Source organism: Bidens hawaiensis, unplaced genomic scaffold (assembly GCF_021521415.1).
Source record: "Bidens hawaiensis isolate Kalapana, Puna unplaced genomic scaffold, B.hawaiensis_p1.1 tig00035940_1, whole genome shotgun sequence".
Classification (NCBI taxonomy): Eukaryota; Viridiplantae; Streptophyta; class Magnoliopsida; order Asterales; family Asteraceae; genus Bidens; species Bidens hawaiensis.
In genome coordinates this window covers 102925-174549 of record NW_027496262.1, presented here as the reverse complement: position 1 = coordinate 174549, position 71625 = coordinate 102925, and the positions used below count along the sequence as shown (strand labels likewise).

The following is a 71625-nucleotide window of genomic DNA, read 5'->3' as shown; positions in this document are numbered from 1 at the left end:
ATTGATATTTTACCCATTTATTAAAAACACATTTTGATAACCAACTAAAATTCTTCAAATTGTTTCTCTGCACATTAAAAAGAAAATCTGCCAGTCTTCTTCCCAAATTCTCCAAACCGTACATCATTTCACAAGGTTAGTTAAATCTGTTTGTAATCTCACTTGCATATTCTTAAATTAACAATCAACATACTCTTGACTCGTCTTTTAGATATCTTGATAACATAATCTCTCTATTCACAGCTATTGAAGGCAGAGGAGCTATGATATATGTCCAATTTCTTCACTATTATAAAACCAATGTGGTGGCGATTGGTGATAATCCGGTGGTGGTGCTTTGAGAGAGAGAGATCATAAACAAGGAATCAAAGAGATAAAATAGGATATTTTTAGATTTAATGCATTTGTTTTTATGTTTCTTAAATTTAATCCAATGCAAGTAAATGGGTATAATGACTGAAATACCCTCATGTGTCTTACACATGACTTCATTTACCCGTCAAAATTAACGGTGTTAGGGTCAAAAAACAAACGGTTTACCATTTGAAAATGTAATGTACAAAACAAATCAATTTTAAAGGTAAAGGACAACCAATGAATCATTAATATGTGTGACTGATTTAGATTTAGCATATGAATCATTCAACATGTCTCTGAAACTTAACAATTAAGAGACTTTATGAACCATTAAAATGTTTACTTAGAACCAAACACATTTATATCTGACCGATTTAGAGGTAACTTGATGGAATTATTAAAATGAATGCTACCAACCAACCCATTACACTTTTTTTTAAGTTATAATATAAGTTTCACAATAAATTAAAATGATTGACCACAAGATACATATGATTTTTAAGTGGTGTACTTTTGTTATACACACATAATAACTTTAAAAGCATTAACGGGCACTTTTGACAAAACACGGTTATTATTATTATTATCATAAAGTTCGTAAACAATTAATAAAGGGGCATGTTTTTATGTTAGCTAAAAAGTTTGTTTAATCATTTAATAAATAAGTGAATTTCTTGTTAAACAATTTAAATATGACACGTCAAAACCTTAACTTCGCCTTTTTTCGCTTAGTACGTTGTACACTTGTACTGTTGTAGTACTTGGAAATATTATCACGGTCTTTTTTTTAGGATTTCTAAAATGTATAAAATCACCTAGTTTTGTTAGAAAAGCTGAAAATTGAAAGTTTAGTAACTTATGATCGAAAATATAATAAACTAGTCTGAAACCCGTGTGTTACACGGGTAATTGTTGAAAATATTAAACTTTAATCATTAAGTGAAATACAGTCAACAAAATGATCATATATTGTTAATACAATTACAATTTATATTAAAATTACATAAATTACATAACTAAGATTACACAAATATTTTACAAATAAGTAAAACCTTCCTTGTGCGTTACATTTGTGATAGTGTTGGTCGGTATTCATTGTTTATCAAAAATGAAAATCTTTATTCCATTTCTGCTTGTAATTATTGATAAGATGACATATAAGTCTGCTTATAACTCTTAACATAGCTACATGTAGTTGTACGTGTGACAAATGAGGTTCTTAAAGTACATATCAACCATAGATAAATGATAATATATCCAAGAAAGTAACAAATATATATATATATATATATATATTCATACACATATATATCATACCTTTTAATTTATTAATATGATGTCATTTGAGATCATCTGCTCATGTTTATCTAAAAAAACATGATTATCTTAAAAATATACATGAACTTTGATGACTAATCATTCTTATAATCTTTTGAATTTGAAATTGATTGATCATGATAAATTTGTTGTCATTAATATTCTATGTATGACAAATTTTTAAATAATTTTATATTTTCCAATTAACAATTGTATAATCAAGCAACATATAAAATCGAAAATTAAAATATAACAAAATGATTTGTTTCATTTTATATGAATGGAAAATGACAAAGATATACTAACCTTAAAGTCATGTACAAATAACAGTGATTATTCCGAATTGGTAGAATATTAGAATATTTAAAGTTGCATAAAGTGAATTTAGTGATTCTTATTTATAATAGTTAAAGGTGTTAGATAAGGAATGTTTAAATTTTAAATACTAGTCTCGTGTTTATTAATTAATATTCTGGGAAGTTGTTGGAATATTTAATTACTCGGTATCTTACTATACTATTAAAGCAACATATCCTTTCCCCATGCCATTTAACTAGGTTATCTACATAGAAAGCCAAGTATACAATTTCTATAAATAAATTATCCACCTAATAAACAATTTAATTTTAAGCATTAACTCCTAAGTTGGAGAATTTTTGAAAATAAATTGTTATAATCACCATGTAATGTGTTACAAAGGCAATTAATTGTCTTCATTGTTATTTTCTAAAATTTTGAGACTTTGTTATTTTATTTTATTTTTTTGAATTTTGGGAAATTATTTATGAACGTTTGGATTAGATGCATGGATGCTTGGATTGAAATGGTAGTTTAAGTCACGGAGTTTTATTTTATTGTTGCTTTATTAAACGGTTTATTCAAAATTATAATTGTTATATCTCATTGTTATATTCATATTTGTAGCATTCTTTATGTTGTGTACTTATATATTTTATAATTTCAATAAAAATTGTTTTTATAGCACACAACTTATGTTATAACATTTACATGTTTACGATTCATAGTTTAAAACATATTATTTCAGTACATGATGTAGTTTTAATTAATATGTCTTTTTTTTATTTCATGGTATAAGTTAGAAATATGTTTTAAATTGTTATTAATCTCTGTTTTTTCTTTGTATATTGCATTTTTTTTTTAATTAAAACAACAACATGATACCTTATATTAATAATGTTAGATTATCTGTCGTTTATAATTCATTAAAATGTATAACACATACATATATATACATATACATAGGGGATGGATCATGCGAGAAGTCAAGTTATAGCGAGAAGTGCGAGAAATCAATCTGGACAATTGATTAAGTGTAATCAATGGATTAGAAAAGTTATGGCAAACTTGTAATTATTAAACTATTAATCTACCAATATTTTAATTAAAAAGGGTAGTTTAGTATTTGCTTTGTAGACTTTTCAAAGTGAAACTTAAGCAATTAATAGCATTTATTTGTTATCATTACTAACTAATAGAAAGTTACCTATTAATTTTTTAATTGTTATTTTTTAATTGATGTTATTAATCAAACTAATGCTAAACAAATATAACTTTAATCAAATACTATAATATCTTCAATCATATTTCTTCAAATGCGTTAACCATTATATAATGCCTACACAAATTTAATTATGTATGCATACACATGCATATTCATGTATAATGTAGGTGGAATCACGAATGCGTATGTGAAAATTTAAAATTGTAGGCTGTTAACATGTTATTTATTATATTTAGTTTAATGTGAATGTGAAAATTTTGTCCCGCGTAAGGTTTATATATGTACTATTTAGGTGCTATCACGAATGTGTATGTGAAAATTTTACAAGTACATGTTATTATCATTATATATAGTTTAATGCAATAAAAAAAGTTTATTTTGTATTGTGTAGGTTCATTTATGTATTGTGTAGATTCGTATATGTCCTGTGTATATGGTATTTCGCATTGTGTTGTGTACTTTTTATTGTGTGTAGGTTCATTTATGTACTGTGTAGGTTCTTACATGTACTATGTATCTAGTATTTCGAATTGTGTGTGTGTAATTTTTATCGTGCATAGGTTCATTTATGTACTGTGTATGTTTATATATTATTGTGTAGGCTCATATATTTGTAGGTGGTATTTTGAATGGTGTATGTGTAATTTTTATCGTGTGCAGGTTCATTTATGTACCGTGTAGGTTCATATATATACTATGTAGGTGGTATTTTGAATTTTGTATATGTAATTTTGTTCATGTGTATGCTCATTTATGTAGTGTGTAAATATGTCGGTGCTATTGAATTTAAGAACCACTATCTGGATAAAGGTATGAATATCAAATTACGAGAATAAAAAGAATATATTTATAAACAACAAAATTGAATATGATAAAATAAAAAAAACAAGAATTCAATATAGGTTGATTTTACTATATCTTAAAAAATATGAAAAAAAAATACTTGTAACCTCTTCATACATTATGACCGACCAAATATGAAAAAATGTGCATTTTACTTTAACACCCTTTTCATTAAATAAATGATAAAATAAAAGAAAAAAGTGATTGGTTGAAGTTATTTCTCACACTTATCGCAATAAGAAACACTTCTGAAATAAACCTAATCCCATATACATATATATATATATATATATATATGAAGTTTTATATATTTTCACCAGTGTGTAACACGGGATCTAACCTAGTATATATATATATATATATATATATATATATATATATATATATTAACAACTTATACAAAAAAAATGCAAAGACTTCGGATTTTCTGGAAGCATGAGAAATGACCTTAATTGGATTAACTATTTCTTTTAAACATTGAATTTCATTATGTTGTATTTCTAATACTCTAATGGTCCAACTAATCTAGTCTTCAATCGTTAGACTTCAACCTACAGCACGTTTAAAATAAAATAATTTGTCAATAATAATGTTGGTGAGAATTCATATAGTTTTTGCATATATATATAATACGAAAAGTGTAAAATTCACAAGTCAAGATGTATAGTCTCAATCATATAGCAAAACAAAAGTAAATACATGATATTCTTGTTCGCTTAACATAAGTCAAATCTACTAAGGAACCCCCGTTCGTCGAGCTACTTAGAGTATAGAATATGATAATGATACCGCCATTAACAAATGGATGGCGTAGGTACGTCCCGTCGGACCCTTCCACTATGAATATGTGTATGATATCGCCATTAACAAATGGACGGCGCAGGTACGTCCCGTCGGACCCTCCCACTATGAGTATGTGTATGCACCAACAAAAACAGTAAACAATTAGCACATAATCACACAGTTTACAAGTAATATGATACAAAACAAATACACACAAGACACGCATGCGAATTTTGGTTTGACACAAGAAAACCAAGTTTGGACGTGCTACACCCCAAAACGTGTAAAAGTAAAAAGGGGTTATGAAAACTCACCTTTGATATGGAGTAAAAAGTAAGTAATAGCCGAAAAGTGTCAAGGAATTGGATTGGTTGAACCTCACGAGCTATAAACGAAATAAAACGAATATTTAACGACGATTACGTGGAAATATTAAACTAATTATTTTATGAGTTTTGTTGGGGAGTATTTATAATTATATTATTTTATTAATATTTTATATTTTAATATTATTTTAATATAACTTAATAATTTAATGTAACTACGAGAAATATGAGGTTTTTAATGTACGAGTTAACTTTACGTGTTTAAAGTTAATTTAATTATTTTTTTAATGGTTTAACAAGTGTTAAAGTTACGAATTAATATTAACAAAAATAAATTAAAGTTTGATAGTTTAACGAGTTTGGAAGTCGGTTTGTATGGAAAATGGTCAAATATAGTTTATAAAATTTTTATTTGGTTTAAAATGATTTCATCTAATTTATTTTGATTTTTAATTAATTTATTTAATTATTATAATTAGTAAAGCTTATAAAAATAAAGAATTTAAAAAAATGGATAGAAATCGGCATGACCTAGGTTTCAAACCCGGGTCTTTGTTTCCTTAACACCAAGTACTAACCAGCTGCTCTAATGAATCTATTCAACTTAGGAATAAGAAAAATTATATTTATATAAACTATCAAGTTCATCTTCTTTCTTAGAAACCCTAGATATCAAATTCTACAGATTCGTTCCATGTGTCTTCAATTAAACTTAGGGGTTTTGATTAGCAATAACCAACAATGAAAAACCCTATAAAATTTACCCGGAAAAAGATCTTTGTTGACGGTGAACGGAGGCTCGCCGGAAACGTTTCTTGGCCGGAATTAAGAATATGCAGAGGGTTTATTAGCGTAATTGGAACGTATGAGCGTGTTAACACGACGAAGCTTAAGCTATTTATAGTATAATTTGTGTCGTTGGGTGATTAATACCCGTTAATAAGAGCAATAATGATTTATGTTAATGGAGAAGTACGTTAGGATCATTATTAGATATTAAAGATACATTTTGGATTGATTTGATGGTCGCCGGAGTGTTCCCGTCACCGGGCGGTTTCCTCATCGGAAAACCGTGGAGGGGAAGGGGTGGGGCTGGGATATTATATAATATTAATATAATTTAAAACAATTTACAAGATTAGCTCCTCTAGATTCAAATTCTTTTTAAATTAAAGATTTTAATATTTATTTACAATATACACCTTGTACTTTGAATGATTTAAGATCGAGAAGGTTAATATAATTTACACATTAGATCCCGAACTTTGAAATGTAATAATAATAACACTTGGGTTTATTATACCTGGTTAGTTTGTGAATCGTTTAAACATTAACTTTAAATCTTGAAGGTGTGATTATTTGCACAAAACAAAAGGAAAAACGAGCGAACAATTAAACGAAATTTCTCGTGAATCATATATTAATAATAAACAATGCATAATATATATATATATATATATATATATATATATATATATTCTTTATAAATAAAATAAAACCAAAAATTCGAAATGGATCAAGTTTCCTGTCACACCCCGACTTAGGGCCTAGGCGTGACACCCGTAGTTGGTACCTATTTTGAAAATATATCAGAGTTGCAGGTTATTAGCGGAAGTCTTTGTTTATAATAAAATCTTAATTTATTTTGAAAATCTCTTGAATAATAAATATTCAAGTATTTGATTTACAAACCTTTGTTTATTCTTGTTTACAATATTTTATTTATTAAAAACTGAGCCATCTCTATCTGCGAGCATCTATCTCCAAGAGTGACTCCTATCCCTTGCTATCTGTGCTATACTTGCTTTCCTGTAATGAGGGGAAAAATACGTCAGCTATATGCAGGTAAATCGTTGACTCTGAAAACATTTAACTGACAAGATAGTTTTGGAACAAACTCAGCAGAAAACCTCTCTTATTTCTGGGAACTTGTGGCACTGCCATACACCCACAATTATGGTTCTCCAATAACTGATGCTCCTTGGAGAACTTTCGTTATGTCTGTTAGCCTACGGCCACGTAGCCTTGATTGATAGGTTAACAGATATGTTTGGATCCAGACACATTTGTACTCGGTCTGAGTTGCTTTTATTATCTACCTTGTAACTTAGGGATCACGTAATCCCTTAAAATGTAGAGATCACGTAATCTCATATTTGACTGACTGTTTAAGATAACTACCCGTTTATCTAACTGTAAAAGGTTTAACGTATTCACCTGTGATTGTGATTGTCTTTTCTGAATGATGTGGTGATCTCGTTTGAAAACCCTTGTGAATGAATGATTGATCTATGTAATAACATAAGTTTATATAAATACTCGGATCGTCTCTTGATCCAGCTACAGACCTTTAGTCTGGTTTTGATAGCTTTAAACCTTGACTGATCATTTGTTTGAATAAATTATTTAGACTCATAATCTTTTCATTTGTTTACAAATCATGTGTTAAGTTTCTTCTTCATGAAGAAACATCAATTGGTAGGTTTCTTCGTCAAGAAGAAACATTGAATTGACTATAACCCTGGTATGTAAAATCTTACATTTCTTAGTTGTGAAGAAACTACTATATCTGCTTGTATGTAAAAGCTTATGTTTCTTAATCATGAAGAAACATTATTTTAACTATAACCTTTGCATGTATAAAGCTATTATAAACATAATCATGATCAAGGTTTTGGGCTATACCCATGACTATGGTCTAAGCCATATAATATAGTAATAAAATAATATTTAGGCAGAACCCCTACCTTATGCGGTATTTGGAGTTTATATGCCTAAGTTTGTACGGGCAGCGTTTCTACTTTTATCGCGTATCGAGGCTCAAATCGTCATAACTTCGGGACTTGGAACGCACTACGAGGTCGGCACGCTTCTCGATGCTAAGTGTGTGTGAGTGGTGGTGTTTTGGTGTGAGAATGGAAGTGCCGTGAGCCTCCCCTTTTATAGCCGATTTTGGGAACCATCGCGTAGCGCGATGGTCCTTTCTACTGGGGCATCGCGTAGCGCGATGTCAGGTTTTGACGCGTGGCATGCTGACTCAACCCTAGCGTCTGCCACATGTCCCCCGTTGCGACACGTGTCTGGTGACTCATGCAACTCCATCGCGTAGCGTGATGGTGATCTTTCTGGGCTCATCGCGTAACGCGATGGGTCCTGAAATCCGATTTTCGACTTTTGGTCTCTCATCTTTGATAACTTGTCATTTCTTGATCATACTTCCATTTCCAAAAATACTAAAGAGGCCTTTATGCGGCTCGCGGCGATGCGAGCGTGCGAAGTGCAAAGTGCGCCATCAAAACGCCATATTACGCACATCGCCCGAGTCCGAGTCCGTGCGCGTCGGGTGCTTCGCACCCTCCGCTAGGACTATGGAGAGTGGTTAGCCACATTAAAACATTCATATGGAAACTTGCTTCCTTATAAAGAGCTTCCATTTCTTTGTTTGTTTCCATGTGGGATGAAAATTCCATTCCTTATTTATTCCCATGGAATGCTTCCCTTTTTTCTTTCATCTATCCATATGGGATGGATTTTCCTACTTCCTTAAACATAAGATGCTTAATTTTTTCCTTATCTCATTTTTCCCATTACTTGATTTTGAGATTATTTTAATCCTCCAACTTTCAAAGTTGACATTTTTAGTCCAAAATAAAAATGGATTTTTCTAGGATGTTACATTTCCGGGTTTGAAAAACAATGAATGTTACAATTAAGTTACAAATAATAAAAAAATAAAATAAAAGTAATAAATATTTCTATTAAGTTACTTGTTAATTAAGGTGTGAATACTAATGAATTTTTATAACATATTTTAATAATAAGTGTACTGAAATTTTTTTTATTTTTTAAAAAAAATTGTGTATAGCTCTATTAATGTCACACCCCAACCTAAGGCGGAAATGCCGGGGCGTGATCCGATTGCTCACAGCTCGAAGATACTATTATAATATAAAAATGACAATATCGAATTAATTATTTTAATTCAAATATACACACACGTTTACAAACATTACAAAACAATTCAAATAAATGATTATAAACATGATTTAACGATCGTCTTCATTATAACCTATGGTCTTGACTAAATATCCATACTTCAATTTAAGCAACCTGCATATGCGTAGAAAATGGAGTTTGTCAACAACACATGTTGAGTGAGATGATCACCAATTTTGACACAACAAATAATCATATATATATATATATATAATAGATAATTGATAAATGATAAGTGATAAATGCGCAAACCAACCATATGATAGTATCAATCAAATCATAACAAAACATGTATATAACCAAATCGTACTAGTATGCCAATGAATCGTTGCCAAGCGAATCGGGCATTGATTACAATGACTAAAATTGTCGGTTTACCTTCGCCAAACGAATCGGGCTCCGGTTACTAAGACGTTCGTATGATCATACTAATGAAAATCCAAGACTTGATAGAATATAAACACACTTAAACAAGTAGCAATTAGCAAATAGCATTTAATTGATACAACACACAATGATCATGTTTGCGATTGTTTGAGATATATCTCTCTATATATATAATAGAAAATATGAATAAGTACGCATATGTCCCAAAAACGTTTGAAAAGAGTATATAAAAAGGGGAATGATCAAACTCACCTTAGATTAACGACAAACGAATATAAATACGAATAAGCGAGTCGTCCACTACACGTCAAACGATATAAGTAATTCAGAATCTGAGATTTTAGGATATGATAATATAAATAAAAACGAACTCGTTTCCGCTGGAATCACTTCAAACGGACGATTATAACTCAAGTTATGTTTGTTTTTAGATTTAAGCGAGCTGGTACTGACCAAAATCCGAACAGCGATTCGGAAGTCGGGTTTTGGTCAGTAGCCTTAAAATTACGTTACGAAAATAAAAGTCTTCTGGACCAAACGTTGAATCCGACCAGAAGTATGAGAAAATGGATAGTCAAACTTGTTGACTATTTTGCCCTTTAACGAGTTTTAAGCGAATTGACCTGTCAACACCCTTCAACCACCGAAATTGATTGAAGATTATTGACTAAGGAATGTATATGAATGATTCCTATGTTTACAACTTACTCGGAAAGTGAAAGGATCAAGAGCAACGATGAGTCAAAGGTCGATGCATGAGCAAAGTCAACCGAATAAGCGTGTATCTTCAACAATAATGCAAAAACCGAAGGATTTGGGGATGAACATCAGGTAGGACGGCTGGTATTGTTGATTTAGGGTTTAGGGATGATTTGTGACAGAGCATATACGATATGTTTATATAGGATTCACTAAATCGAACTAAATATTGTAACTTACTCGTTTTAGAACCAGATGGGCCTTTAATGATCAAATCAACATTATAATCTGTAAAATTCGTTCTTGAACAAGGGGTAATGTATATGGACATGCATCTAAACTAGGTTAGTTTTCCTGGAGCTTAAAACACTCGATTTTTGTCAAAAGTAAGTGATTTGGATGCTAAAAACGAACTAGGAAACGAGATCGAACATGTAAACTGCCCAGCTACCCCATAGCACCGCATGATGGGGAGCCCTAGGCTGGTCGCGCAGCGCCCCGGGCCTCCCTAGATTGAAGTTTCAATTTTTGTCATATTTAGTCCTTATGGTTTTGTATTTGGTCATTTATTGAATCTTTTATGCATAAATTAAGAATTGAACAATATGAGAAGTATGAAGGGCCTAAAGTGAATATTAGAAACTTAAAGTCTTATAAATATTTGATTTCCAATAACAATAAAGACCTAAAAATATTTCCGGGTCGGGTTATACGCAAACGAATACGAGTTTGAAAAATCCGAGATGTTACAATTAATTTTGAATATAAACGATAATAAGCACTTTAATTTTTAGTAACCAACATGTAGCACTAACATAACTCCAATTTGTTGTATTTGTATAAAAAAGAATTAATAAGTTAATAGAATATTGAAATTATGTAAATAACTAATGAAAATGTTACTCTAGGTTTTAATATCCCAAATGATTTTTAAAAATCGAAAATAGTGGAATGTGATTGAAACAAATTTTTTGGTTTAAAATTTTGAATGTTTTTAATTAAGTAATTGTCTTATAATGCATATTAAATTAAATATATTTAAATATATAAAAAGGTATAAATCAAGTCATAATATATGTTTCTGAAGCATTTTGGTCTAATTATGGAATTAAATATTGAAAAGTAAATATTGATTTCTTATTGCTAAAACCCTTTATACTACAAAAAAAAAGTCATATAAATATATGGCAGATAGTTCATATAGTAACGTTATACATATGGATTATAATTATAATAATCAACTTCAATGAATTAATGCTAAACACCAAGATATATATAATAAGTATTCTCCATGTTTGCAACATTTATACAAAACGTTTGAAGAAAATTAAGAAAATACATATTTTTCTGAGTTCAAATGCATATGAGAAAATTTTAAATCCAAATTTGAAATCAATCTTATATAAAAAATTATGCATTGCTGCTTGAATCCCAGTTTAACAACAATTTATAGCTTACTATACAAATCAAAATTCTTCAACAATGATGCACTTTCATTTTCTTTAATTTGCCATGACCTATGACTTTAAAATTTTATTCTAATTTTGATATTTTCTTGTTTTTTTTTTATTTCACCATTAATGTTAATGAATGAATTAGTTAGAATTTACATTTATTAAAAATTAACTTGAAATAAATTAAAAAAATGTGAGGAGGGCTATGAGTTAACATAACTTAAAATATAAGACAATGTATTGAAATGAATTTAAAAAAAAAGTGAGAAGGGCTGTGAGATTGTCAAGTGATAAAAATGAGTAGTCTTTTATTAGGGTAGATAAATTAATTGCTAACTGAATGCAGCGAATTCCTAAAAGAATAATTAATAGCCTTGAATGCGGATCATATCGCTATTCAAATTCAATGAATTTAATTTTTAAGGAGAAATATTAAGTCGTCAATGAGCTTTAATTCAACTAAAATTGGAGGGGAAGTGAAGATATGTGTTGGAAATTGCAAGGTTTTAAGTTTAAACATGATCCCAACCAGGTTTAAAGTAGTGGATCTTTGGGCGATGGGTTTCCGAAGAACAAGTAATGGTGGGTTTAGACTAATCATCGTTGTATGTGATCACACGAGTATAAAATCACTTTTTACCATTTGGTTAACCTGAATAAATGGGTTTTGTTTCTTTTTGGTTGTTAAAAGAATTGAAGAAAATATTAGGTAGGTGTGTTTGCTTTTAATGAAAAAAAAAGTCACAAACTTGAACTAGTCAATTAATTAATTAACTAGTTAGGAATTATTTTATCACATGAATCGAACATCTCAGATATGGTATATATATATTTTTTTAATGTGATGTAATGGTAGAAAACATGAATTTTTTAATTGATATTCATATTCAATCTTAACAGATAATACTTTAGGATGATATGTGTGGTTTAAGGAAGACTGAGATATTTATGATCTCCAGTTCGAACCTGACGGCGTCCAGGTTTTATCATTAGTGAGCCTTCGGGTGGGTGGGTTTTCCTGAAACTGGAGATAACTTTGAGTCGCTTAAGAGCTCCGTATGGCTAGGTTGGGTCAGTTTACATGGCATTGGCATTTTACCATTCGGTCACTCCGTACGGAGTAGCTATAAAATATTTTTTGTTGACCTTTAAAAAAGACATCTTGGATATGATCATGCCGACAACAACCGACGAACCTTACATTTCTTAGTCAATCATGATTTCATCGCCCACATCACAGTAAACTAATGTCGTCACATTTAACATGCACCTTAATATGGTATGTACAGTCTGTCCATAATTAAATTTAATAAAGTTATTTATTAAATCAAAAAGGATTTATAAAGTAATAAAGCATCATTAACTTGTGATCATAAATTAAAAATTATAAAAAAAACACTAAAATTAAACTGTACATAATTCGGCTTTTATGAGGTTCCATGGCTATAAATATGTGTTCCCTTCTCATTTGTATCACACATATCTTCAACAATGGGTACCATCTCAAAAAGATTACTAGTTAGCGATCTTGTTACATCTGATAAAATCAAACAAGTCCCATCAAACTACATCCGTCCCATCTCCGACCGTCCCAATCTCCAAAATGTTGTTCATGATTCCATCCCTCTCATTGACCTTCACGATCTCTATAGTCCCGGTCGCTCTCATGTGATCGACCAGATCGGTCGAGCTTGTAGCCAATACGGCTTTTTTCAGGTGAAAAATCATAGGGTACCCGAATCCATCATATCCAACATGTTGCAGATCGCTAGAGAATTCTTTAAGCTACCAGAAGAAGAAAGGCTCAAATGTTACTCTGATGACCCAACCAAAACCACAAGATTATCCACCAGCTTCAACATACGTAGCGAGAAGGTTGCTAACTGGAGAGATTACCTAAGGCTCCATTGTTACCCGCTCCAGGATTACGTCCACGAATGGCCCACCAATCCGATGTCGTTTCGTGATCATGTGGCGGAGTATTGCATGAGTACAAGAGGGTTAGCACTCCAACTACTTGAGGCTATTTCAGAGAGCCTAGGGCTTGACAAAGACTACATTAACAAACAATTGGGGAAGCATGGTCAACATATGTGCATGAATTATTATCCGCCATGCCCTCAACCAGATTTGACTTACGGGCTGCCTGGGCACACCGATCCTAATGCCATCACCATCCTTCTTCAAGATGATCATGTCCGTGGTCTTCAAGTATGGTGTGCATGGGTTGGTTTTTGAGATTTGAAACTATTTGGTTTTGATTTTTTTGATTTTGGTTTTTTCTGTTTTACTATTTGGGCTTGAAACTCTTGAAAAAAAAAAATTAATGTTTTAAAATAATTTTGGACCTAAATGTTTTTGTTATTTAATAATTAATTGATTATTACACATTTGGGTTAAGATACTTTGTAATACTATTTATTGAATTCTTATAAAATAAACTATTAGTTTTAGTTTAGGTTCGGTTATTTCGGTCTTGGATCTGTTTTTTGGGTTTAATGTGCAACCGTATCTTCAGGTGCTGAAAAACGGACATTGGGTTCCAGTCGATCCGGTTCCAAACACTTTCATCATCAACATTGGTGATCAAATTCAGGTACACTTGTTCATCATTCATACAACTTTTTTCGTTTTTTTGTTTTATTACTTAGTTAATGTTTGTTAAAATTACAATATGTAGGTGATGAGCAACGACAAGTACAAGAGTGCCATGCACCGAGCTGTGGTGAACTGTGATAAAGAGCGAATATCTATACCTACTTTCTACTGCCCGTCACTTGATGCAACGATGGGTCCTGCTCCAGAACTCGTAACCAATGATGAGCCTGCTGTGTACAACAAGTTTGCTTATGCGGATTACTATGATACGTTTTGGGAGAGAGGGCTTGAGAAGTGCTTGGATGTGTTCAAGGCTGCTTAGTTTAATTACTCAACATCATAGATCTGCCTAACAATCTGAATAAAACCTACCATTAGATAATTTGTTAATGATCTTATGATGTTGTCTTTATTATATTTTATAAATGAACTTATTTAAATATGAGATGATTGATCAAGAATGAAGTGAATGTGATATGTTTGATATGCCTTTGATCACAAAAAGCGATCTAAAAAGGAAGAATATTAAGGAAAATGGAACTAAATACTAATTATATAAGTATAACCGTGAGTCTTGTCACACTTTACACATTAGCACATGAGCTCTTGACAATAATCATAAGATGATTACGGAAAGAATGAAAAGTAAAACTTAAAGATATATATCGAGATAAGTTTTATATCAGTTGGCTCGTATCATTTTTCCAATTAGTATAGAGTTCAGGAAAAAAACTTAACGGAGCTAAGTTTTTTTTAACGATGGTACAATGAAAACAAATAGTGTAAAAAATGTGACCGGTGAAAGCAATTTTCAGAAGTGAGTTTTTTATCAAACAACCTCAAAAAAGTAAAATTAATAAAATCCAATTTTCCAAAACAATATTGAATAAAATACTGTTATAGTTCAAAAAACAGTATGGTCTTAAAATTAATTTTAATATTATAAAAAGTTTAAATTTATAAAAATGAATAAAATAGTATTATAGTTAATATTCGTCATTTTTCAAAGTATAATATTTATTTATAACTAGCGGTATTAATCCACGCGCTGCCTTCGGTTGTATTCGGGCGTTATCGTGATTTCGGGCGAGTGTTTATGGACGTTGGCCTTATGGAGAGTTTTTCCCGGATCGAAAGACGAGTGTATCTCGATATGGTGAATTTAGCAGGTAGTCAATTTGGAGGATTCATCGACCGTTCAAAAAATTAAAAAAAATCCATGCGCCACATCAAGAATTTGTTCGTTATCGACTTGATTCGTTACGTTGCCAATGCAATACTAGGATATGCTATAAGAAAGGAAAAAAGAAAACCGTAAAATTAAAATTATGATATAATCAAAAGGCAATATGAACCTGTTTGGTCGTTTTGCACTTTGAAACGTAATAATGAAAGGGGTAAAGTTAAAATAAAAAAAGAGACAACAATGAGAAGTGTGAATAGAATTTGTAACTACACAAAAAAATCCTATAAAAATAAATTTAAAAAAATTATTACTTAAAATATAAATAAAAAAAACAAAAAAATTAAAAAAAACTAAAATGTTTCTCCCATCATTCCCGTTAAAAAAACGACGAAAAAATACAATGCTGAGATCAAAGACACAATGATGAAAATACACAATTATAACTAAAAAAAAAGACATAGTAGATCGCAAAATATAAAACAGTGTTGAGTAATATAACACAATATCAAGAAAAAGAAACAATTTAAAGTAAAAAAGACACAATCAATAACGAAAATAAACACAATAATAAACAAAAAGACATAATGATGTTTTTCATTCAACATTGTGTGTTTTTTTTAGATCGAGAAAGACGATGGAAACATTTTTGTGTTTTTACTTTTTCCGTTTTTTATTAAATTTTGAGTTATAGTTTTTTTATTAATTTTTTTGAGGTTTTTTTTTGTGTGACTACAAATACTTCTTTTTTTTTCATTTTTATCCCCTTTTATAGAATAACTTTACAAAAGTTGTGCCTTAATTGAAAAAACAAACAAACAATCAGTTAAAGTATTTAAGGAAAGTAAAACTTAAAAAAAAAGGAGAAAAGCAACCCAAAAAACCGCTAAAGAAAATTACAATTTAAATTCCTTGCACACATTCAATACACGGTTTTAAATATATATCGTTTCATGAACCCAAAAGAAAATATCACACATAATACATGCTAGTGATATCTTTTGATATATTAGGCAATATTAATTTGCATTTAATTCGGTAGATATCTTCAATAATGACAAGTTGTTTAAAATTATTTTGTCTTGGACCAGATAATAAAGTTTATCAAGATACAAACAACTCGTGAATATTTGTAATAACTGCTAATTAGTGATTTGGTAAATTTGATTACGTAGGCTTTTTTTTTCTTTTAATAAAAATTCCAGTATGATAGAACACAATTTGAATAAGTTACACATGTTTTCTTTCTTTTTATATATTTTTTTAAAAGAGGATATGCATGCATTTAATAAGGGCCATGTTATTTTAGAAAGAATAACAAAAATGAGATTGATGAGAAAAGTGGCGGAGTCAGAAAATTTATCCTATGGGTTTGATATTTTTCGGTGCTCGATTTTTTCCAGAAGTCAAAGTTTTTGGATTCGTATGTATCATGTTGTGTTAGTTTAGTCATCCAGTAAGATAAATAAAATGCGATATCATTATCATAACAAAAGTCCTCTCTTACTGGGTTAGTGATTCGTATATTTTTTTAAAGCTTTTTATATTTTATAAAGAATATTTATATCTAAAAAATCTAAACTAAAATTTTCATAATCCGTGAGTTCGAATTTTTTTAATTTTAAAATGACACTGGCTTCGCTCGCTGAAAAAGCAAAGATTCACTCGTTAATTCAATACTATAGATTATGTATAAAATCGTAAAAGATCGGGTTCGGTCAAACCCGGTGGTCAACATGTGGCTCCGCCACTGGATGAAAATGATTTGTAGAAAATAATAATAATAATAACAATAATAATAAAATTATAACTCAAAATTCAATAAAAAAACAAAAAAAGTAAAAAACACATAAATATTTTCATTGTCTTACTCGTTCTTAAAAAAACAAACAATGTCGAGAAAAAAAAATAATCGTGTCTTTTTATTTATTATTGTATTTTTTATTTAATTTCTGTTATTGATTGTGTCTTTTTTTCTTGACATTGTGTTACATTACTCAACATTGTGTTATATTTTGTTTGGTATTGTGTAATATTTTGCGATCTATGGCGTTTTTCTTTGGCTATCATTGTGTTTTTTTATTTATTTTTGTCATTGTGTCTTTTTTCTCGACATTGTGTTTTTTCGTTGGTTTTTTATTATTTTTATCTTATTATTATTTAATTTTTTAAACGGGAATTACGCGGAAAACATTTTAGTTTTTAAATTTTTTTCGTTTTTTATTTATATTTTATGTTATGATTTTTTTATATTTAAAAAAATTAAGAAATTTTTTAATTACCATAAATCATTCTCACACTTTTTATTTCTCACACTTTTTATTTGTGTCTTTTTTTATATTTTAACTTTTTCATAATAAGTAAATAATATAATTATACTTTTGTTCTTTTGTTGTCTTTATATAAAAACCTTTCGTATAAAGCAAACCAGCCCAGTTTGCATGCTGAGGTTTTTAACCCTTTCGGTTCGTCCACAAGTCCAGTTTGGGCCGGTCTGTAGCCCATTAATAGCCTTGATTGAGACTTGAGAGTAATTACCATCTAAGTTTTTCTATAAATTTGGATTTATGCTAACCAATCAATATATGTGCAATATAAGTGCAACATTATGAATTATTAATGCCAAGATTCAATACCATTGTATAAATTTTTACATAAAAATTACATTTGCCATCGTTACTCATTTTCAAACTCAATTCTTTGACCAAGTGCATATGGAATATAAATTTGGTACTCTTTATGTAAACACAAAATCAGCATGCATCCAATACCAGCCTTCATATGAAGAAAAATAAGAAACCAAACGCCAATTCATTATTGCTCAATTGGTTAGATAATAAAATAGAAACTCTATAAAATAATACATTTGGGACCACCAAAATTTATTAATTAAAAAAGTTATTAATTAATCGATAAATTAATAATTATTAATTTATATATTAATTAATATTTTATTAATTTATAGTAGAATGTTCTGACTCACCCAGAAGAAAATGTAATTGTACAGTTGTTGACTGATGAATAAATTATTGAAAGCGTTATTGGAATTAATAAAGATGATATCGATGAAGAAGATGATGAAAGTTCTACAATGGAGCCCCCTTCGCGAAACGAAGTTATTAAAGTGACAATCACATTGAACAATTTCTTGTTGAGCTATGAGAAAACAACACCAGAAGTTCTTATCACGCTAAGGAAAATTAGAGACGAGATTTAAGGGGAAATTGATTTCAACAAAAACAAAAGACAATTGAGTCATTTTTCAAGAAATTTTCATAAATCATTCATGTAATATGCTATATATAAGGAATTATTAATTTATATTTTATATGGGGTCTAAAGAAATTATAAAAAATGTATTATCTTATAATTTTAGCGAATTATTAATTTAGCACCCTATCCCCGAGTCGGGACCGACAAAAAATATTATCTTAGAGAGTTTATTAAATAATCGAGTATTAATTTATCGAGTTTCTACTGTACAATACTATTTCGGTTCCCATGGTTTTGATTTTAACTATTTTGATCAAATTGTCAAACCCTTAACAATTTGAATCATCAACTTTTAATTTGTAATAATGATTTAAGTCCAAACTGACAAACGCCATCCAACTTCTCTATTAACTCCCCCCCCACCAACACCACCATTCCTGCAGACTGATTTGGAGGCCTTACAGCCGGAAAGCGAGGCTCACATGAAGTTGTATCAATATTCGGACCTGGATCACCGGAAATGCGAGATTCGCCGGAAAGCTTCCAGATCACCGGGAATCGTGATTGAATAGCCTAAGTCGCCAAAAAGCTATTGGCTAGTTAGAACTCTTCTCTAGAAAAACGTATTTCGCCGAAAAGCCACTGCCTGAATGATCAGCCGTCTGATAAGAGCTAAATTATATAAAAATATTATAATTATTTCTTATATATTTGAGTAACTTTAGGGTTGTTTTTACCAAAAAATTCGTCTAATAGGTTTATATCAATATTTTATTGGTTTTAAGGAACAAAGAGCTAAATTGATATATTTTGATATTAATTATTTAAGATTGTCTATTTTAATGTAAATTAGAAGATTGCAAAACAATAAAAAGTCATACAAACAACAATATGTGATGTCAAAACTTTTGGGTTTTCAAACTAATTCTTTTGTTGACTTTATTTCAAATCAGTTTTACGTAATACCCATATTTCAGAATTCTCAAATTGAGGCTCGCTTATTGTCTATATCAATTTTTTGCCAGGCTTGATTTAAGAATCATATGGGCCATAATAAAGGAAATAAATTGAAAAGGCCCAAACAAGCAATATATTGTTTTTCTTTTCGGAAGTCGGTGGACTAGAAAACAAGGTGGAATGATGCTACCATTATTATATATGGATATGGGGATGGCTAGAATTATTGGAGGAGACCCCTACGCATAAGGTGAGAAAATCAGACAGAGGGGACGGCACGCAAGAGGAGAAAAAAAAGAAAGAAGGGAAGCTTTTGGTTCGAGCGGAGAGCGTTAGGGTTTAACATTTACTCATCGAAACATCATTATTATTGGGTTTCATTTTATTGTTTTCGTTATGAATTCATTATTTGAACCTATTTATTTTCTTTTGTCCTTGAGTATTGTTGTTGGTTAAACCCTCAAACTGCTTAGGTTATGATGAACTTTTGTTGACGTTGATTTTAGTTTGGATTTTGTTTTTGTTTTTGTTATGGTTTATGATTAAGTAGGAGGTTTATTGTTATTCATCCGATGCATATGTGTGTTTAGGATTATTTGGTGAGTTTTATTGTTTCACAGTTTCCTTGGTGATTGTCTGTCATATAATAAGATTCTGTTAGGTCATCTATTGTGTGTTTTTGACTAGTTTATGGTTGATTTGCAATAAAGCCATAGGAACAATATTAACAAATCAAATAGACCTAAGTGTGCTGCTAATCTAAATAGCTGAGAGGTGATAGATTATATGATAAGTCTTGGTTGTTTAAAATTGCTAGATTTAGTTCTTCGTAAGGAGTCCGTCTAGATTTGATTTTTCACCCTTGTTTATCTAGTCAAGTGAACACTTTAAACTACCTTTGATTTCCGCGTTGTAAGGTAGGATTTCTTATAGAGGTACTTGTCATAAAATAATTAGCAACCGTAAGCGAGTCTAATTAAGCTTGTGTTTTTAAGAACTTAATAGAAATCCATAGGTGTCTTCTTGAGAAGGGCCAGGGGTCCTGTTTGGGTTTTCTTTTAAGCGTCTATTTTACGATCCCAGTTCCATAACATGCATTTTCCAATTAATTGATAATTGATACATTAGGGATTCAAGCCTAGGTGGTTGCTTGTCATCATTTGAATTAAGTCTAGGTTTAAGTCGTCTTTAAATCTTAGTGATTAATTTAATATTAGTTTAATATTAGTTTTTAGTGACCCCCCCCCCCCAATAATAATAAATAAGTAGTCGTGTCTGTAGTTAAGTCTAAATATAGCTAGTTAACGTAATTTAAAGAGTCCTGTGGGTTCGATATCCTGACTTACTTAGCTGTACTAGAGTCGATCGGTTCACTTGCCGATTATTAGTTTTAGTTAAGTTAAGAGTCTAAAATTATTACTTAATGTCTAGATTAGCGTTTATTTAGTTAATAAATTAATAACTACTTTTAGCACATCACTGTCAAACGAACCTACGAAAGGAGGTGCACAACTGTGACCCCTGCCTATTTATCTTTGCCGGAAATCGTGAAAACGAAAGTGGAACCCTAGATGCCATCGCTCTCCAATGTCTTCACACCAGCGTCGACGTTTTTGTTATGAGTATTATCATTTAGTCCCTTGAGGTCCCGGGAGCCATTTGGAAGCCCTCGTTGCTGTCTGTTTTGAAGAACCACCATGCACATAGTCGGCACCATGGTTGTTTGTAAGGGTACCGGCCGTAAGGTCCCCAAATTGCTTTCCGGCTAGTGATCAGACTTAATGAAGGTGGTGATGGTGGAAGGATTTGATGGTTCTACGGTTTTAACAAGATGAAAATGATCACTTGAATAAAAGGGAAATATGGGTGGACGAAAATACCCTTTACGTGGGGCACACGTCAGGGGTTTTTTACGTAGACGTTGAATGGTGTTTGTCAGTTGGATTGAAATAGTTAGAAATTGAAACTTTAATGACTCAAATTGTTAAGGTTTTGACGATTACACCAAAATAGTTAAAATCAACAAACCACATGGATCAAAATACCCATTTTCTCCCATTTTATACATTTTTTATCCCGTCTGATTTCCTTCCATTCCAACTGTGACGATTATTAATTAGAGAGAGTACATTATTTAAGGTTTATCGTACGAATTTTTACTCTTAACTTAAAGTATTATTATTTCATTAGTTTTACTTGGTCTATAAATACCATTAGTTTAAAGAATTAGTTACATTAGTACATCATCATATATTACATCTTACAAAGTGTTCAACTTATAATGCAAAAATGAAGTGCAATTGTAAAACAAACAGATCGAATAAATCTCCTAATAATATTGTCTCCACGTAGAAATCGATTTTGACTCTCCCATGCACATCTTCCTCAAATTACCCCTTTTTAACAGCACATCCACTAATCTCTATGCATATAAATCCATCCTACTTCCTCTTCAATTAACAATATTAGTAATTCCAATCTGATCACTGATCACATATATATATAAAGGTAAGTACGTAAACATTACAATCAGAAACTGTTTTTACATATACAAATCTTGAATTTCTGATAAACTAGACGTTGGATCGATCTTAAACTGCAGGCATGGCTGGAAAAAGCGCCCCTCGCTTGAACGAAAGGATCCTGTCTTCCTTATCCAAGAGATCTGCTGCGGCTCATTCTTGGCATGATCTTGATATTGGTATGCTCATGCACCCGTGTTTTGTTTGTGATCGTATGTTTCGTTGTTAATGAATGGATTAATGCGCGCTATGTAGGTCCCGAGGCTCCCCAGGTCTTCAATGTGGTATGTGAAAATGCTTGTCTAATAGATTCGTTATTGTTTTTTCCCTTCTTTTAGAGAATATATTAGTTAATGTTTATTGATAGCATTTCCTTTGTAATTACTATTATTGCACTTTAAAAAAATAGTAAGGTTACTTGCAATACACATATAATTGACTGTTTTATTATTCTATACAAACTATAGGTTGTTGAGATCTCAAAAGGAAGCAAGGTGAAATACGAACTCGATAAGAAAACTGGTCTCATCAAGGTAAGATCGTGAATCGTTAGCCATATTGTTGTCATGGACTTGAACAAATGACTAACTTTATGATCAATTCATTAGGTTGATCGCGTGTTATATTCATCAGTGGTCTACCCTCACAACTATGGCTTCATCCCTCGAACGCTATGTGAAGATAACGACCCAATGGACGTGCTAGTCATCATGCAGGAACCCGTGGTGCCAGGATGCTTTGTCCGGGCCAAGGCCCTTGGGCTCATGCCTATGATTGATCAGGTATCAAACAAAACTCCATATTACACAACCTTATGAGATTTTAACAAATGGTAAGTTTGTTTGATCCATTTAGGGAGAGAGAGATGACAAAATCATTGCGGTTTGTGCGGACGATCCAGAATATCGTCATTTCAATGATATACAACAACTACCCCCTCATCGTCTAGCTGAAATTCGCCGGTTCTTTGAGGACTGTATCCTTATTTTTCATTATCTTAGATCATAGTGTTTTTTCTTATTTATCCTTATAGAGATGGTTATGTAATAGAGGGATAGGCTCAACATTTTCGGGTGGGGCTTTCTTTGTAAAAAAATTGCATCTTTTTTTTGTTTAGTATCCTAGCACGTGAGATCCAGCACACATTTTTCTACACGGATTCTAAAAGGCACATGATCACACGTATTAAAGTTAAAATGAGTTTAGTGAAAAGAAAACACATAAAAATTCGGGCCCTTAAATATGGGGCCCAAGTTTCAGTTTATTTTGTTTTTTACAGTCGAGCCGCATGAACTGAAAAATATGATTTCGTAAATTTTCTTGACACGTTGATAGACAAGAAGAACGAGAACAAAGAAGTTGCGGTGGACGAATTTCTACCTTCAAAAGTTGCATTTGAAGCCATTCAGCACTCCATGTAAGCTCATCTTTATGCACTAAAATGCATATAAGTTGTTAACTATTTAATGGATGTGCAGAGATCTTTACGGGGAGTACATCATGCAAACCTTGAAGAGATAGATGCATATGCTTGGGCATGGTTTTCGAATCACCACAAGATTGATCCTAATTACCAAGGGATGTCTGCCAATCAAGATGTTTTTATTATGTGTCACAATTTATGGTGAATAAAATTGATGATACAATATTAATTCATGTCAATTTATAATAAGTGTAAGTGACCTCCTTGAACTAATGAGGGGGTTTTGAATAGGTACAATGTTAATCTTACTCAAAAGTTGCATTATTTGTTTGAATAGGTGTGATATCATCAGCATTGTATATTTACAAATTTTATCAAATTTTATGAACATAATAACTCAGGATTTAAAATGGGAATTCTAGTCATGCCCTGCAATTTACTAATCAAATTATCAAACATTCATTAGGATATTATAATAAATTGACTTCATAACTCCTCTTAAATCAAATTTTATGCCAATTCAAAGGATAATTAATAGCACTAGAAATATATGATTTGGCTGGCTACTCTCTAGTTTGTAATTATGATTTTAAATTTAATCATAGATATTTCTGATATCTGAAACTTCAGGTGACCGAAGTTTCAGATATCGGGATTACAGGAGCCCAGCTCTACCAAATCACATTCTTTTCCCACCAAAGAAAGATTCATAATGATACATGCAAGTCATACACTATCACATACATGAACTTAGACGCTAATACACCGATGATCAAACAAATTTCTACAACCTCTTGACTAAATTAAAGATTGTAAATTGGGCGTTCTGTCACCCCTAAAGATATTATCATCACAAATATCACAAGAAATATGCTCATTATCTGAATCCACGGGGAATGCAAGAACTGACCGCCACAGTAAGCCTTCACCAAAATCAATGGTTGCATTTGAATCCGGCTACTAAATCCATCTTGTTTCATCTGCAATCTAGACCGTTGATTGTCTCCTTCATCACTTTCCTTTGACCAATCAGAACTTATGTCGGTGTCTTCAATATTGTCACAAACCTGAAACCAAAACATTGACCACTCGTGTAAATTTTTGACCAATGGCACAGTTTGTAATTTACTTAAACTTACTTACCTCGGACACAGTCGAACGAGTTTCATCTCCATCATCACCATTTAAAGAATCAATATGCAGACGGAGTCTTCTAGAAGCAGTGCCTTGCCCCATAACATCTTCTGGGCTTGGGTCAGTTGGGTCGGTTTTAGATTGACGGACCCGGAACTTGATATCGGGCTGGCCCATTTTAGAACTCCCGGCACCATGCACATTAGTTTGACTTCTTGACTGTTCAAAATCATTCCCCATGTTATAAAATGAACCCATATTGGGTCCTGCATATACAGGTGTTGTTTCACTTCCCATTGTTGTGGTTATTTTACTACTCGGCTTGTTAAATGAGCACTCGTTGCCGTTTTGTAAAAGTGACAACAATTCAGACAGACAAACATCCTGCTCACATGTTCCATCCTGAAAACCTAAACCCATCTCACTACCGAAATCATTTGCAAAGCGTGAATCCAGATATGCTCCTAGTTCTGCATAACCCTGCAATATTTTTTTGTAATCATAATTCACGTATTAATAATTTCCGAAAGAAGGGTGTAAACAAGCCAAGCCGGTTCATGGGCTACTCGAGATCAGCTCATTAAAATCTCGAATCAAGTCGAGGCTTAAACAAGCTCGAGCTGACTCATGTGCCAAAACAAGCCTATTTCTAAATAATAAATAAAATACGGTTTATAAAGGGTATAATTAAAATATATAAAAAATAACTAAAAAAGTATATAAATTAAGAAATAATAAACAAGCTGAACCCGAGCTCAAGCATTAAAAAACAACTAACGGGCCAAACTTGAGCTTTAAAAAGACAGCTCGAAAGTAGCCCAGCTCGATCTCTCGTAAATCAAAACGAGCAATGCTCGGGCTCAGCTCGTTTACACCATTAGATTTGCCCAAACTGTCCAAGCCTATAGCCAAGTCATTTGGCTACTCAAGATCGGCCTGCTAAAAGCTCTAATCGAGCTGAGCTTAAACAAGCTCAAGCCTAAGCACAAGCCCAAATTTAAGCTTGTTCAATAAACGAGCCCGAGCTTCACTTATCGAGCTCAAGCTGCTTACAAGCCTAAACGAGCCTATTATTATATAACTCTTATAACTTCTATGATGTAAATAATTATGATAGAGATAACTAAATAATATATATTATGCATAAAAACTATAACAAAGTATATATAGAAAGGAATTATATGCTATAAGCTAATTAACATATAATAAATGAGCTGAGCTTGAGCTTGAGCTTGAGCTTGAAAAACTCCTCCTGAGCCGCTCTAGAGCTTTAAAAACAGTGTTTGAAATGCGCCGAGCTCAAGCGCATACAAGCTCAGGCTCAACTTGGCTTGTTTACACCCCTAGCTGTACTACAAAACGGGTCATTCCAACCCAACCCAATCTTACTACCTCTACTCTCTAGGACTCGTTATAACATAATTATGTTAAAACTAATATCACCTTTTCGGCTGGTTCCTTTTCAGCAGATTTATGTGGATCCAAAACCCGGTTTTCAAAAGAAAGAACCGGATTACTGAGCAAATTATGAGCAGTGTCAGTCAACCACGTCTCCGTTCCATCTGTTTGCACATTATGCAGTGATGCATTATCATCAGGTGATGATTTATGTGTGGTAGGAGATAAACTCGATGGTTCCGCATCATCATATTTTGACGCATCGGCGATTTCTTCAGATTTTTTAAATAAACGACACAGAACATACGCTGCCTGCATCACATAACGGATAAGTTTTCATCTAATAGTCGCTACCACTACAACAAAACATAGTAACAATTACCTGACCGGGGTTGGTACCATCAAGATCTTTGTCAGTGGCCCGATACTCATGCATAATCCAATGCGTTCGCTCACCCTTTGGAGCCCGACCCCTGTAGAAAACCAGAGTCTTTTTCATACCAATTATTCGAGCAGGCCGACCCCGAGACTTTATAGTCCTATCCTTCCCTGTAGCCTTCCAGTAACCAGCACCCGTTGCTCGGTTCGATCGGTGCCCGTTAGGATACTTCCTATCCCGAGGACAAAAGAAAAACCACTCCGGATCATCTGTTTTTATAACTGATTGATCTACAATTGCAAATAAACCATATCAAATATAATAAAGCATGTGATTAGGCCTGTAAACAAAGCAAACATCAATGAACTGTTCGGTTGGAAGTTCGTTTATTTAATAAACGAACAAGAACAATTTTTTTTTGCTCATTCAATTAAGAAAACAAACATCAACACACATTTTGTTCGTTCATTTATGTTTGTAAATGGCCGTTTATGGTTAATTATGTTCCTTTTTCTTCGTTTATGCTTGTTCAATAATGTTCATTTAAGTTTGTTTGTGTCTGTTTACTTTCGTAAACTGTTCGTTTAGCTTTTAAACGAATGAACACAAATAGTGTTGGAAAAATCGGGACTAGTCAGCGATTAATCGCTAGTTGGCCGGTGACTAATAAATTCTGGGTAATCGGCGAGAAAATCAGCAGTGGACCTAATTGGTCCTAGCCAGACCTAGTTGTAACAAGTCGGGCCTATTTGGCCTTTAATTCCGGTTGGTTTCTGGCCAATTTTCGGCAACTACAGCAGCTTCCGGCAATTTTTGGAAATTGCGTATATATGTACATAAAAATGTGTGTATATATATAAATTACATATAAAAATGTGTATATACATAAAAATTAAATATATTAAACTGAAAATTATATATAAAAATTCCTATCTGACTAATCCCAATTAATTCGGATTAATCGGTAGTCCTTACCCCACCGCCCAACTAGCAGGTTCTACAACACCGTCGAACATGTTCACTTTCCTAATTAACAAAAGAAATAGTTCAATCAAATGTTCGTGTTCAGTTAAAGTTTAATGAAGAAACACGAGCATGCCCTCGTTGGTGATGAATCATGAACATAGGTATATAATAATATTCAATTGATTCCTATAGTCCAAATTGGGGCAAAATCTGAAAGTAAATAAACTCACCCCCAATTATTCATACGCATAAATTCGAGAATCTAGATCGGGTGTCACAGTCAAAAATACACATTTAAAACAACAGCTACAAAAACAAACATTTAATAAACATAAACATAAACATAAAGATAATATCAACCCAAAACCAACCGGGTAAGTCCCAAGGCTCCATCTTGCAGACATCAACTTCAGGAATGATGTGGACTTCAGAATGATGGCCGTTTATTTTCTGACGGAGGTAGAAGTTGATGAGCTCTTCGTCGGTTGGACGGAAACGGAAACCTAACGGCAGGGCTTCCATGGCTAATAGCAATAGAATGGAATGCAGCAAACCCTAGTAGTGCTTGGTAGCAAAAATGAAAGAAAGAAAAAGATGCAAGGAAAAAGGTGGTTGCTTTTCAAACTTGTTAGGCTTCTTTATGAAGTAACCATGGTTGAAACTAAATATCAATAATTGTTTAATTGTTCATGGTTTATTTTTTGTGTAACTTCTTTATTTAATACCGAGAGCCTTCTCGTGTGTGTGCTCTAACCATTTATTTCTTATTTATAAATACTTATTTTTTATTTTTCAATTTGTACAATCACGGTCTTTTAGATTGAGATTCCTCTAAATTGTTGGAAATCAAAACCCAAAATTTCAACTAAGTTCGACTATTTCTCCGCTTTATTATAATAATAATTCTTGACACTCCAATTACATAAAACCTACTAATCTATTTATACTAATACTCTAACTTAGAAAATAAGAAAACTTATTCTAAGAAACCAAATAACTCATATTATTCTTACCATTCTATATAAACTTACTAAAATACTTTCACTTATACCCTTGAGCTTTCTCAATAACTCATTTCAGGATTAACTTTAATATATATATATAGAGAGAGAGGGAGTGAGGTTAGAGCATTCACATCCCTTTTTCCTATCTCCAATTCTATAATTACAATAAAAATCACTACATTTTTTCTTTGCGTTTCAATTAAATAGTATTTTTTATACTTTGATCTTTACATTTTCTCTCTCATCTATTCATAAAATGACAATCACTTACAAAATATATTAAAAAACTTATAGGATGGAACACAAACTTTTCAAATATAAAGAAAAATCACTGCATTCCACCCTACTAACAACACCCTACACCACTCCCAACTAAAAACCTGCCCACAATCACAACTTGATGATCTCTTGAACCTGCTCATTGAGGTTCATATTGCGAATGAAGATGATGGTTGGATTTGGTCTCTAAATAATAACAAAGAATTTTCTATTAAGGATCTTAGAAAGCATATTGACAAAGCCTCCCTTCCTTCTAGTTCTTCAAACTCACTCCCTACTCGATGAAATTCTTTTGTTCCAAAAAAGTGAATATTAAGGTTTGGAGGGTGCTTCGGGACCGATTTCCCACCAAATGGAATCTCAGTCATCGTGCATTCAATATTCAATCTATCTTTTGTCCCTTTTGTAGTATGAAGGTTGAGGACGACGATCATGCTTTTGGTTCGTGTGAAGTCGCTTCTAGGGCGTGGGGCTTGATTTTGGCCTGGTTGGACATTGATTTTCTAGTGGCGGTACAACCTAAAACATTTGATGGAGTTGTTTGATGGTATGAGGATAACGCTAAGAAGAAAAGGCTTATTGAGGCAGTCGTTTTCTCCATATGGGGGGTGCTTTGGAGATATAGGAACACATCCATCTTTCAACCATCCAAGCTAAGGAACAGAGAGATTTTTGACTCTATTTTATATTATTCGTATTTATGGTATGCTCATAGGAACCGTAAAATTTTATTTTCTTGGGACGAGTGGTTAAAAACCCTCTCCTCTTAATGTAAGTTGTTTGTTTTGTTTTCGGCTTCTTGCCGAATTCAACATTTTTTAATATAATCTCTGCCTTTCAAAACAAAATAATAATAAAAAACTCTGCTCACAAAATAAGATGGATAGGATGTGAACGCTCTTAGTATTGCTTTAATTTTTCTTTACTATAGAGATTCAAATAGATAGAGATTTAAGTGTTCTCTTTATTCCATACTCTATATGAGAAAATATAAGTTTGGAGGTTACAATATGAATGCTTTGAGTAATTATAGTTTCGTAATTTGGAATTATATCAACTTTCATTATTTTTTCATTAATTATTATATATAACAATTATAAGCTTTGGTGCCGCTAAGTGTCGATTGGGTCGCTTGACGATACCGTATTGATCCTTGAATTTTGTCTTTTTTTGGTTCAGTTCTGGTACCGTGCCAAACATAATGGAAACTGAACAAATTCGCGTAGACTCACTGCATTTTGTTTTAATTTCGGTTGTTACACCAATGTGACGGAAATTAGCTGAATTTGCGTAGACTCGTCGTGTCAATTCAGGATCAGCAATGCTCAGATCTTCCCAACACCTAAGTGTTACCGACTGACGTCACTCAATTGATCCACCTCAAATTTTATATGATTTTGTTTTATTTTTGGCTTTTAGTTCCGGTATTATATAACGCACTTAACCGAAACCGACCGAATTTGAGTCAACTTACCGTCACAACGCCCGGAACCGACAACATTTGGGTTTATCATCGCCCGAGTTTTACCAACGTTGCGCCGGGTATAACACTAGTTGTTTTACAATTTGTGCAAGTCATTATTTATAACCGTTAATTGAAATTAACCCAGAACAGGACCACCACCGAACTAAATGGATTGAAAACCGCGATTGACTGACGATTGTAGCTAAGGTTATTTGATTAATTGATTAATCGGTTATGGTTACATGTGTCCCCTAACCCAAAGATAACCGAACTAAAGTGAAAATGTTCAAGACATGCTTAAGTCAAAATGAATATATGTATATATGACTATAAGTGGATGAGGTGTGTGTGCTATGTTGTAACGAAAAACATTGAGAAATTAGCATATGTTTAGACCGAGTAGCTTCAATCATGTTTGATGTCACAAATTCTTTTTTTCATGAACATTTAGTTCAAATGTTTGTTCAAACTTGGTTGTGTTAATGAGCTTAAATTAACCAAAACCGAACCATAACTAAGTTTTATAACCAATTAACCAAAACCAAAGTTTGTTTTATGATTATGATCAAGGAAATCATATAACCATAGCTAATGGTTATGGAAGGTTAAGGGTAAAAACTGAACCAAAACACGATTTGCACACCCCTAAACCATGAATGTGCAAAACACACGTATGATGATTATTTCATTTCCATTTCATATTTATTAATATAACTAGGTGACTTATCTGGCGCGTTTCGCCGGACTAGTGATGCTTGGCTATTTATATGCCAACACAAATTCGGTCGGCATCAGGTTATGTATCCGGAACTAAGCAAAATAAAATTAATTCGTCAACACACAGATACATCAAATTAATATATTTAAAGAAAAAAAAACATGTCGAGACAGAGAATCAACGTGAATATGGTATATTAGCGACCCTCGTATAGCTTATGATACGAAAAATAACATACTTAAAACAACGTTTATGTGATCAGTAAAACATGAACGCCGCGACAACGAATCGGCGCGAATTCGATGGGTATCGAATATGTTCGTTCTGGTATTGAAAATAAACCTAAATAATAATTTTGACAAATTAACATTTTTAAACCAAAAAACAAATAAAATAATAATAAAAAAACAAAAAAGATATTAAAAGAAAGTCTCCACATGACAAAAAAAAAATTGACAAAAGAAACATTTAGAGGTGGAATTTGAACTTGTACACTCCTTTTCACAATCTCTTTTCCTAAGCTCTGACAAACATATCAACAAACACCATACCAAGTTATCACAATTGATAAATTATCAAAATGATTTACATAAAAATAAAACTAAATTGATAAAATATTAAAAAAAATCTTTGTGACCCCAAACTTTTTAAATACACTAATTAGATAATTTGGGGGCACTTTGCTTTAAGTAAAAAGGGAGGGGTCAAATAAGTTTAACAAGTTAAAAATGGCCGAAGTGTATTTAAATAAATAAATAGGAAATCAAAACCTAAAACTAACCTTATATACGTTTTAACCCGAATCAAGCTTTTGCATCGAATATTATAAATCAAATATATTAAATTTACATGGTAAAGCCATTAAATAAAATGGTGACAAATATGTATCATTCGTAAATTTTATAATTTGGTACACAAATTTTCATCAATAGTAATCTCATTTTGCTCATCATCATCATCTAAAGAAGTATATGCTTTCATCATTTGTGGTGAAAGCGTTTCTTTGTTAATTGAAAACTGAAAGGCCGAACATACTTAATGCAATTTTAGATTATAAAAGGCTTAAAACCCGCGTGTTACGCTAGGTGAGGATAAGTTCGGTTACAACAACTATGATCTAGAATGTAACCTAACTGATCTTCTAAAGCCCAATATGTAGCTTTGAGCAAAGTGCTCATTAAATTAAAAAAAATAAAAAAAGAAGAAAATAAAATCAATCGACTTAGATCTATAGATTATCACAGCCATTACAAAACAAAGAGACTCAGAGACACAATTCTTCATTGCCGTTGTCAACAAAGTATGACTTAGTGCAGCCACGACTGCAACAAGGTTGCCATGCCAAGTAGTTGACTACCATCATTGCCGACTAATAAAGATAACCGAATTTTGTCATGTCACGATCAGCCACATACAATACCAAAGCAAACACCACAAAACAATAATTTCTAACGCAGTTAAGCATTAAACATTTTGCATTTAGGGCTAACCCAGTTCAGAAGATCAGATAGAAAACAACCAAATTACACATTTCATATTTAGGACTGACCCATTTCTTAAGATTAGATAGAATACAACCAAATCAAATATTGGGTTTCTGCTAGGGTGGGTTTTCACTGCCACCGGACCATCGCCGCATTAGTCACCATCACCTAGACAACATGTTGGTGCCTTAGAAGTCTATACAAGCATACTAAAAACCCATAAACTAAACTTGATAGAACTAAAAAATTTTAGAATTCTCAACAAAATGAAATGAAACTGCTTACAACAATAAAAAGCAACAAACAACAAACGTTAAACAGATTAAAAGTATCGCATATTATATAATTCTTAGATTATAACAACAATTATATAGGCCCAAAAACTATACTTAAAGTCTAACTCAACTATAAACCCATGTAATTACAAAACAAGCCCCCAACAACAAGCCCATATAAATATACAAAAACCAAACAAATTAAACTTCAACTCCAACTCCAACTCCAACTCCAACTATAAACATAACTTAATTTATTGATTCATGTAACATCCGCATTCTGAAAGTAATGTATAGCACAAGTTCTTACTATTAACTGTGTGTCGTTAGTTTAATTGTGTGCGTGTTTATATTTGGAAAAGGACTGGGGTTGGTATGGGAAATGGGTGGTGGGGCTCATAGCCCCCTATATAAGGCCATTCCCCACATCCTTTCACCATTTCTTTCCCACCACACACACACACACTAGAACACACACTTTCTCTTTAAACCCGAATCCAAATCCGTGCTAAAAAGAAGGAAGAATCTCGTGTATAAACATCATACAACAACAAGAAACCACCAAGATCCTCGAGTGGTCCAGATCTGAACCCGAACCCAAGAGCAAAAAGGTGAGTTCGGCAAAAAGGTTACGTTTTGTGGTTAAGTTTGACATGCAAACTGATAGAACGATAGATCGGGTTGTAGAGCGTAAGAAAAACATAAACTTGGTAAGTTATAACCTCACGGGGGTGTTATAGGACAAAAGATGATGTTCAGACCATGAAAAACACGGGTATACAAAGTTGGTACGACTCGAAACCCATAAAAAGAGTAGAATCGGGTCCTAAGGTAGAGTCTCGGAGGAAAATGGCCTTAAAATGGTAAAAATAAAGTAAAAAGGGGGTTTTCGCATGAAAAAGGGCTTCGCATCGCATGCCATGCGAAATCCAAAAACTCGCATCGCACGCCATGCGAAGCGAAATAAGCATGCGAAGCGAAATGGCCATGTGAAGCGAAATGGCCATGCGAAGCGAAATAAGCATGCGAAGCGAAATGGCCATGCGAAGCGAAATGGACATGCGAAGTGAAACCTTCCCATGCGAAGCGAAACCTTCCCATGCGAAATGGCCATGCAAAATTTCATGAAACCCATTTTCTGATGCGTTTTTGATAAAGGACCTATTAATGGAAATAAAATTTTTCTGAGCTGACCTGCCAGCTCAACCCTAGCCAGGGGCTCTGCCCCTTGGACCCTGCTAGGGGCTGCCGCCCGTAGACCCCGCTACCAGGGGCGCTGCCCCCGGACCTCCGTTAGTTGAGGGTTTCATTAGCATAGATGTATGAGATAGTAGTAATAGATAATTGACACTTGTAATGTGTTGCACAGTTAGCTGTGCACAGCTAAGGAAGGGCATTATCATTAACGCGCGAGATAAATCGGCTTCAGGTGAATTCTAGCCCCCCTTTATCTGTTATGTTTTCGGGGCTGTGTGCATACTCCTATGTGATAGTGAATACATTTACTTAATCGATAAGTGTATGATACGTGTATGACTATGTATTGAATGTTATTACTATATGATGATTGTATGAATGGGCATGTATATATATATTATATACATAAGACAGGTAAAGTATGAACGTGTAACATTCGTTACTTTTCAAACCCGAAAACCTGACCCGTTTTGAATTTTCGGATTTTTTTTCAAGTATTTAAATCGACGTCTTTATGTTCATCAACGTTTGATGTTCAATGTTCGTTCAATGGTTAGTACTTTATTCGTTTATGAAAATCCCGAGTTTATCGTTAACCGAGCCTTACGAATTATGACATTCGTCAATTTTCGATTCGTATTCGTATTTGTGAACCCGACCCGTTGGGTCGTTTTGATGTATTATCATTATTATTCATCATAAATAAAGTATTCCCGACATTTAATATTCAACGTTTGTTCATTTATTACTATGTTCAATTTATTTATGAAATCCCGAACTTTATCGTTAATCGAGCCGTACGGGTTACACGCGAAATCCTAAGTATAAAACGTAAAGTTTAACTCCTCAAAGTTTAGGGTTAAAAATGAAAGTTTAAATAATAAACTTCAAACTTAATAGATTCTAAAACTTCAAGGTTTAAAGTGTAAATTCTATTTAATATATAATATAATATATAAATTAAACCAACCCATCTGCCGCACCCCCCACGTTTTTTCCGGCGAGCCTCCGGCCACCGGAATCCAGCGCCGGAGGTGGCCGCCACCCCCTTAAACGCGTTTTCTTTTAAAATTAAATTATATGAAATCAATAATCTTCGATATAATATCTTAACCAACTCGTTAATTGTGATATAACAACCTTTGGCCGTGTTTAAACCCGCGATTTGTGTCTGTAATGGTCGCCGGAAAATCCGGAAATCAAATTAATGATATAAACGCGTATACGCTCCAATTGAGTGTATAAATAGAGGCTTAGGACTCATTACAACTCGCTCACACTTCTTTCCCTCTCTATTACACTCTATAATCTTCATACTAATCCGGTAAAGGTTCGGCTCCGGCGACTTGTCGTTCTCCGTCAATCCAAAACCCTATATGGTAATTGATATATGTTTATTAACGTCGTTGAGTCAATAAACAAAAACCCTAAACTAGTTTAAACAAACAACAAACAGAAACCGAGATTGAAACTCTAGGGTTTCATTGAAGAAGATGAAGTTGAATTCCTATTTATATATAACTAATTTCTTTTCTAAACTGAATAGTTCTCTTGGTTCAACTGGTTAAACTTGTTACGTTCCAAACAACAGACCCGGGTTTAACCCGGGTCACGCGTTATGTTTCCTTTTTTTATAACCTGCTACTGTTATTATTTTATTATTATTAAAAATCAATAGAAACAAATATTATATATATATATATAAAACCAAACCATAAACGAATATGCAGTCTAGAGCAGTTGTTTAACACACTGATATTATAACATCAAGACCCGGTTCGAAGCCCGGGTCAGTCACATATTTTTTTATTATTTAATTTCAATTTATTAATATTAATTAACCATTTTAACCAATTTAAAAATCAAAATAAATTTATAAAAACCTTTTTAAATTAAATAAAAATTATGTAAATTAACTATAAAGTATATCTCACCATTTTCCATTTAAAAACCAAGTTTCTCGTTTTCGTAAACCGTTATTAAAAATCATTTATTAAACGTAACGTAAACTTTAATTTTATAAAAATCGTTTCGTTAAAGCAACAATATTATTTACGACTTATAAACAATATTTCAAGCTTTTCAAACGTGTAAACTCCATATTCTCGCCCTTAAAATACTTATATTGTATATATAACCGATTTGCCGTTAAAGCATAAATAATAATATTATAATAAAAAATATAAAAATAATATAACATAATTCCTTACAAGTTATACAATAAACAATCTCGTACGATTATCAATTAAGTCTCGTTTTTACTCAATTTAGTTAGCACAGATCGCTTGCTTTGGCTTTCGTGACGTGTTCAATTGTTTACCATTTTCAAACGCTTTCGAGTTCTCCTTTGTATCTCATATCCTAAGGTGAGTTTCTCACAACCCCTTTTTAAACGTTTTCATATTTTGGGGTGGCATATGTATCTTATTACAAATTCAATGTATTACGATTTCGCTTACAAACTACAATTCACTATATGGACTTGTGTGTTACTTGATTTACTTGCTCGAATTTACTTGCCCGTGGTAGCCTCAATAAGTATGATCATACGCCCCCCTTTACACTCTGGTCCATTTGTATCGAGTGGAAAAGGGTCTCATTATCCGAGTACGTTGGTTGCTACCAACTGGAAAGGACCTTACTTGCGCGATTACCCGAGTACGTTGGTTGATACCAACTGGAAAGGACTTTACTTGCTCGTTTATCACTTGTCCATGAATTGTATGATTTTTATGTATGTATATAAAACTGTGGGAACTCACCAACTATGTTCATAGCTGACTTTATTTTATACATATGTTACAGGTATAAAGATACGAGGATGAAAGTTAGAAGACATATAGCATGCCTATAGGATATTCAAAGAACAACTTATCATTTATTTTATTGTTTTAACTTGTATTATTTGATAAACTTATGTTACATGATGATTTAAATGAAATAATGTTATTATGGTCACCTAATAGTGTCACGTGTGTTTGAGCAATCTGTACGTCACACTCAGGCGTTTCAGCTTTAGCCGGGGTGTTACAGCACGTATGATAAAATGTATGGATGATCGACGAGACAGGTATAGATGTATGGTTAATCGAGACAGAAGGGACCAGACCTTTATAATATCTGAGATGATAGGGACCAGACCCTTATAATATCTGAGATGATAGGGACCAGACCCTCATAATATCTGTGATGATAGGGACCAGGCCCTTATAATATCTGAGATATTAGGGACCAGACCCTTACAATATCTGTGATGTTTTAGATAGAATAGCTTATGGTATACCATAGGGTTTTATGAAAGAAAGTGTGTAATTACGTATGCATGTATATAAAGTATGTTAATTGATTATCTAGAACTCACTCAGCGTAGCTGACTTTTAGTATGCACGCAGGCAAATAGGTTGAGGCAGCTGCTTGAGGAGGGACACATGACATGAGCTAAAGAGACTGGCATCTACGAAGAAGTGTCATGACTGTTTTAATTAATGTTTATGGAAAGACAATTTGTATGTTAAGACAAAAATGAATGTTTTGTAATGTGATGTTTAAAGTTTTAAATTATTCCGCGAAAGTTTTAATTAACTCTGATTTTATAACTGTGTTTATGAGTAAATCCAACACCAAAGTAGGGTTACCGGAAACGGGGCCTTACAATTCAAAATACCTAAACATATCATACAAGAAAATTATATATTCACAATAATATAAAAAAAATCTTAATAAACCCGCATGACACGCGGGCTAAAAGCTAATATGTATATAATTTTGAAAAATTGCATATAAAATTTCAATCCTTTTAATTCTATTAATTCCTAGTCCTACCCCACTGCCCGACTACCGCCTAACAATTTCTACAAAACTAGTTTTAGGTATAATTGATCTCTATGACTCTATGCCAAGATATATTTGAGGAGCCAATCGTTTAGTGACATCCAAAAAAATATGGGGTCCATCAAAAGGTACATGGTTTTCCAGGGATGGTAGAACATTTATGGAGCAATTGTAGAATTGGCTACGATTATGATGAGAACAATGATGAGGAGAACAACGATGCCATGGAGAATGACGACGATGAGGAGAACGGCGATTACAATGATTAAATAATTGTACCATATTAAGTATCGTTTGTTTTTTTTTCTTATCTCAACTGTTGGTTTTTTATTCCTATGTGCTTGTAGCTTTTCTTTTATTATAGTTTTCTACTGTTTATTGTGTGGTTTTATCATGGTTGTAAAATTCCCGACTAGGCGTCGAGTACTTGCCAAGTAATAGCTACAAGGTATGATGGCGAGATGACTTTCTTTAACTCCGCCTAGTTACTCAGAATCGATCAAAAGTGGTCAATCTTCTCCACAATTGGATCTAGTCGGTCAACTCGAGCCAACTATTTACTTTAAAAAGTTAAATATAATTCATATTTCTATAATATTAAAGAATGAATATCATTCTTTTAGTTAATTACCCTCAAATTTTAGATACTTTAATATTTAAAGATATATCTTTTTTATTTATATTGATATTCATGTATTTTGTTATAAATATTAGTAGACTTTTGATACTTGACATATATATAAGTTTCCAAAATTAGTTTCATTATAATTTACCACGTCCGAGTGCTCCCCAAGTACTTTCCGCCTAGACCGAGTACTCGCATTAATTCCCCAGTCGACCGCCCTGAGAGCGCCTACCGACTTTTACAACTATGGGTTTTATTATTTAAATTATTATATTTATTGAATAATAAGTCAATAAATATTAATTGAGTAATAATTGTAATTACTTAAAACCACTATATTTGATTTAAAGAGGGCTTTAATGAATTCATTTTTGCCAACATAACATCTAGGTAACATTTTAACTAAATAATTAGTTAAAACCACTACACTAAAAATACACTAACAAGTACATATTTTATAAATACAACAAAAGGATGAAATTAAAATATTAATAATGTCAATTAAAAAAAAAAAGGTAATGTGCATACTCTAATATGGGTTGGTAAGGTTCCATGGCTACATATATATGCGCACTCACATTTGTAGCACGGATTACAAACAAAACACAGTAACATATGAATATATGACCAGCTAGATAAAGTCATGAAAGAATCCAGAATTAAACTATAAGGCCTTGGGTTATATCTTAACGTCCAGAACGTTAAAACTGAGTTGACAAGGTTAACGAGTGGCATACCGCTTCTTCTATGGATTAAGGGGCGTTAAATGTAAGGTGAGTTAAAATGTTAATAAGTTTTTAAAATCCTTTACACATATAACCATAATAATTTAAGAATCAACTTTACACTAAATAGAGAGATAAAGTGGGATTAAAGAATTTTCTTTGAATAAGATGGAATGAAATAAGGTCAAACATGTGTCTACGTGAAGTTAAAAAAACATATATATCTCATGATCCAAAATGCAAGTTGCTGACGTTTCATGGCTATATCTCTCTCTATCCTCAACTATAAAGACATATTTGTAAAAGTTATTATGATACAATCAACTAGAGAATATGTAGTATTAATTATACTTGCTAATTAATGATTTCTAAATTCGATTATCGTTTAAAAAAAATCAGATTAGGACAATTAATAATCATTCGTCAGTAATATTAGAACAGACTTATACAAAAAAAATAAGAAATTAAATTAATGCAGAACAGATTTGACATTTATGCTAAATGGTTAATATATTCATTTTCCTCAATTAATTTCTGTGCATTCAAACTTTGAAGTATGAATTTCATGTTGACTATATAGAAATATTTATCAATTCAAAAGGTAATAACGTTTTGTCGTCAAAAACAATATTCAAAAAGGTAATATAAATGCTTTAATACGGGCTGGTGAGGTTCCATGGCTATATATGCATGATACTCCATTCTCATTTGTAGCACACATATCTTTAGGAATGGCTGATCAAATCTCAAAAAAGCCACTACTTAGCGACATTGTTGCATCTGAAAAACCTGATCAAGTCCCTTCAACCTATGTCCATCCCATCTCCGAACTCTCCAATCTCCAAGACGTTAAGGTTTATGAATCCATCCCTCTCATTGACCTACACGATCTATATGGTCCCAATCGCCCTCATGTAATCGACCAAATCGGCAGAGCTTGCCGTGATCATGGCTTCTTTCATGTTAAAAACCACGGGGTACCAGAATCCACCGTAGCCAACATGATACGGACCACTAGCGAACTTTTCAAGCTGCCGAAAGACGAAAAGCTCAAGATGTACTCATACGACAAAACCAACTTCTGTGGCTCTACTTGGAGAGAGTTCCTAGCACTTCGTTTCGACCCGGCCCAGGATTATATCAATGAATGGCCCACAAATCTCTCGTCCTTTCGGGATCATGTGGCGGAGTATTGCATGGGTATAAGGGAATTAGGACAACAACTATTTGAGGCCATTTCAGAGAGCATAGGGCTCGATAGAGACAACATGAACACGCAATTGGGGAAAATCGGTCAACGTGTGGTCTTGAATTACTTCCCACCATGCCCTCAACCAGATTCGGACACACTGATGCTTATCTCCTCACCATACTTGTTCATGATGAAGTCCCTGGTCTTCAAGTATTGAAAAAGGGTCAGTGGGTTGCAGTCAATCCAATTCCAAACACGTTCGTCATCAACATTGGTGATCAGCTTCAGGTTCGACCATCGTTCCATCTACTTTCGATCGTATTGGTGATCATTTTGTTTCGGTTTAATTGCTAATTAATATTGTAATATTCAGGTGATAAGTAACGACAAATACAAGAGTGTTTTCCATCGAGTTGTGGTGAACAAGGATAAAGAACGTGTATCTATACCTTGTGTGTTCCTCCCTTCACGTGACACGGTTATAAGTCCTGCTTCAAAACTAGTAACGAATGATGAGCCTGCTGTGTACAAGCAGTATACGTATGGGGAATACATTGAGAAGTCGATGGTGAAGAAAGATCCTGCAACCAACAATCGATTGGCTGTGTTCATGGTTACTTAATTACTCAAACTTAATCTGTTAGCCATTGAAAGTTTGGAATTATATCATCTATTATCGTTGTTTAATGTTCTTAGAATAAAGTTTCATAATACTATGGGTGGTCATACTATTATAGTTTTAAGTCTCTTTTGACTGTCTTTTCATTTGTTGCCGTCTGACCAGTTTGCTTTATGTACTTGTATTTGCGTTTTAATTAATTACTAAATGCATTAATAATATTATAGTATGCAAATTTTTTTAGTCATTTGCATTTTGTGTAGGTTTTGGGATGGTTATGGGTTGGTTTTCGACGGGTTTACGTATTCTCAACCCCAAACCCGATTATTAAAGTTTGCCTCAAATCTGTCGGGTAGTGGTCAAACCCGAAGGTTTCGAGTATACCTATAGGGTATCAAGCAACTAACTACTATGTTGTCACAATTTCTTCAACACTTTGCAAGGAAACAATTTTCGAATTAAAAGGCATGATAGTAAATAATAGTGGGTGATACAAAGCCATTCTTTTTAGTTTAAGCCATTCTTTTTAGTTTTAAACTATTAGGTTATGCGTTATACTTCATTATTCATTACTTTTGATCATTCACCCCATCAACAACACCTCACTTTTTTCTTCACCGTTTTCAACTTCATCATTCAACCTATGTTATCCTTTATTATTCACCATTTCGTTTATTTATATTATTTGATTAAAAAAAGAAATGAAAAACAAATGAAAAAAGAAAAGAAAAAAATATGATTGGGTGTGATGTCAGTGGGCTGGGTCATTGGGACCTCGCTACTAGTGGTATGTGGATAGGGGCTCGGTATTTTGGTGAGGCCACTGTTTCCACCTCAACACCATAATGACGTTGCTAGGGCCATACTGCCATATAGACTTGGTTTACTTTACATTTTATTTTTTTTACCAACATTTTTCATTTTATACGTTTCCATACAATACAGTGATACATCCGTGGTGTAAATGGATTCCGGATAAGCGTAATATCTTTATATGGAGAGCCTTATTAGATCGTCTTCCTACTAAGGCGGCCCTGCGTAGAAGGAATATAAACACCGATAATAGTGGTTGTGTTGTTTGTGATGATGGTGAGGAGACAGTTGATCACATTTTTACGGCTTGTGGGTTTGCTGCGGGGGTGTGTTGGGGGGGGGTGTTAAGATGGTGTCGTCTCCCTAATTTCTTTGCGTTTAGCGTTTAAGATTTGGTGGAGTTGCGTAAGTCGAAGGGCATTTTGTTAGTGAAAAAGGATATTCTTAAAGGCGTGGTTATGATTTGTTAGCGAATATGGAAAGCAAAGAATAAACATATCTTTTTTATAACAAAAGATGCAAGGTTATGGATATTGTAGCAGATATTTAGGCGTATGGTTTTGTGTGGTACATGAATAGACATAAGGTTTCGGTTAGTGATTGGAATTCTTGGTGTAATTTGTTTTTGATATAATGTGAATTGCGGACCCCTCTCTCCTCCTTGGAGAGTGGTGGTTTTCGCATGTGGTTTATTGAAGTTCAACTTAAAAAAAATAATAAAGTAAAAAAGAAAAGGCACTTGTTTCGTTAAACTAAAAAAGAATCCCAGACATAATTAGTAACCAAATATTATGCAGAATCACAAATGAATAGGGTACTTGGCTAATGACTTGGAGTTTTGATGGTTGGATTATAATTGAAAAATGAAAAGGTAGAAGATAATGGTGGATGATATTTTTTTAATGTAATAAATAGTAGTGAATATGAAGAAACACTAACCGGACCCCGGGCAGATTACTGGTAACCTGGGGGTTGGATAGCTGTTTCCCACGAGGGGTTAGACCCTTGGAAGATGGTTCTTCTGATAACCTGCAAAACAGACACCGTGAGCTCGTCACTGAGAAGGGGGGGGGGGGGTTCCTCCTTGTGACCACCCTCCGGCGTGAGAATCAGACTAGATTGCTCTTTAAATATAAAAGTATATTAAGAGATTGCTAGAGCAGATATCAGGTATATTATGATGATATAAGATAATGTAATGTGTTCAGATGATCATACCATTTGGGGTATTTATAGCCGAAGGTAGGTTTCCAAGGAGGTATGGCCAGCTGCAACAGTGTTCCTGTTCATCAACAGTAGCCTACGCACATGCCTTGCTGGTAGTTGGTGGGTAGGCAGCGGCTGATAGTGACCAGGCCTGCTGTATACTATTCCCTTTCCACCAACTGCCGGCTACGCACGTGGTATGACAGTAGTTGGTGAGTAGGCAGCGGCTAATAGTGATACAGTACAGGAGCATGCTGCTCGCCATACTGTATCAGTGAGCTGTCGTATCTCTGATCAGATCTTTCGCCCATACCTCGTCAGGTACAGTAAAAGATCATTCAGTATACAGACTGGCTTATTTGGGCGGGAGTATTCCCCCTCCCGCCTCTGTGCGGGATTGCTCCCGGCTTTGCTCATTCCTTCAGGTGACACTGTGATCGAGAGCTAAGTGCCTTGTGCGTGTAGCCATGCTGCGCGGGTGGCCTTCCCTAATGGCTTGTATCCGAGGCTGCGGGGACAGGCGGAGTCCTTCACCATTGGGAGGCTTTTCCTGCGGGACCAGCTTGCGTACTGCGCGTAAGGACGTCACGTCTCTGAGCATGGTTGGTCCTGCGGATCCAGTTGGTCTCTGCGCAGACGTCCCTGTTTAAGGTGAGTCTTGCGGGTCCAACTGGGCTCTGCTGGGACCTACCTCTTCAAGTCCCCCCAGTCCAATGTTCTTCTCATGCGTGTTTAATAAAGTGAGGTGAACTTTTGGACTTGAGCAAAGGGTTTTGAAAAGGGTTTTGTAAGGTTTTCCATGGGGATTCTTTCCGCGGAAGTCCTTGTCACTTTCAGAAATGCCCGAGTTTCCTGCTTGGTCTTTGGGTATGATGCGGGTAGGTCTGTAACCTCCTCGCAAGTCAGGAGCATTGAGTCCTAGTTGTATGTATTTTCCATGAGGTTTTGGTAGTTTTGAACATAGTGATCAATTATGTTAAAACCACCAATTCCATTCTGGAGCTTCAAACAACGTAGTTCTCGACGTTCCTGCTATGCGGGGATGTTATTTCCGTTTCCGCAAGCATTGCCCAGAAGATCCTTCCTGGTTTCAATTCCCAGCGGAGCGCTAGGTATGTGAAGGGTTTTGCCTTAACACTGTACCAGCGCTCGTCTTACGGTCACTTTACTTCCAAGGTATTCCTGGCGTCAATTCCCTGCGGGTGCTAGGTATGTGAAGGGTTTTGCCTTAACACTGTACCCATAGCCGTCTTATAGTTACTTGGTTGCCGAGGTACTTGGCTTCAATTCCCTGCGGGTGCTAGGTATGTGAAGGGTTTTGCCTTAACACTGTACCCGCATCCGTCTTACGGTTACTTGTTTGCCAAGGGGTAAGGGGTATTTTCCCGCTTACTTTTTAATATTTTCGAATTTTGAATTTTGAAATTCGAAGAGTTGGTGAAAGGATAAGAACAGTCCAAACCTCTGAAACGTCGTGCGACGGTTTCTTCTGACTGTCAGGACGTGCAGGAAGTTATGGTGACGTGACAGAACATGGTCATTCCAGTCGCTTTTTCTGGCGCGTGGGCACGATTTTTCAGGCGCGTGGCCGCGAAATTACTGGCACGCATCCTGTCAACAGCTGTTGCCAGCTTGCTTTTTGCCACGTGTCATAGTTTCATTGCACCTTCGGTTTCTCTCTCCTCCGCATTAAATTCACCGCATTAATTGCGATTACTATATAAAGGGGGAGAGGGTTATTTGTAATCCATACTTTTCACTCTTCTCTTCATCTTTAAGGCGATTTCCGGCGAATACTCCTTTATTCAATCGAGCATTCTCTCGAAATCGTTCTTTTTTTCCTCTGCAAGATGTCTTCTCGTGATGCTGAAGCTATAGCTGACGACAGGGGTACTGCTGGCGAGTGCCAGTGTGCTCTGCCCGGCGATCAGTACCGGTATGTTGTCAGGAAGTTCATGCTCGATCATCTCGAGCCTGAGTTTCCTGAATCCCACCAGACCGTGTACGATGCCCCCAGAGGCAAGATCGGGGTTTATGCTGCATTTTTTGTCTATGGGAATCTTAGATTCCCATTGACAAAATTTATTTACCGTGTCCTTGAGAGGCACGGTGTTCATTTGACCGAGCTGCACCCCATGGCGATCGCCAAGATTCGCCATTTTGAGTGGGTGTGCCGGATTTTGGGCATCGAGCCCCATGTGGACCGCCTGATGACCTTCTATACCTGGAGGTGCATCCAGGGGTGGTACACCCTGACGACCCGTATTAAGGGTCTGAAGATTTGCGACACCGAGCGCAGTCTTCGCGCGTGGAAGCAGGAATTCTTCTACATTTCTGCCCGCGCCATCCCCCTTGCCATGAAGTTTAAAAATGGCCAAGCGATACCGAGCCTTCACGCCCCCAATTACCAGGAGGCGGAATGGTTTTCGAAGATATCCCGGGTCCAATCTCCGGTTTACCGGTTTGCGGAGTCCGGGATGGTCATGTTAGGGATGAGCCGGGTGTGGAAGGGTGCGTCTCAGGTTCCCATCCTTCTCGAATACGGTTTGAACTCTATTCCCTATGGTATGTATTGTCTTTTCTTTTTGATACGAGTTTGTCTTCTAACTGTTTCTTTTCTTTCAGAGGGAAATGATTTAGAGTCGCTTCTGTACCCGCGGGAGGCCGACGGTCCCGCGCGGATGGGTACTCGTGCTCTGGACGAGGGCGAGTTGCCCATCTTGGAGCAAACGGCGGATCGGTTTGTGGAGGTCTATCCGCTGGGCCACGAGATCCTGAGCCACCGGCGGCCAGGTAAGGCGATATTCTTTCCTCAATCCCTCAATGCTGTACCCGCTGCTGGAATTCCTGACCTGTCTTCTTCTGAGGAATCCTCAGATGCTCCTCCGTTGGTGCGGAAGAAGAGGGTTGCCGGCGGGAAAGGGAAGGAGAAGGCCTCCACAGCTGATCCGGTGGTTCTATCTGACTCCGAGTCAGATAATGAAGAGGTGGCGGGGAACCCCGGTGGTGAGAAGACCACTGCTCCGGAGGCTACGACTGTTACCTCCGGAGAACCAGCGACGACGACGGTGACCGGTACCGAGAGGCCGGCTCCATCGGGTTCCTCCCCGCCCGTCCGTACGTTCAGGGTCAAGAAAACCCGTAAGTACAATCATAATGTCTTTGTAAATTTATCACTTCATAAATTTAACACTCTTTGTGCAGGCGTGGATGTTGACGCATTCCGGGGTGAAGCGCAGAGGGGTACACTTCCGCCCATGACGATAGGCTTGGTCAGCCTACCTGAGGCGTCGACCCAGGTGCCTGCGCCTGCTTCCGCTGGTTCAGTTGCTCCCTCTGAGCAGACTGTTCCAGCCGAGATGACGTCATCGCCGGCCGTGAGTGCGATATTTACGGCATCCTTCACGGAGCCGGCGGTTACTGCTGCTGCTGACGAGGCGGCGACCTCGGCGGCGACCACAACGGCGACCACGGCGGCTGCCACCATGCCCGCGCCACCGGCACCGACGGCCGGACCATCAGGTACGCGCAGGGCTTCCCGCCGATCTTTGCCACCTTCCCGTCTGCCTGACCTGTTGGATGGATTTCCTTTAGGTTCAGGTGATGGGTTTGGCGGCTATCGGCCTGTCATTGACCCTACAGGTGCGTAGGGTTCCTTTCTTTTTCCCTTATGTTTTTTTATTATCTTTTCCTTACTGCTCTTGTTTCTTTTGCAGTGTCGGATTCCAATGAAGTGTATGTTCCACGATGGAACATCCGCCGAGGAACAACCCTTCGCACACCTGTGGAGTGCGTGGATTGGGCTCGCCACGCTGCTCCCCCGGGTGCGTTGGGGGAAGCCATGGTTAGCTACCAAGAGGGTAGGCTAACCAATGAGCTTCGGGTTCTCCAGGCCCGGATGCAGCCGCGCGTCGAGCTGCTTTGTCGTGAAAACGACAAGTTGAAAGCAGCTCGCGCCAAGGACGTATCTGAGGCGCGTGCTCTTCGGGAGGAGAACCAACAGCTGGCGGCAGCTGCCGCCGACAAGGAGAAGGCCTTCAAGGCCCTCGAGGTTGAAGTTCAGGCGCGACTCGAGGCCCGCTCCAAGGCTGCCCAAGCTGTGAATGAACAGCTTCGGCTGGCCAGGGAGACTGCGCGAAACGCAACCGAGAGGGCTGCCAAGGCTGAAGCCGTTGCTGAGCCTTTGCGTGTGGAGAATGAGGAGCTCAAGGCCAAATTAGAGGCTTTCCAACGCGCTCATGATGCCTTGGCAATGGAAGATGCCAAGAAACTCCAGGAAATCCTGGACCAGAGGGGGGTGCTTGACCACACCGAGCGGAAGCTTAAGGGCGTCGAAGAGGCTGCCGCAAAGGAAGTTTTACTTGCCAACCTTAACAAGAGCGAAGCCGAACGCGCCCATAACGAAGCTCAAGCTGCCCTCCAATGGCTTCTTCGAGAAGCGTTGCCTCAGGTATGTTTAGCTTTATCTTCACGCTTTTCTTTTGTAAGAAAATGTTCTAATACTTGTATTTTTTCTTTGTAGGTTGTGCGTCGGGTCTTTTCAGAGACCTCTTACGATGATGCTATGAGCGCAGCCCTCAACGCTTCTCATGAGGATGGGGAAAAGGCCGGCTTCCTGCTTGGTCTAGGGTTTGTTGAGAAAGGCGTCCCGCCTTCCAACTTCCCTTTGTTCGATGTGGATACCGAAGCCATTTATGACCAAGCATTGAACCAATACGCCGCCTTCCCGCATCCAGTGGTGGAAAAGGTGGACGAAGTAGCTGCTGCTGATGATGGGTTAGCTGTCCTCAAAGCGTTCCTCGAACCACCCCGTTCTTCTGACGGAGCGGGTCCAAGTGGAAGCGGCCCTGAAGCTTGATCCTGAAGATCCCTTCCCATTGCTAAGATGACTTGTATAGTTTTATTCTTTTAGGCGGGTAGTTACCCGGCCATTCTTGTAATAGTTAATTTGTGAAATATAAATCTTTTTGCGTATAAGATTGTTATTTCCTTCTTTGGGTTCCTTGCTTTATAAACTTATGACTTGCATACTTAGTTTAAATTAGCAATTTTCCAAGTGTTTAGAATAAGAACCTTTGAACGTGGTTGATAATGGGTTAAAGTTTCGCTTCCTCCTTCGTGATTGTGCGGGTAGAACCGTCACTTGCACTTGGTAGGATGGCTAAACTTTAACCTTCATCTGACCTGCGTGTAGGTTTTCCTTTTCGAAATTTCTAAGGCATTAAGATAAGTTAACCTTTGAACGTGGTTGATAATGGATTAAAGTTTTCGCTTCCTCTTTCGTGATTGTGCGGGTAAAACCGTCACTTGCACTTAGTAGGATGGCAAAACTTTACCCTTATCTGACCTGCGTGTAGGTTTTCCTCACCTTTTGAGGATAAGTTAACCTTTGAACGTGGTTGATAACAGGAAGTCTTGCTTCCTCTTTCGTGATTGTGCGGGTAAAACCGTCACTTGCACTTAGTAGGATGGCAAAACTTTACCCTTATCTGACCTGCGTGTAGGTTTTCCTCACCTTTTGAGGATAAGTTAACCTTTGAACGTGGTTGATAACAGGAAGTCTTGCTTCCTCTTTCGTGATTGTGCGGGTAGAACCGTCACTTGCACTTAGTAGGATGGCAAAACTTTACCCTTATCTGACCTGCGTGTAGGTTTTCCTTATCCTTTTTAAGAATTTTGTTTTGAACCGTTCGACGCGCGGTTGTCGATAGGTTAGTGTTCGGTTTCCTTTCATGATTCATGCGGATAGACCGGCACTTTCATTTAATGGGATAATTGAACTCTTCCCCTTCAACTGACCTGCGTGAAGGTTTGTCAAGTTATTGGGTTCGTGCGGGTAGGACCGCCTTCCCATGCAACGACTTCACGTAATGTGAACGCCATCACCAGTGTTGCATAGTTTAACCGTTCGACGCGCGGTTGTTGATAGGTTATTATTCAGTTTCCTTTAATGATTCATGCGGATAGACCGGCACTTTCATTTTTGGGCGCTGAACTTTTTCCCAAACTGACCTGCGTGAAGGTTTGTCACGTTATTGGGTTCGTGCGGGTAGGACCGCCTTCCCATGCAATGACTTCACGTAATTATGCGGTGAAAACCGGCATATTAGTGTTCAGAAAAGTATAAATGTAAAATCATCAGCTTCGATGTTCTTAAAGAGAATCATTTCCATTAGAAGTGGCTCTTGGCCTTTTCTTTACAAATTGGAATTGATTTACATGCAAACTGTGTAAATGAGCTCCCTTCCATGTTGGGATGGGAGTGCCATCGAGCCGATACGCACCTGGTTCGGGATCTCGTTCTTTGCGCAGCATGTAGTCTCGATATTGAAGCTGGAATTGATTCGTGTTTTCCCCAGCTGGGGTTCTACACGCACCCGCCTGTTCAGCCTTTATTGCGCCACGAGGTGCGCGAGCGTCCCATCTCTGACAAATGCTTCGACCATGTCTTTTACATCTATGCATTCTTCAGTGTTGTGGCCCTTTGTCTTGTGAAAGTCACAGTATTTGCTCCGATCAGCATCGTGACGATGTCGGATTATCGGAGGTTTTGGCCACGGGAGCTCTTCAGTGGCGAATATCTCAGTGACGCTTTTGGTGAGTGGCGTCCATCTGGAGTTTCGGTGCGGCTGTACATTATCCCTTCCGCCCAACCGATGTTGCAAGCCGGATGAGGTGTCAAAGTTTACCCTTGACTGCCAAATGCCTAGCTTTCGTTTTTTATTTAGTCGGGCTGTGAGGACGTTGTCCTCTCTCGTCCTCTGGGTGTAGAGGTTTGTGCTCTGTGGGAGATCTTTACCCAGTTGCTTCTCCGTTTCCGCATAGCGTTTTGCTGCTGTCATGATGCCATCCCATGTGGATGGCATGCCATCTTTACCCGTTAGGGTGCGGATGAGCTCTGGGTCATGTGCGCCCTGGATGAAGGCAGCGCGAACAAGATCTTCGCTGATATTGCCCAAACTTAGCTTCTTTGAGTTGAAGCGAGTGATGAAGTTTGGCAGAGATTCATCTTCCTCTCGTATGCATTTGAGGATTGTCCATTGCTCCTCGGTATACTTCCGTTGCTGGCTGAAGTGTTGGCTAAACTTCTGTTGGAAGTCTGCCCAGTCGTAGATGTGGTTGACCGGTAGACGATCAAACCAAGCTCTAGCAGCCCCAACAAGCGTCATTTGGAACATGTAACACCACGTGGGTTCCGTCCAATTGCTGACGGTTGCCCCCGCTATGAACCTGTTCAAATGATCGTCTGGATCAGATAAACCGTCATATGTGCCTATGTTAGGCATTTGTTTGGCACTCTTTGGGGCGATTGCTTCCGCAATGTCCCTTGCAAACTTGGACGTTCCTGCATTTGCAACGTTTGGTCTGAACGTTTTGGAGAAGTCTCGTGGACTTCCACCTGTGCTTTTTGGTTTGAAGGCTTGTCCAAAATGCCTTTTCGGTTGGGATTCCGTTTCCTTACGCTTCCCTTTTGCCCTATGGCGAGGGTTCGCGTCGGAGTCGGATTCCTCCGAGCCATCCTCACAGTATTCGAATTCGTCGGCCTGTTGCACGGAACGCAAGCGTTCGTCCAACTCAGCCTGGAATTCCTTTTGTCGTGCCTCCGCCCATGCCTTAATTTCATCGAGAGTCTGGCGGGGGAGTCTTCGTTTCTCAAACTGGGTATCGGTGGATCCCAGTAGGCGATCATTTACTGCACTTGCCCCAGCTTTGGTAAGTGGGGTAGTGTTCGTAAAATTTACTTCACTTGCCCCGGCTTCGGTAGCCGGGGTAGTGTTCGTAAAAACTGTGTTGCCGGTATTCCCCCCAGTAGCTGGGGTTGTGGTTACCGGAATTTCTCTAACCATCTTTGTAGAAGTTTGAAAAAACTGGAGAAAATTGTAGTTCTAGCTTTATGCACGGATGGCGCCAATGAAGAAACACTAACCGGACCCCGGGCAGATTACTGGTAACCTGGGGTTGGATAGCTGTTTCCCACGAGGGGTTAGACCCTTGGAAGATGGTTCTTCTGATAACCTGCAAAACAGACACCGTGAGCTCGTCACTGAGAAGGGGGGGGGGGGGTTCCTCCTTGTGACCACCCTCCGGCGTGAGAATCAGACTAGATTGCTCTTTAAATATAAAAGTATATTAAGAGATTGCTAGAGCAGATATCAGGTATATTATGATGATATAAGATAATGTAATGTGTTCAGATGATCATACCATTTGGGGTATTTATAGCCGAATGTAGGTTTCCAAGGAGGTATGGCCAGCTGCAACAGTGTTCCTGTTCATCAACAGTAGCCTACGCACATGCCTTGCTGGTAGTTGGTGGGTAGGCAGCGGCTGATAGTGACCAGGCCTGCTGTATACTATTCCCTTTCCACCAACTGCCGGCTACGCACGTGGTATGACAGTAGTTGGTGAGTAGGCAGCGGCTAATAGTGATACAGTACAGGAGCATGCTGCTCGCCATACTGTATCAGTGAGCTGTCGTATCTCTGATCAGATCTTTCGCCCATACCTCGTCAGGTACAGTAAAAGATCCTTCAGTATACAGACTGGCTTATTTGGGCGGGAGTATTCCCCCTCCCGCCTCTGTGCGGGATTGCTCCCGGCTTTGCTCATTCCTTCAGGTGACACTGTGATCGAGAGCTAAGTGCCTTGTGCGTGTAGCCATGCTGCGCGGGTGGCCTTCCCTAATGGCTTGTATCCGAGGCTACGGGGACAGGCGGAGTCCTTCACCATTGGGAGGCTTTTCCTGCGGGACCAGCTTGCGTACTGCGCGTAAGGACGTCACGTCTCTGAGCATGGTTGGTCCTGCGGATCCAGTTGGTCTCTGCGCAGACGTCCCTGTTTAAGGTGAGTCTTGCGGGTCCAACTGGGCTCTGCTGGGACCTACCTCTTCAGAATATATATATTTAAAATTAAGAGATAAAATTACATTTGGTTATTCGTGTATAAAATAGAGTAAACGAGGTTATACTATCGACTAATCGGGCATAGAACAAATCTCTTATCCTAATAGGATGGGTGTTACCCGTCACAAATGCTTCAGATTTCGGGTCTTTATATCGAATTCAGGTTTCATTGTCATCCCTATGACCCTATATAGGTTTTAATTAAAAAAAAAGTTTAATGAAACACATTTGAGCTAAACCCGACGTTTAGATGAAGTAACAATTAAAGGGATTTTAATTTAATGGATTGCTATGTGCTTTTACTCTTTCAATCCGTCAAGGTAAATCTATTTTCTTTTGTTATTTTTAGCCCATGATGAAAAAGATAAAATTCGTTAGCAAAGGACGCACGGTTTCACACGAGCACTCCTCACTTGGGCTGCTGTTAGTAGGACTGACAATTTAGATACAATACACGAACTTACACAACATTAATAGGTATTGGGTATGGGCTTAACATGTATCGTGTACTAAATAGGTAGAGACGAATCGACCTGCTAATATTTGTGTCTAAACAGGTAAAATACCCGTTTACATGTTAAGTATCCGCTAGTACCTGAATAGATTTTTTTCTTTTATAAATAAAAATACAGACAGAATTACAAATTTTGTCCTTTAAACATCTGCGATTTACGGATCAGGTCCTTTAAATAGTTTATTTGTAGGCAGTGTCCTTTACAAGACATGTTTGTTTAATTTTAGTCCTTTTGACTAACGAGCATCCAAAAACCCAGTTAAGTACCGACATGTGAAAAACATGTGATGGGTAAAATAGTAATTACACATTTACTAAAATAATAAGAAAAAACTACTCAAAGATAAATAAAAGGTGACCCTCACTTTCATCTCCCTCACCCCACCCATCACATCTCACCCTTCATATATGTTCTTCATCTTTAAACTAAATTAAACCTAACACCACACAAACCGACTTGAGTTGCATGTTCCCGGTTTGAAGAATCGGTAGCCATAACTGCCAGCCACCACCGTTAGTGACAACCACATACCACCACCGCAAATTTCTCCAAAACGGCGAGACCCAGTTCAGGTTAGATTTTCCAGATTCAAGAATTAGCTGGGCTGTAACCTCCGGTTTAGTCCAATTTTTATGGGTCTTTTTTGCCCTAATTTGTTACATTCTTCACAAAATTGGGGAAAATCGGAGGTGGAACAACGTGGCGGTAAATGTGGTGTTTGGTTCAAAATCAAGCTTGTGATACTATTGATTTGTGCCGTCATCCTAAAAACTTCATATCTGTCAGTGATGTTTTAGACTGAGGCCGGGAGATTGAGGTGTTGTGGCGGTGATGGTTAAGGATGGTTACAGATTTAAGATTAAGCAGGTGGAGGCAATAGCTTAGTACACCGTCTTAACCAACCCTCCGGCGGTGGTTTCCAGAATGGCAACGGTGGTCAGAGTGGTGGTGGTGGTTGAATGGTGGAAGAGCAAAGGGTTTTATGTGATGGTGATAAAGACGGAGATCTATTTTGTTGAAGATAATGAAAATAGTGAGTGGGACCCATATTTTTTAAATAGTTTTTTTAATATGTAAATGTGTAATGTCACACCCCGACTAGCACAATGCGGAAGCGTAAAATGGGAATGTAACAGACATCTCTAGTATCAACACATTGTTTATAAAGAAACATTACAAACTAATTTACAATATATTACATTTCTTTGTTCTATCATTGTTTTACAGTCTAGGTGATACAAACAAAACTAGTTCGTTAACTATACATTCTTACTAATAACGCCCTTGCTTCTATTCACATAGCATCAACCACACACTTCAGGCAAGTAACAGATCACCCAATCATTCCGATTTAGGTACACCTGAAAAGCAGTTTAAAACGGGTCAACTACTAGAGTTTGTGAGTTTCACGAGTTTCAAGAAAGCAGTAATGAGTATTCACAAGTCAACACTTATAATCATGAAATAAGTATGTATGTATGTAAATGATGTATGTGATGTAATTATGCTAAGCTACAGTGAAGCCTGGACTGTTCGTGCTGCGTGCCTCCATTTCCCACGCTCAATCAACCACTGTGGCCCCTTTCCGCCCACAACATGCCCCGGTAGCTATGTCTAACACTACATAGCTGGTTCGTAAAAATATGGACATGTGCAAACTGGATAATGTCTCAGCAACCGTGTTGGCCCCGCCTGGGTTTGTCAAACCAATAGTACTATTCACAAGTCACCGGCTCGAAGTTAATCGATGTGTTAGTGGGGACTTTCATGTGTTAGCACTTAGATAATTCACATCATCACATGGTTCAGGTATGTATATAGATATAAGCAAACATGCTTTTCACCCCAAAAGTTGGTAAAACAGTTTAAAAGTGGGGTCATGAAACTCACGGTTTAGTAGATAATCGGTACTGTATCAGCTCGTGGTTTGTTCGGTCTGCTATCAGTAGTTCCTATAATCAATATTATAATAATATTAATATTTTAATATTATTATAATCTCAATACTAAACTGGGCTATATGACTAATCTGGGTGTAGCTGGAACGCCCAGAAAGTGGCAATAGGCTTAGGTTGTGATGTTGTTCAATGTCTAATACTTAAAACCGAACTTGGCTCAGATTCCCGTTTTCCCAGCTGGGCGAAGTTGCTCGTTTACGCGTTCAGAAAACAGTTATGGGAAAATAAGCTTGGGTAAATGTATTGGTTAATAAAATGATTAAGTTATAAAGAAGGATCACCTATTAAGATCCCGGATTAGCCACGGGGCCCGTTTCCGTTTATTCAGTTTGATTTGAGAAGAAACGCGCACAATCCACCCGGATTGTCCAGGTTTCTCATAGAAAAGTTCATTTTTACTTAATTAGTCCAAAAATATGATTTTTGATCACTCTTGGTGTTTTGATATTCCCGCAGATTCACTAGTCACGAACTTGCCGGTTTTTATAAAAATTGAATTTGTTTAATATTCAGATTAGCATAATTAATTAACCGTTAATCATTAAATTATGAAAATTTGACCACTTATCAATTAAAATATGTAGATTTTTATAAAAATATTTGTGTAATTTATTTACTGATTTATTAATTTATAAAAATTAATTTTATCAGCTATATTTCGCCTGAAAATCGTCCGTTTACCCCAAACAATTTCCAAAAATTCCACAACAATTCTTGAATGCTCAAATCATGTCCCAAATCAATCTGAATCAATTCCAAAATGTAAAAAGTTCGTGCAATATTCTTTTCGGCCTAAATTCGGCTGTAAAAACTCACACGAACGCAAATAAACAAAACACCTTTAAACTTCTCCAAATGATCCCAAAATTTATATGTGATCAAAATACATCAAATCTGAGTTCCCAGAAAAAATTCATAATTTTTGAAGTATTTTAGCTATTTTTCCCAAATAAACGTCCTAATTCGGTAATAAATTCGTCAAATATTCTCGGATGGTCAAAAAATTACCAAATTTGAACAGGGACTCATTGATATTGTCCCTGATGTCCCTGAAAAATTTCAAGTCCTAAAAATATGCACATCACAACCTTAACCTAAATAGCCCGTAAGCGAGTGTTTCGGCATTACCTTAGCGGGTTTGGCTCGTTTCCGACTTTTTAATCAAGTTTTCAGGTTCTTGTGCTTCTAAGAAAGCTAGGTACAAGTCCTATATCACAAACCAAGCAATATTTCATCAACATAACAGCCCTTAACTTAGGGTTTCGGCTAGTGCACAAAAACGAACTTTTGAACCGTAAAAACGTCGTTTCAACCCTTTGATCCGTGTTTATGGCCAAAAAAACTATCAAAACAGGTTCCTTACCGTGTTTATGATCAAAACATGTTTATGGACCATTTTTAGGATTTTTACACGGTTAGGAATGATTTTTAGTAACCAAGACATGTTTTTATGGTATTAAACAAGTTTAAACAAGCATAAAAGCTACTTATTTAAGCTCCTTACCTTAGGGTTTGATGGTTTTCTGGAAACTCAGGTTTAGAGCTGCTTGGACCTCAATTTTTATCAACTAAAATGAATGAACAAGCTTCCAAAATAAGTTTTATAAAAGAATGGGGGTGGGGGGTGGGCTGCGGCCGGGATTCCTTATGGGCCTCCTTTGGGCTGTTTTGGCCCAATAATCTGGTTTCTCAAGCCTAAATACGAAAAGCCAGGTCCAAATTTAGTTCGGGTTCGGTTTTTGGCGCGAAAAACTTATCGGGTGCGTTAAACAGCGCGAAAACGAGTGTTTTTCGGCTAGTTTTGTGTAAAATTATAAAAACATACTATATGTTTGTAAAAATCAAAAATATTTTCATGGATCGCTTAAAACATTTCAAATAAGTGTTTGGTAAGTCTTTTTCGGCTTAACGGATGATACAATGCTTGGTTTGTAACTATCTTTCGCGTTTAAATTTATAGCGGGTAGTTAAACGAGCATGTTTTCGTTTAACTTGTTTGCTATCAAACTAAGACCATATTTCTAATATTTTAGCTTGTATAGATCATATATCACTTATAGATGGCCCCTCGAGATATCTGGGTCATAACCCGACCCGTTCGGTTAATCGTTCGTTTGTTACGCAAAAGGCGTTTATTTGCTTAATCGGTAAATACATACTGAGGTGTACCTTGTTTTGGCTCAAAGGTCAGAGTAATTACCATTTTACCCCTCACATGTTTTTCATATACTGGCACTTAACAGGGTTTTTGGATGCTCGTTAGTCAAAAGGACTAAAATCAAACAAACATGCCTTGTAAAGGACACCGCCTGCAAGTAAATTTTTTAAAGGACCTGATCGGTAAATCCCATATGTTTAAAGGACAAAATTTGTAATTCTGTTAAAAATATATAATTTACCTATATAATAAAAGAGTGGGTTTCAAGAAACCTCCCTTTTTTTATAATTAACAAGATGTCTTCAAAGTGCCACATGACAATTCATATTATTTTTTAATTAATTTAAATTTAAAATTCAATATTATACAAAAAAAAATCAGGCGTGCCGCCTTTCAAATTTAGTATCGCGATTTCATCTTCATTATCCCAGAGCTTCTAACCCCAGCAATCAACTAAACAGGTAAATATCAAATCTTTGTAATCTGATTCACATCTTCAATCGTCTCACCTAAACATATTCAATCTTATTTGCAGCTTCAATCGGTTTCAATCAATTCACTTTCATATCACCAGTTAAATCAGGTTCAAACGATCAATCTTTGTAATTGTATTAATCGGTTCAATGATAATTCTTTGGTAATCATATTAATCTGATTGATAAATGTGATTGAAATTACATGTCTTAGATTAATATCCAAAATTGGTTTTTCTTGATATTTTTGGTTCTACTGTCAGCCGGAACCAAATCCATCGTTCGGGTTCTGTTATCTCTTTTACTCGTTGCTATCAATCTAAACCTGAAATATGTCTAGCAACCTGCATGATAAACAAAATTTTGACGATACTGTTAGAGATCCAATCTGACCATATGTTGCATAATTATGTGGTTATTTTGTTTCTATAGTGTTTTATGCGTGTTATGCTAAGGTTTCTTTTACATTGCTTGAATTGTAGGTTGTAATAATGTAGAGTGTTGTGATTAAGAGGAAATCATACCTCCTGCCAAAATCATCTTTGTTCATCATCCAATCTTCAAGGTATGTATCTGATCATTTCAATAAATCTTTGCTTAAATACGAACAATGAAAGAGGCGGTGGTTCGGAATGAAGTTGACACAGCAATAACCTGCAAATTTGTTCTTTCAAAATAGGCATGGTTAATTTTTTGTTCTTGGATTTGTATCTAATTCAAAATGTTGTTCTTAAATGATTCTCATGAATTCAAACTTTCAATTTCTAGTACACTATGTTCTAATTAGAGTATCAATCTTAGTTTATGTCCAGTATTAGTTGTTAACCATAGGTTATATCTTTGTATTTTACTATCCGTTTTCGAAAAATGTCTGGAAACTTAATAATCTCAAAATCTTTTCTTTTTAAATCTTTGTATTTTAGTTTCCGTTTTTGAAAAGGTTTGGAAACTAGGAGCATGTTTGGGATTGAGTTTGAAAAATGCTTATTGGCTTTTTGACTTTTTCAAAAAGCCGTTTTAAAAAGCTAGGATTTGGGGCTTTTAGAAAACTGATTTTTAACCCTTTCAAAAAGCTAAAAAAATATATTTGTGATTGTCAAACATATTTTAACTTATTGGCTTTTTGAAAACACCAATAAGCCAATATGCATTTTTCTAACTCAATCCGAAACATGCTCTAAATAATCTCAAAATCTTTTCATTTAAACAAACTAGATGATTTAATTTTGTTTCTAGGAAGATATTCAACCTTATGGGAATTATCAAACTTAATTTAAAATTTGTAGTTCATATAGCAGTCATCACAATATATATAATCATTAAACAAATTAGATGAAGCAACCATATAATTACTCTTACTATGAATTAAAGAGTGAAAGAATAATGAGAGAAGGTGACCCGGAAATGTGGGACGTATGATACCATATGTATTAAGTAAAATTTGTTTCTTGAACATTTGTTTTGTTCACTGTTTATTCATATATTCAAAACCAAAATTTAATAGACGCATTTTCTTTAAAAACTGCTAATATGTAGGACTAGAATGCTTTATCTCAATTCATAGACGCGAAAAACCCTAAACTTACAAAATTCTACACTCGGGGATGATTACGGGTGAATTAACTTTTCATAATTGTGAAGACCATCTTCAATTCTATTTATTCTGTTTTGCAATCTTCAATTGAATGTCAAGTAGTGATCTTCAATTCTATTTATTCTGTTTTCTCCTGGTGTGCGTCCTCCCTAATATGGAGTAACCACCAGGATTATTGGAGTCAAAACTCCAAAATAATTTTCCGTAATGCTACTTTTGTTTTTTCTTTTTTTATTTGCTTGCGAAACCCATCTCTAAATTAACGGGAGTCAAAAACCCTTTTGTACATAACCGACCTGTGGTCAAAACTCTTTAGTATTTAGTCTTATCCTTTGATGCGTCAATTGTAGACCATGTTTGAGTCCATTACAAAACTTTCTATTCCATTTTAAAGACCCAGCTTACACATCCGTCACAATATTAATATTGCATTTTGACTTCAAAACCATTTTAGTTCCTGCTCAAAAGTCCACCTGACTTTTATTATACCACAATAATTTTAGTTCTTGTCTTTCTTTATTATCATTTAACTTGGACATTCGGCTTTCTAATAATATTTCACTTTCATGACTTGATAGACCATTTGCTTCCCCACCTTCATTAAACGTACTATAAGTTGGTTATTTTAGATTGTTGTAACTTGAGTCCTACAAAATATAAAAACATACTTGAAGTACTACAATTTTAATTAAATACTAAATAACAACTATGGAATAATCTATTTAAATTCATGAAATACACCCTAGTACCATCGTTGGGTCGGCTTATGGTTCAAGGATTAATCGTTATCGTCAGGTTAGGGTATTATCATCCCACCTAGGTGGTTGTTTGATTAAAGATATGGGAACTTGTCTATTGTTATTTAGGATGCTGAAGGTTACATGGGCTAAGGCAACTCGGTCAGTTTGGGTTGGTCTGTGTTATTTACGATGGGTTGACCCATGGAGTTTGAGGTCCATTATTAAATAAGAATATTGGTCCTTGAGGGGTATTAATGATATGATCCACATGATTAAGGGTCTCAAGGTTGACTATCATTATGCTGCTATTTGCTCAATGACGGTTAATATTGGTTAGTAATGATCAATATTGACCAAATAAGGCATTTGGGTGCCAAGATAAATGATCGACGATTAATCAACTAGGATTAGTTAGCCCCTAAATATTGTTCAAGGATGGTTCCAAAGCCGGTCACAAATTGAATTGGAACTCGGTTGCTAAACAGGATGCAAAAGCCTGGTTGCAAAATCTGTATATAGTAAATGAATTTGGTTGCAATTTTAGTTGCTAACAGTTCAATCACATAACTAGCTAGTCGTGAAAATGCTCGTCCACAAATAATTTCTTCACAATTGTGGTCATTAACGGGGCAGCCGCAAAAGTTGTCACAAAAAAGCTCAGTCACAATGTCAGTCACTAACGGTACGGTTGCAAAAGCTATCTAGTCCTTATATTTGCAACGGAAACTCTAGTCACAAAATCGGTCGCAACAATATATTGCCAAAAAAATGGATACAAAGTAATTAGCGACCAGAATTTAACCAACCGCCGAAACCAGTCATAAAAGGGCATTTGCAAACGTCTTGACGGTCACAAATGCTCATCTTTATAGTATTGCTAGTTTGAAAATCTGATATATTTCTATGAAATTTACTCTCTCTCTCTAGTGTAGATACCAATCACTTTTAAATATCATTATTATCGAACATCATTGGAGTTGCTCTTGGTCTACAATCCTACTAAGAATCTTTCTTTGTTGTCAGTGTCCATAGTATATATTTGTAGATTAAATTCATTATATAGATCATGCTAAAAGGTCAGCTCCACTTCAGCAACAATCAATTTTTCAACTTTAAATCATGAATATCTTTTAAAAAGGTTATTTTTGCTACATATTTAGCTACTTCTTAGGAAACTAAACATTATGATGAACTAGTGGGTGATCTTATTATATACCGTACCCGTAACTGTTTCTATCTTATATCACATACATTCATGAATCGATATATATTTGGAGGTTTGGATCAAACTTAACCAAATTTCGTTAAGTGTGGTCTGTGCATATATGAATAACACAGGCATGCACGGATTTAGCTTTAATAACTTCATAATGGTGCTACATAGCCAGTAGGCCAGTACATTGATCACTAAAGTACCAACAATGAAAATAAAGGCAATGTACTTGTTTATAAAAATATATATTTACTATTTATCATACATTAGCATAGCATGCATATATCCACCTCTTTTTCTTCCACCATCTCAGAGGGTTAGCCCTAATCTACATCCCTAGATACTCTCTCTATTTCATCATGCACTAGGATCGGCATAATATATAGCATGGGCCCTCTGCCATCGATCTCTTACGTACTCTTACCTCAGTCATACATATATCATATATATATTTTTTTACCCGCGAATTTCTTTTTAATTCTTGATATGCGAGGCTTGAACTAAATACCTTTCAAACTCTTCCAACGTACGTAAGGTGTTTAAGTGTTTTGCTTTTATTGATGGACCACAAACCCATTGATACATATATATATATAGAGAGAATCAAGAGAAAATTTATTCTTATAGAGAAAACTTAAAAACTCATAATAGATTTTTTTTAATTAAAAATAAAAAAAATATTTTTAGTTAAAAATACACTACACCGACGAGGGTTTTTTTTTTGGAACAATATCAACATATAAGAATAATGAAAAAAAAAAGAAACTACAATTTTTTTTAGTTAAAAATATTTTTTAAAAGTGTTTAAGTTTTCTCTTTAAAAGCAGTTTTAATTTGATCCCCCCCCACACACACACATATATATATTGTAGGTCCTCTAGATGGATCTCAAGACTTGACTCGGATCAATCCGTGTTGTTAGTTAGCAGAAATCAGCAACGACGCTTGGATCTCGGATCTTAGTTTGTTAAAGTAAAAGAGAGAAGTAAGTGGAGAGAGTTTTATTTCCAAAGGGTTTCTCTTGAATGAGAATGTTTTTGAGTTCTAATGGAGAAATGGGTAAAGTGATGCTTATATAGGGTCCCAATTTCTTCAAAGTTTACAAAATAAACGTACCGAGTACGTACTACACCGACTAAAAGCAAACTAAAACGACATATACAATCCTAAAAACAATATAGAATATTGGCCCTACAATCTCCCTCTAGGATTGAGTATGTCGAGGAACCTTCGTCAAGTTTTTTGTTTCGTCTTTATTTCTTAAAACTAGTACTTGTCTTGATCAAGTAGCTTGAACCAGATTGGATCTTGAACAGTTCTTTATTTTCTAGTTTTGTAGACTTGAATTTCCATCTTATTTCTGGGAATGATCGGCAGCAGCAAATTTTAGAAACATCAGATGCGGGAGGCTCGACATCTAATTTTCTTTTGTTGACTTTCTTGAGCCGATTGTTTTTTCTTTTTTCTTCGGATACAATCAGTTCATCTTTAGGTTCAACCACCAACTTTCACATTCTCGTTTGCAATTCCAAGCAGACTTGATCTTGATCTACCTGTCCATGTACAACTGCACAAAACTTAGAACGAATAAGATTCATTCACAGACCCTCTCGAGGGTCAAAGAAAAATTCGTTCATAGGCCCTCCCAATTTCAGTCCCTCAACTTGTAAATGATTTGTTTAAGTCCTGTGTTTCCAACAAACTTTGCATGAATGACCTTAACAACAAAACACATGATTTTAAATAAAACAATGTTTAATAAAATACATACGAACAGAATAAAAACTTAAAATCTTTTTGGCATTTCCATATATTTTAAAATTACGAAAATATATACATAATATTTTGAAGTTGAAACATAAAATAAAACGAAAGAAAATAAAAATAAAAGACAGGAATAAAGATGAAATTAATATTATATATCAAATATATTTACTTAAAAGTTTACTGTAACATCACAAAAATTTTGGTTCAAATTTGACAAATTAATAAAACTTAAGGACTAAAAATATTCATGGCAAATGTAAAGAGAAAAATAAAACAAAGAATGGAAGTAGTTTATGTTAAGGAATGGGGTAAGGAGACTCCATCCCACATCGGAGAAAGAAAGAAAAATAAAGCACATTATAAGGAGAGAACATTCCATGGAAATGTTCTTAAGTGGCCAACCACTCTCCCTATTCATGGCACACGCACGCGCACGGGCTCGGGTGAAGGGCGATGGGCGCTATGATGGCGCACTTCCCACGCTCACATCGCCGCTTAAGAGCCGCATTTGTATTTTTGGATGATGATAAGATTAAGATATGGCAAGTTACCAAAAGACTAGGGACTAAAAATGAACAGATTCAAAGTTTTGCATCTTCGCGATACGCGAAGAATCCAAGTTGTGCACGTGGAGATACAGGAACGACACGTGGCAAGCCTACGCGACCACTCAGCGAAGCTAGTGCAGCTTCGCGATACGCGAAGGTGCACAAAAATTTCTATAAATAGGCCGGCCATGGGGGGTGGTCCTCACCATCCAACTCATACTTCCAATTACACATTGTCTCGATTTACGTGTCACGACCCGAGATGGCGATATCCCGACAAGCCTTACCTCGAAATGCGTGCCATAACCCTACTTAAATACCCTCTCGACTTACCTTCAAGTAGAAGTGTTGTTCAAGTAAAGCACAAGCATTTCTATAAATAAGCCATTCAAGGTAGGGGTTCTGCCCGATTATTATAATATAAATGGCTTAGACCCTAGTCAGGGATATAGCCCGTACCTTGATTTTATAAAGCGGAAATAAGATTTTATAAAGTCGAGATTATAGATAAAATAATACTTCTTTATTTTATATAAAGATTTTATATTTCTTATAATAAGAATTTGAAATATAAGTTTTCTTCACGAAGAAGAAACAAAGGTTTATAAATGAGTAAAAAGAAAAGACTAGAGGTCCTTATATTTATAAAGAGATAAAATGTCAAGGTAAAGGTTATGCAATCGGACTGAAGGTCTGATGCTAGATCGTTGATCTAGTACTTATAAAATGTTATTCTCGTACTATAGGTCCGAGGTAACGAGACAAATTGGTGAGAAACACCAACCAAGAAGAAAGGTGAATACGTCCAACTTTTTATAAAACAAAGTCTTGAATGTTTGCATGGGATTATATCCCTAAAACTTTATAAACAAAAGTAATACTGGCCCTCAGGCTATTGTATACGTTTGTCTGGATCCTTACATATGTGGGCAGATGGTGGGCACACCGCACCACACTTGCTAATGCCTCCGCCACGTTGGGCCGGACCCAAGTAATATCCGAGAGGGGATTATCTCGTGTATATTGAATAGTTGCCAAGACCTTGATGCTGCGGTATCGTTGAGAGGTTTCAAGTATAACTAGAGGTTTATAATAGTATATTTAACTTGGTTGTTTCCTAAGCCACGATGGGCCGGGTCACAAGATACCCGAGGGGATAATTAAGTAACTTAAAATATTTTGAGTCAGCGTGTTCACCAGCATGTGTTGCTGACATATTTTCTTTTAACTATTTTACAGGTAATGAAGGATAGGTGTTTGGATACAGAGGATAGCCGCTAGACATTATGAGTTCATCGTAATGCCATTTGGACTCACTAATGCCCCAGCCGCTTTCATGGACATGATGAACAGAGTTTGTAAGCCATATTTAGATAAATTTGTAATCGTATTCATCGACGATATACTTATTTATTCTAAATCAGAAGAAGAACACAAAGTTCATCTTCGGATTTTATTGGAATTACTTCGAAACGAGAAATTGTATGCAAAATTTTCCAAGTGCGAGTTTTGGCTTCATGAAGTGCAATTTCTTGGTCACGTTGTTAACACCAATGGAATTCAAGTGAACCCCACAAAGATTGAAACAATAGCTAAATGGGAGATTCCTAGGTCGCCAACCGAGGTCCGAAGTTTCCTAGGTTTGGCAGGATATTATAGAAGATTCATCGAAAACTTCTCCCGTATAGCAGTTCTCTTAACTTCACTAACCCGAAAGAACGTTAAGTATGAGTGGGGAACCAAGCAGCAAGAAGCGTTTGATTTACTTTAACAAAAGCTTACAAATGCACCTATATTGGCCTTGCTAGAGGGTACGGAAGATTTCATCATATTTAGTGACGCATCTCATTCAGGTTTAGGTTGCTTACTATAGCAAAGAAAGAAAGTAATAGCTTATGCTTCTCGTCAATTGAAAGTACACGAAAAGAATTATACGACTCACGATCTAGAGTTGGGTGCCATAATTGTTGCTTTAAAGTTATGGAGACACTATCTCTATGGAGTCAAGTTTATCGTGTACACTGATCATAAGAGCTTAAAGCATATATTTGATCAGAAGGAACTTAACATGCGTCAAAGAAGGTGGATGGAAACCTTAAACGATTACGATTGTGAAATCATCTATCACGAAGGAAAAGCAAATGTTGTAGCTGACGCATTGAGCCGAAAGGAACATGAGAAACCCAAAAGGGTTCAAGCTTTGAGATTAGAACTACAAATAGATCTAATCGAGCAAATCAAGAAAGCTCAGAAACAAGCAATTGAAGAAAACCATATTTCCGAAGAAAAACGTAACGACACCATTGATTCTTTAATAAAAGGAGACGATAACATACTCATACTTGGGAACCGAATCTGGGTACCAATTGTTGGTAATTTGCGCGAAAGGATCATGAGTGAAGCTCATAAATCAAAGTACATGATGCATCCCGGTAGTGATAAAATGTATCAAAATCTTAAACCAAACTACTGGTGGAATGGGATGAAGAGAGATATTGGTTTGTACGTTGCTAAATGCTTAACATGTTTACAAGTCAAGGCAGAACATCAAAAGCCTTCAGGTTTGCTTCAACAACCTGAACTTCCTATATGGAAATGGGAGATGATAACAATGGATTTCATTACGAAACTCCCTAAGACTACCCGACAACATAATGCTATTTGGGTAATCGTTGATAGGTTAACTAAATCCGCTCATTTCTTACCTATCAATGAATCTTATTCCATGGATAGATTGGCACGGATTTACGTAAACAACATCGTAACATTACATGGTGTGCCATTATCTATCATATCTGATCGTGACATTAGATTTACGTCTCATTTCTGGAATAGTTTCCAACAAGCGTTAGGAACTCGGTTAAATCTTAGCATTGCTTATCACCCTCAAACTGATGGGCAGAGCAAAAGAACAATTCAAACGCTTGAGGACATGCTTCGAGCTTGTGTGATCGATTTAGGCGGATGTTGGGATGATCATCTACCTCTGATGGAATTCTCGTATAACAACAGTTATCACACAAGTATTCAAGCCGCACCATTTGAAGTTTTGTATGGGCGAAAATGTAGAACGCCTGTATGTTGGTCCGAAACAGGAGATAATCGAATATCTGGACCCGAAATAGTCCAAGAAACAACGGATAAAGTGTTACAAATCCGTGAAAGACTTAAGACGACAAGAGATCGACAAAAGAGCTATGCAGACGTTTGCCGTAAACCGTTGGAATTTCAAGTAGGCAATAAGGTTTTACTAAAAGCGTCACCATGGAAAGGAGTTGTACGATTCGGCAAGAAGGGAAAGTTAAGTCCACGTTTTGTGGGACCATTTGAGGTATTAGAACGAATCGGTACTGTTGCTTATCGCTTACGATTGCCAGAAGAGATGAAAGGAATACATGATGTATTTCATGTCTCTAACTTACGTAAGTGTCTAGCTGACGAAACTCTAACCATGCCATTGAAAGATGTCGAAATCAATGAAAATCTAAAATTTGTAGAACAACATCTACAAGTGGAAGATTTCCATGTTAAGCAACTTAAACGTCAAAGGCTAAAGTTAGTCAAGATACGATGGAACTCCCGAAGAGGACCTGAGTTTACTTGGGAGTTAGAATCAGAGATGAGGAAGAAATACCCACATCTGTTCTAAGCGAATCTCGAGGACGAGATTCATTCTAAGGTGGGGAGGATGTAACATCACAAAAATTTTGGTCCAAATTTGACAAATTAATAAAACTTAAAGATTAAAAATATTCATGGCAAATCTAAAGAGAAAAATAAAACAAAGAATCGAAGTAGCTTATGTTAAGGAATGAAGTAAGGAGACTCCATCCCACATCGGAAAAAGAAAGAAAAATAAAGCACTTTATAAGGAGAAAACATTCCATGGAAATGTTCTTAAATGGCCAACCACTCTCCCTAGTCCTAGCGGAGGGTGCGAAGCACCCGACGCGCACGGGCTCGGGCTCGGGTGAAAGGCGATGGGCGCAATGTGGCACTATGATGACGCACTTTGCACTTCGCACGCTCGCATCACCGAGAGCCGCCTTTGTATTTTTGGATGATGATAGGATCAAGTTATGGCAAGTTACCAAAAGACCAGGGACTAAAAATGGACAGATTCAAAGTTTTGCATCTTCGCGATACGCGAAGAATCCAAGTTGTGCATCTTTGTGATAAGCGAAGATGCAGTACACGTGGAGAAACTGGAACGACACGTGGCAAGCCTACGCAGCGACTCAGCGAAGCTAGTGCAGCTTCGCGATACGCGAAGCTGCTTCGCGATATGCGAAGTTGCACAAAAATTTCTACAAATAGGCCGGCCATGGGGGGTGGTCCTCACCATCCAACTCACACTTCCAATTACACATTGTCTCGATTTACATGCCAGGACCCGAGATGGCAATATCCCGACAAGCCTTACCTCGAGATGCGTGCCATAACCTTACTTAAATACCCTCTCGACTTACCTTCAAGTAGAAGTGTTGTTCAAGTAAAGCACAAGCATTTCTATAAATAAGTCATTCAAGGTAGGGGTTCTGCCCGATTATTATAATATAAATGGCTTAGACCCTAGTCAGGGATATAGCCCGTACCTTGATTTTATTAAGTGGAAATATGATTTTATAAAGTCGAGATTATAGATAAAATAATACTTCTTTATTTTATATAAAGATTTTATATTTCTTATAATAAGAATTTGAAATATATGTTTTCTTCACGAAGAAGAAACAAAGGTTTATAAATGATTAAAAAGAAAGGACTAGAGGTCCTTATATTTATAAAGAGATAAAATGTCAAGGCAAAGGTTATGCAATCGGACCAAAGGTCTGAAGCTAGATCGTTGATCTAGTACTTATAAAATGTTATTCTCGTACTATAGGTCCGAGGTAACGAGACAAATTGGTGAGAAACACCAACCAAGAAGAAATGTGAATACGTCCAACTTTTTTATAAAACAAAGTCTTGAATGTTTGCATGGGATTATATCCCTAAAACTTTATAAACAAAAGTAATACTAGTCCTCAGGCTATTGTATACGTTTGTCTGGATCCTTACATATGTGGGCAGACGGTGGGCACACCGCACCACATTTGCTAATGCCTCCGCCACGTTGGGCCGGACCCAAGTAATGTCCGAGAGGGGATTATCTCGTGTATATTGAATAGTTGCCAAGACCTCGATGCTACGGTATCGTTGAGAGGTTTCAAGTATAACTAAGGTTTATAATAGTATATTTAACTTGGTTGTTTCCTAAGCCATGATGGGTCGGGTCACAAGATACCCGAGGGGATAATTAAGTAACTTAAATATTTTGAGTCAGCGTGTTCACCAACATGTGTTACTGACGTATTTTTTTAACTATTTTACAGGTAATGAAGGATAGGTGTTTGGAGACAGAGGATAGCCGTTAGACGATCTGATGGCTCAAAAGATGTTTTAATATTAAAATAATTTAAATTATGGTTTTAATATCCAAACACTTTTGTATAACTTAACGGGTGTTACAAACCCCGTGATTTGATTTTAATAATATTTTATTTAAAAGTCTTCCGCTTTACAACCTTTAACTCTGATGTATTTACAAAACAGGTACCAACGTTGGGTTGTCACGCCCAGGCCCTGAGTGGGGTGTGACATATATCTTGTTTGGAATAAGGCTTTGTCCTAGAGAACTTCTGTGGAGGGTCTGACTTCCTGTTGGTAGATTCATACTTTGGGATAACCAAACTTCCATGAGCCTTTTTATCATCCTCTAGCCGTATGTATCTTAATGTCCTGTTTCTGACTTCATCAAGATTCCTACATGGAGTCATGACAAGATCATCATAGAAGGATGAATCCTTCTTTAACCCCATCTTGAGAGCTTCAACAACAGCCGCCATGTCAAGGTTGGGGATATCCAAAGCTTCCCTGCTAAATCTAGTTATGTAATCCCTTAGGGATTCATTATTAAGTTGAACAATTCTATATACGTCACCTGTCATTTTCTCAAAATATCTATTACAAGAAAAATTGATTATTGAATAAGTTAATCAAATGAGAAAAAGAAGTAATAGTATCGGAAGGAATACTTAATAACCATTTGAGGGTCGGCCCCGTTAGTGTTGAACCAAATCCCTTACATAACAGGCTTCTTTGATTTCAGCGGGAATTGGGTTAACATCCATCCTTTCTCTGTATTGAGCTACGTGTTCCTCAGGATCCGTAGTGCCATCATACAGTTTCATGCTGGGTGTCTGAAATTTCCTGGGGATCTCCACGTCGCATATAGGCCAAGTGAACCTGGATAATCTGTGACTGCCTACCGAAACTTCAGCTATGGGACGGATTATCCCCGGGATATTGGAAATCATATCCTTCATTTTCTGCAATTCCCTGGCTATCTCGGGAGATATCCCCTTATCCTGCACAGATCCACAGTTAGTGTATAAATTAGCATTAAGTAAACTATTATGTAGATCGCGGTTAGGTCTCTAGTATCCTGAGCCTTGACGGCTAGTTCCTCCATTGAGGGTATCCTCAAGATAAGGTGACGTTTGCATAGGGATTTCATCTCCAACATGTACTTCAGAGGACACCATTGGAGATCCTGATGTGAATATGCCGGCTGGCGTGGTTGAACGAGGCTGCATGTTGATGTAGTCCGGCCTCGTCAGTCTGAGTAACTCCGAGGATACTGGAGGACAGATTCCCCAATATCCTGATTGCTACTGAGACGGGATCCTTGTTGGTTGTGTCCCCAAGGATCCGGGATTCTGAAGGATAGATGATCATGGAGAATCATAATCAAGAACCCTGGGCATGATTGGAGTATTCTCCTGCCTTGGTTTCTTTTTAATCCCTTCAATTTCCTTGAATAACCTTGAGTTGGTCTTTTCTTGCTGCTCCATGTGAGTTTTGACCTGTTTTATCAAAGAAAAAATGTCATTGTTAGATATAACCGGATCTACCCATGTAGAGGTTCCCGGGTACGGTGGAAGTTCTCCTCTGGGTTGAGTGTTCTTCTTTGGGACTGGTGGAGGACCAGGGTTAACACTTGAAGCAGCGGTGACCACCGGAGCAACAATGGAGCTGGTTTTTGGTTGTAAAGACATGATGAAAGGATGAAGGTGATGGAGAATGAAATAAACGGTTTTGAAAGATTGAAGAACCGATTGCCCCACGGTGGGCGCCAAATTGTTTTGGGTAAAAATTAACAAGAGTAATTTCGTAACCAAATTAGTAAGCGAGGTTTAGGTGCTTGATAGAAATAAACGTAAATGTAATGACACAAGGATTTGTTGCGAGAAAAAAACCCGTTATCCTGAGGATAACAAGAAAAAAACCCCGGGCGGTGAAAACTATCACCACCAGTTTATTAATAATCGAAAAAAGTTACAAATGTTTGGAGCTTTCTTCTCTAGATCGTGTTTACAGAGTAATTCTATAGCTAGAGTGTAAGTTGTGTGTTATATGATCTAAACAAGCTCCTATTTATAGTTACAAGAAGGATCACTAGATAATAACTAGCAATAAAGAGCATTAATTGTTAATAAAGAGCATTAATTGTCCTGATTATGATCTTGGAGTGGTTATGGCTTGCATATCATTGTTGTAAACGTGTTGTAACTCCTTCCAACGTCTACTATCTTTAATGCTTTATTAATTGTTGACCGTTTCTTGTCGTTTGGAGGATACTGCATCCTGAAGTTATCCTGAATATACCGCATTTTAGGATACCAAAAAGTCCCATGTATGATAGCTGCTTAGTGGTCCGAATCTTTAGGAGATCATGTGAAGTTGTATGACCTGGTAAACACCAAAGAAAGACGGTTGAACTGTTAGTATAACGATATATCAAAGATACCTGTTGCTTGGGAGGATGCTATATCCTGAACATATCATTTGCTTAGGATACTGAAAATCCGAGCCCTAACAAATGTTACCAAAGAAAGGGTCAAAATTTGGATCATTTAACATAACGCCTATTTATGGTTGATGGCCACCGTGTTGTCCAGTTTCATTAGTACTTTCATGCCAATCCAAATACAATCTTCTCTTACCTGCATATTAACTCTTCACCGGTCACCTCTTCAATCCTAACCTTTGATGGTGAGCAAAAGTATGCATGGATAGATGCAGTGTCATGTTCAACATAGACATTCATCACCCTATTATCTTCACCAACATATTTACTAAACCCCCTCACGTCTTCATCACTTCCCAAAGCTCTAAGACCAAAATCTAAATCCGTATTTGGAACTAGATAGTGGTAGTACCTAACCTTTCCATATTGTATCCTAGTTGCTCCAACATTCCATCCCGTTCGTAAATAGAGAACTTGTCTATATCGAGTAAATCAACAAATTTATTAAAGGACTTTCATAGGAAGGACCTGGGAATTTTGAAAAATTGCCACCATAATGCAACTTAATAGAAAAAAGATGAGGGGAACCACTGCATTTGAAACATTATCAACAATCAACTCATATAATTTTTTTTTTTATCAAATGAGTATAAAAGGTGTTGCTTATCGTAGAATGCATCCACCTCTTCTTGTGAGAGTCCTTGTCTGATGTAGAATTGAGGAGGCAGTTCATTGTTGCCATATCCATGGCTTCAATCGACGATTCGTTTAGAAGAATCTAGGTATTAGGGTTTGAGAATTACGAACTCTGTTTGATGAGTATAAAAGGTGTTAATTTATTTTTAGTTTATCAATGTTTTAAAAGACGGGTAGTAAGAGGGAAGAGAATGGGCGGGGGAAAGACCATTATGCCCATCACTTTTATGCAAATGGGGCTAGTTAACGGGAAGAGTTAACGAGTGTTAACTTAAAGGACGAAAACCATGGCAAACATGCAAATAAAGGACGAAGATTGAA

General features: G+C 36.0%; 3 protein-coding genes and 1 pseudogene across 3 annotated transcripts; 3 read left to right on the top strand and 1 right to left on the bottom strand.

Annotated features, from left to right (window-relative positions):
- Positions 1-13146: 13146 nt before the first annotated feature.
- LOC143587983 (protein DMR6-LIKE OXYGENASE 2-like) lies at positions 13147-14604 on the top strand. The gene is made up of 3 exons (XM_077069116.1): positions 13147-13895; positions 14203-14280; positions 14365-14604. The coding sequence occupies exons 1-3, from the start codon at positions 13176-13178 to the stop codon at positions 14602-14604; spliced, it is 1038 nt and encodes a 345-aa protein (XP_076925231.1). The 5' UTR covers positions 13147-13175.
- Positions 14605-22236: 7632 nt separating this feature from the next.
- On the top strand, positions 22237-23678 carry LOC143587982 (soluble inorganic pyrophosphatase 1-like). Its single transcript, XM_077069115.1, has 7 exons — positions 22237-22336; positions 22413-22441; positions 22625-22690; positions 22766-22939; positions 23013-23133; positions 23493-23574; positions 23636-23678. The coding sequence occupies exons 1-7, from the start codon at positions 22240-22242 to the stop codon at positions 23676-23678; spliced, it is 612 nt and encodes a 203-aa protein (XP_076925230.1). The 5' UTR covers positions 22237-22239.
- Positions 23679-24332: 654 nt separating this feature from the next.
- Positions 24333-27979, bottom strand: LOC143587979 (NAC domain-containing protein 14-like). The gene is made up of 5 exons (XM_077069114.1): positions 27829-27979; positions 26495-26781; positions 26158-26424; positions 24724-25194; positions 24333-24647 (listed from the first exon to the last, which is right to left on the bottom strand). The coding sequence occupies exons 1-5, from the start codon at positions 27977-27979 to the stop codon at positions 24384-24386; spliced, it is 1440 nt and encodes a 479-aa protein (XP_076925229.1). The 3' UTR covers positions 24333-24383.
- An 11812-nt stretch (positions 27980-39791) lies between these two features.
- LOC143587977 (protein DMR6-LIKE OXYGENASE 2 pseudogene) lies at positions 39792-40874 on the top strand (annotated as a pseudogene).
- The last annotated feature ends 30751 nt before the right edge of the window (positions 40875-71625 follow it).

Coding starts and splice junctions, on each gene's coding strand:
- LOC143587983 (XM_077069116.1), top strand. CDS start 13,176: ATGGGTACCATCTCAAAAAGATTACTAGTTAGCGATCTTGTTACATCT. Junction 13,896..14,202: donor ATCATGTCCGTGGTCTTCAA/GTATGGTGTGCA, acceptor CCGTATCTTCAG/GTGCTGAAAAACGGACATTG. Junction 14,281..14,364: donor ACATTGGTGATCAAATTCAG/GTACACTTGTTC, acceptor TACAATATGTAG/GTGATGAGCAACGACAAGTA.
- LOC143587979 (XM_077069114.1), bottom strand. CDS start 27,979: ATGGAAGCCCTGCCGTTAGGTTTCCGTTTCCGTCCAACCGACGAAGAG. Junction 26,425..26,494: donor ATGGTACCAACCCCGGTCAG/GTAATTGTTACT, acceptor TATGTGATGCAG/GCAGCGTATGTTCTGTGTCG. Junction 25,195..26,157: donor AAAAGGAACCAGCCGAAAAG/GTGATATTAGTT, acceptor AAAATATTGCAG/GGTTATGCAGAACTAGGAGC.
- LOC143587982 (XM_077069115.1), top strand. CDS start 22,240: ATGGCTGGAAAAAGCGCCCCTCGCTTGAACGAAAGGATCCTGTCTTCC. Junction 22,940..23,012: donor TCATGCCTATGATTGATCAG/GTATCAAACAAA, acceptor TGATCCATTTAG/GGAGAGAGAGATGACAAAAT. Junction 23,134..23,492: donor TCGCCGGTTCTTTGAGGACT/GTATCCTTATTT, acceptor ACACGTTGATAG/ACAAGAAGAACGAGAACAAA.